This window comes from Hyaena hyaena, unplaced genomic scaffold (genome assembly GCF_003009895.1).
Source record: "Hyaena hyaena isolate Hyena2069 unplaced genomic scaffold, ASM300989v1 scaffold_381, whole genome shotgun sequence".
Classification (NCBI taxonomy): Eukaryota; Metazoa; Chordata; class Mammalia; order Carnivora; family Hyaenidae; genus Hyaena; species Hyaena hyaena.
Genome location: NW_024081012.1, coordinates 274,159 through 346,247, shown reverse-complemented (window position 1 = coordinate 346,247; position 72,089 = coordinate 274,159). Strand labels below are relative to the sequence as shown.

Below are 72,089 nucleotides of genomic sequence, written 5' to 3'. Positions count from 1 at the left end.
CTCATGCACTTTTTCCCATACATAATAACACCTAAACTAACTCCCCCTTTGCTTACCACACTTTTACAAGCAGTAGGCTCAGGTACATCTCTAATATTGCTTACCTCACATGGGTTTGTCCTGTAACATTATTACCTTTCTTTTAAGAAAGAAAATAATCTTCTCTTTCCTGATATTTCTATCATCACCACATTGTTCCTGTTCAAGAGTTGTTCTGTGAAATATATTTTTAAAACCACTCCAGTTGCCATTGGCATTCTGGTAAACTTTTTTGATAGACTCTGAGATTTCCAAATAGGAAATCTTTGAGTGTGCAATAATTTCATTCAGCTATTTCCTTCCTCAATCAAAGAAAAATAGAGTATTCTCAGAAGACTGAGAATATTCTCTTCTGAGAACACTCAGTATTCTTTGTATTCTCTGTATTTTTATTCTCAGTACCCTCTGAGTATTTTAAAGTCAATGGTCTTTAAAATAGGATGCATGAACCCCTGGAGCTGCACAGAAATCTTCCCAGGGGCATGGTTTCTGCATTCTCAACTTTCATGTATTCTTTTCCCTAGTGAGTTCGTAGCAGTACTCCCATTTTACAAAAGGGAGGGGATTTCTCATCCCACATTTTGTCCTTATACCTTATTCTGGAGTAAAAATGAGAGCTCCTAACTATACGACAATTAAAACAATACATTTTGGAGAAAGCCTTTCATGACAAATCAAAGGTCCATAAATCTATATTAGTCTTTTTAAAATTCAATATTTCTTACATAATACATTGCTTAGAAATGGCAAAATATTAGAAATATCAGAAATAGGGGCGCCTGGGTGGCTTAGTCGGTTAAGCGTCCGACTTTCGCTTGGGTCATGATCTCGCGCGCGGTTCGTGGGTTCAAGCCCCGCGTCGGGCTCTGTGCTGACTGCCAGCTCAGAGCCTGGAGCCTGTTTCGGAGTCTGTGACTCCCTCTCTCTCTGACCCTCCCCTGCTCACGCTGTCTCTCTCTCTCTCTCCTAGAAATAAATAAAACATTAAAAAAAAAAGAAATATCAGAAATATTAGCAATATTCGATATTAGAAATGGAGAGATTTTGTTGAGATATTCCAAATTGGATGTTTAACATAGTGTGAATGGTAATATTGATGGCAGTTTTCATTTAAGGACTTCATGATGTCTATGGTCCATATATATCTTACTCTTGCAAAAATCTGATAAGATCAAAGCAAAGACAACACTGGTTTTAAAAATTATTAATTTAAAAGTGATTTTATTGTCTTTAATTATAAAAAATATTTTAATTCTTGGTCATAGGACTGACTATTTGCAAGAATCTTCTATCAGAAGAAACAGTAGAGCCTACGATATTGGTTATTTTAAATAAAATCAGAACATTTTTCAAGGATCATCAAATTCCAAGTTATGTTCAAGAAAACATACAGATCAATATTTTGTATGATTCCATCAGATTCAGTGAATGTGTTATAATCAGATATTTTAAATCTATTTTATTCAGTCTTATCATGAAATGCTCCTTCTATTACAATCATATTATCATTTTATTTTATCATATAAACGCTTAACATTTTTTACCCCAAATTAAAACTAAAAGCACATGTTAATCATAAACTGTGTAAATCTTTAAAAAAGTTGTATAGATCTGTCTTTTTTCATCAAATACATTCAAACTGGTTGTGATGTCTTAATGGGGGTTATTTCTGTGTTGGTTCTTATTTTTTTAAACATGATTCTTATTTATTACTTATAAAAGTTGAACCCCAGAAGTCCACACAGTTATGCACTGACATTTTACCCAATACACAGTGCCTAGTATATTCTTCATTTCAGAAAGTTACATATGTTTATCTATATATTATCTTAAGTACTAAAAATTAAATCTCAGGAAACCAATATTGACTTACTTATTTTTTAACTTATTACGAAAAAATCCTAAATTAATTATTTTAGACACATTTTAGTTTAATATTGATTTAGCTAATTTTAGCAATGTATGTCTCAAATTGGATTCCATAATTTATATGTTAATCTTTAAAATATTTTCCTAAATCATATTAACACATTGACTTAAATTAGAAAATGACATAAGACTCTTTTCCTAATCAAAATTAACTCTGGTTGGTTGGTAGCTTGATAATGATAATGGTCAATTTTGATAATTAAGTTAGGGGCTCATGTTCAATGAATGAGATGACCTAAATCTGTGGCTTTAGTATTTCAATAAAAATATACTTTGAGAAATAGTAAAACTACTTATTACATATATTTTAATGTAAAATGTGTTGAAATCAAATTTAAGTGGCTTCAACTGAAATATAATTGATTAACAAGGTTCTCAAAGCAAAAGAGAAAAAAGGAAGAAAAAAAATGAATAGAATCAGTGAAATAGAAAATTGTTATTTGATAAACTGTTTTAAGGCCCCATTTATATATATTCCAGTACTCCTTATCTTATCACAATACTCCTTATCTTCTCATTTTGTATTTATTAATACAACTAAGTTTCTTCAGTATGTACATATAAACACTTGATCTTAGCCAGAAGACCGGGAAACAATAGTGTGTACATAAATACAAATAAATTATAGAGGGCGCCTGAGTGGCTCAGTCAGGTAAGCATTCGACTTTGGCTTAGGTCATAGTCTCATTGTTTGTGAGTTGGAGCCCCACGTCCAGCTCTGTGTTGACAGCTCAGAGCTTAGAGCCTGCTATAAATTCTGTGTCTCCCTCTCTCTGTCCCTCCCCTGCTCATGCTCTGTTTCTCTCAAATATAAATAAACATTGAAAATGTTTTTAAAAATGCAAATAAATTATAGAAATGGAACTTATGCTAAACCCTGCTTTATTCTAGATACAAATGAGTCATCTGTGTATAAGAGAACTACTTAAAATTTGCAAGGTACAATATAATATATTTCTAATGTTTTGATCAGTTAAAATTAAGAATAATTATAAGAATAATTTAATTCAAAAATTTTAACTTGGAGTTGATGGCAAATAGAGATTTTTCAGTTAAAATATTTTCTAATTATATGTATATATATTTTTTGTTTCTGGGAATGCAACAGATGACCTAAAAGAGTCTTTTAAGCATGAAAATATGTTATGTTGAATAAAATTATGGAGAAAATTGAATGGAAGTACAAGTTCAAGGAAAAAGGAAATGGTATACAATTTTTCATTATTAAAATCAAGATTTAAAAAATGCTTTTAAATATGATAGGTATTAAATGACTACAGTACTATGATATTTGAAACCCATTGGTTCTATTTAAACAAGGTTATTTTATTTTAAAATGTCAATATCTACAATATAACTGAAACTATCATCCTCAGAATTATTTTAACTAATAAACAGATTCTAAATTTTAATTTAAAATTTCATGAAAGGGTGCATAGTTCTTAAAATTCTTTTAGACATAAAAGGACAAAAGTTAAAAAAAATGAAGACCACTGCTTTATGTAATAATATCCCTATTTATTTTACATGTTCACTAGTAAATTTCTTCTTAGATTTCTAGATGAAGCCATAGACCAGGTTCCTGAAATCAATGCTTCTGTATTTTATAAACATGAAGCCAACCTGCGCTCACCCATAGAGTATAAGTCCTAAGCCTATGGATGAGACACATAATTCTAAGAGGTTAGTTTCTTCACAGTTCTTTTACTGACTCTGATAGCAGCTTTAAACATTAATGAACATGGGGCACCTGGGTGGTTCAGTTGGTTAAGCATTCAATTCCTGATTTCAGCTCAAGTCATGATCTCATGGTTTCTTTCTTTCTTTCTTTCTTTCTTTCTTTCTTTCTTTCTTTCTTTCTTTCTTTCTTTCTTTAATGTTTTATTTATTTCTAGGAGAGAGAGAGAAAGAGAGAGAGAGACAGCGTGAGTAGGGGAGGGTCAGAGAGAGAAGGAGTCACAGACTGAAACAGGCTCCAGGCTCTGAGCTGGCAGTCAGCACAGAGCCCGACGCGGGGCCGGAACCCACGAACCGCGAGATCTTGACCTAAGCAAAAGTCGGACGCTTAACCGACTAAGCCACCCAGGCGCCCCATGATCTCATGGTTTCTAAGATAGAGCCCTGCATTGGACTCTGAGTTGACAGCACAGAGCTTGCTTGGGATTCTCTCCCTCTCTCTCTGTGCCTCCCTTGCTCACTCACTCACTCTCTGTTTCTCAAAACTAAATAAATAAACTTTAAACAAAACATTAGATGAATAGAATTTGGATAGTCGATAGACTGCTGATTAAATAAGCCTGGTACGGAGTATTACATTGTTCTGCAATTTAGCTACTTTTGCAAGTTAAGGTCCAGGCCTATAGGTCTACCAAAAAAGTAGCCAAAAATTATTCCATCCACTAATGCGTAAAAGGCTTAATGTAAGAACTTTTAACTGAGACTTCAAGACTCCCTTCTGTATAACTTAATATTGGCCTCAAGGTTATCTAACTTGGTATGTTTAAGAGTCCAGTGAAGGCCAGTTGAAGACAATCAACTCTTCTACCCTTCTTAGGATGCAGCCAGTTTCTACTCATTAACAAATGGCCCTGGATCTACAATGATAGTCACTCACTGGTAGAAAAAAAAATGTCCATAAACTGCAATGATGCACTGAGGACAATCCCATGTAACTCCACTAATTTAGGTGAAAACCTAAAGCAACCCACATGAGTCACAAACTGATGTCCACTTGTTAATTTGGTCACCAAGAGCCAGTCTCTGTCTATTTCTCAAAGTCCGAGACAAAAACCAAGTTACTTTGGTTTTAGGACACTAATAAATACACTTTTACCCCCTTTTCTAATTTAAGAGACAATGTATAGGAGACAAATAGAATTCAAAATGTTGGCTGCAATATTGATAAAGCTGACTAAAGAACATGTCTTTATATCTGCAGTGAGAAGAACTTGCTAACACCATGTATCTCTCTGTACTCTAAATACTAGAATAGCCCACTGTTAGCACTGGCCAAGAACTGTCTCAAATCTAAGATGGAAAAAAGAGAGAGTGTGGGTCTTCAGTATTTTCAGATTTTTAATAGATTACTTCCATCAGTGAAATGATGGAGATACTGATGCATTGGCAATCAGATTGTTACTTCTTTTCTGTAAAGTGTAAACATTAGGGAAAGAAGATGGATGTGCTACTTTAGCAGAAATCTCTCCACATGAAATGATTACGCCAAACACCATAAACACAGAGAATACATTTCAGCTAGTGTGATGGTTAATTTTATACATCAACTGAGCTAAGCCATGTTTCCCAATTTTGGGTCAAACATTAGCCTAGACGTTGCTGTAAAGGTATTATTTAGATGCAATTAATATTTAAATTAGTAGAGTTTCAATAAGGCTTATTACCCTCCATAATATAGGTGAGCCTTGTCTAATCAGCTGAAGGTCTTGAAAGAAAAGATTCCAGTCTCCTGAGAAGGAGAAATTCTGTCTCCAGATTGACCTCCTTTGGACTAGAGATGCAATATCAACTATTCCCTGCATCACCAACTGGCAGCTTCCTCTGCAGATTTTGCACTTACCAGTCCCACCATTATGTGACCCAATTCCTTACATGGACACATATACATATACATATGCATATATACACATATACCCATATACACACTCACACATATATAGACATGTATACATTCAGGCATATTTCAGAGATATTGCAGGTTTAGTTCCAGACCACCACAATAAAACATATATGGCAATAAACCAAACACTTTAATGCTGCTAAAACTCATGAACCAACCTCTGCCACCTTGAAACTTTTCTTCTGCAGCTTCCTCACTTCTCCTGTCCTTCACAGACTTGAAGAACCCCGCTTTGTTTAGGCTTTGGCTTAAGGTAATGTTGTGGCTGGTGTGATCTAACCAGACCACTAACACTTTCTCCATATCAGCAATAAGACTGTTTCACTTTCTTATCATTCCTATGTTCACTGAAAAACTACTTTTATTTTAAAAGATTTTATTTTTTTAATGGAGGAGGACACTTGTGGGGATGAGCACTGAGTGTTATGTGGAAACTAATTTGACAATAAACTATTTGTAAAAAAAAAAAATAAAAAAAAATAAAAGATTTTATTTTTAAGTAATCTCTACACCAATGTGGGGCTCAAACCAGAACCCAGAGATCAAAAGTCACATGTTCCACCAACTGAGTGAGCCAGCTGCTCATGGAGGAGTACTTTCAATTACTTCAAGAACTTTTTCTATACATTCATAATTTGGTTGACTGTTTGGCACAAGAGGCCTAGCTTTCAGACTATCTCAGCTTTTGACATGTCTTCCTCACTAAGCTTAATAATTTCTAGCTTTTGATTTAAAGTGAGAGATGTGCACTCTTCCTTTCACTTGAACACTCAGGGGCCGCTGTAGGGTTATTAATTGTCCTAATTTCAATATTTGTGTCTCAGGGAAAGAGGGAGAGAGATGGGAGAATGATTGGTCAGTGGAGCACTCAGAATAACACACAACACTTATGGATTAAGTTCACTCTCTCATATGAGCATGGTTCATGGCACCCCAAAACAACTACAACATACAATAAATATTAACACTAACTAACACTGAACAAAGATTGTCATAACTAATACAAATAATGGGAACGTTTGAAATAGTGTGAGAATTACCAAAATGTAACACAGAGACATGAAGTGAGAAAATGCTGTTAGAAATATGGTACTAGTAGACATGCTAGACACAGGGTTACCACACACCTTCAATTTGTTAAAAATGCAATAACAGTAAAGCACAATAACATGAGGTGTGCCTGTGCACATACACACACACACACACACACACACATGCACACACACATACTACTGATTCTGTGGAGAATTTTGACTGAAATGCCTAGTACAATTTTCTTATGAATATAATACTGGACTTTGGAGGAATTCCTCTTCCTTATTGGAAAATAATACTCTTTCGACTTGAAAGTTCTGCATCTTTGTGATGGTTGCCACACTTCAGATGGTAGCTTTATATTGTAAAATGTCATATTAATGATCACACATTGACATACATGCAGAAGGGGAAAAAAAAACACCTCTCTGAGTCTTACAAAATAACCTATATTTTCTTCTGCTTTGGTGTCTAGGAAAGAGAATTACTCTTATTTCTATACTTGTTTTCCCCTTTGATTATCATCTCTTTAAGGTAAGAAATTGTTCTTCTCTCTGTATCCCTGAAGTGAGAGACACTGAGAGATATAATAGGCACTGAATAGTTTATCATACAAATGAATTAAAAGGCAACAGTCTAGAATACTGAAATTAGTCAAACAATGCAATTTATTTATTTTATTAGGAAACACAAAATTCAAAACTCTTGTGCACAGTGATAGTGTGTACAGCATTACTTTTGCAAATAATGATAGTTCTTCATTAGGGATAAAGTCTCTTGAAGTAAATAAAGGTTGAGACACTTAAGATGAATGAGAATAGTCCCTTAAAAAGACTTGTAAAAAGTGAAAACTAACTGCAATGTTATAAAATTTTAAGTTATTCTAAGGCAAAGCTACTTTAGAGAACACATGTGTTTGACTACATTTGATAAAGTATGTATGAATTAGGTTTTCACTCTTTCCTTCTTTCCCCTCCCACCTTTCTTTTTCCTTTCCTTCCTTCCCCCTTCCTTCCTTCCTTCCTTCCTTCCTTCCTTCCTCCTTCTTCAGCCACTTTATCTTGCTCCTTTCATGTCTTTCACTAGTATTTCTTTCCCTGTAATTTAAAGTTGTTTATGCCACATCTTCCTATTTGGACAGATTTTCATTAGCTGATCTGGCTGTATAGTTCAATGACCTTCCTTATATTACTAAAAACACAATCTCTAAACTAAAATCTTAATAGACTTCAGGGATGCTTGGGTAACTCAGTCTGTTAAGCGTCAGACTGTACCTTAGGTCATGATATTGTGGTTTCTGAATTTGAGCCCCGCATCTGGCTCTCTACACTGACAGCACAGAGACTGCGGTCTCTCAGATCCTCTGTCTTCCTCTCTCTCCGCCATTCCCCGACTCACTATTGCTCAAAAATAAATAAACATTAAAAAATAAAATCTTAATAGACATTACTGTTATATGAATTACAGTATTATGTTTAAGCTAATCAAGCTATTTTAGAGTTACTATGCATACATACATACATACATATTCTCCAGATTTGGTAATAGTATATTATTGAGTTGAAACCAGTTTTCTACCACTTTGAAACATTTCTTGGATTTCTGTCATCATCATTAGGTGTCTATGGTTGACCGTACAATGACCTCTTAGATGTCATTGTTTCAGGAGCATGCAATTTCACTGGAACAGCATCTTTGAATACTAGACCTTAAAAGTCAATACTGTTCTTCCTGTGACCTACTTTCCAGACAGCAATGTGGCACATGGGAAACATACATTGATAAATGAGGATCTTTGTTGAACATTAGAACAAAAAGAACTAAACTGGGTCTCCAGATATTAATTATTCTCAGAAACACAGTCCATCTTAGTGCTCTTAAAATTGAGAGACAATTTTACACTTTAAGATGATTGAGAATAGAAACATTTTAGACCTGGAGCACAGTAAGCAATATTACAAATGAGTTGAGAAGAAGGAAAAAAAGCCCACTTATGAACACATTTATAAATTAAGTTGAGAATGGTAATATTCCCTGCCCTGAGACATTTTGGCTAAGCAAAATGAAAAGAAAGGATAATTTTACCCTCTTCTGCTCAGTCTAAGACTACCCTAGGGGCAACTTGTTTTGTGAAACAGATCAAAGCACTTTTATAAACAGATGTAGCTTGATCAAAGTCAATATAAATGATTTGTATTAATGCTCACCATAGGTAAAATAACAAGCAAATGTGTGCTTTGCCTTTTTACTTTTTCATAATGTTAGCTTATTTTAATCTTAGGTGCAAAAGTACATATAATTGATTTATCTTACCAAATGGATAATATTTATGTTGATTATTGTAGGTCCATGCTTGTTAGGAAATCAGATTAAATAATGTATATAAAAAGGGTTTTGGAAAATATAAAGTATTATACAAATGGAAGTGATTATTATGATTACAATCATGGTAAATAGTGAGAGTAACTGCTGTGACCATCTTAAAATATGCTTCCAACTAGGCTAATCATTCAGTCTGTCAGTCAATTACATTTATTTTATGAATACAAACACTGAATTCTGTATTAGGCCAAGTGGTGAGATAGAAATGAAGGAGATTCTATGAACAGTGACTTTTGAAGACTTAACAATTTAAAGAGAGCACATGATAATCTTAAATTAATATATGAAAGATAACATATGCATACTACATATCAAATGCCAAGTATATAAATTACGTCAAGATCAATAAAGCATATCTACTCTTGAGTAACAATAAGAAAAACAAATGCATCAAATAACTGCAATATAATGGGCTAAGGGGAACAATACAGAGTTTGCACAAGGCATGTGTAACACATAGATTAGACCATTTGGCACAGTTGAGGCAATTTAGCTGACCATAATCCCAAATAAGATTGAAACATGTGTTTTATTTGGCCAATACATTGTCCCATTTTCCTTCCTCCTTTCTTCCCTCCCTCCCTCCTGTCTTACCTTCTGACAAGAGGATGCATAAGCCTTTTTTACAGAAGAATATAAATCTATATTGAGGATTACAAGGGTCTTCAATAAAGAAAATACATGCTTTGTCTCTGAGATTTTACTTTACGTTACTTAAAACCTGCCAAATTGCTTTGATACTATTTGATAGATTGTGGCAGAAGGCACAGGACTCTTGAGTTAGACACAAACTATTACAGCTAAAGAAGCAGCATGAATATTGCCATATTTGCTTCGGTCCCTTTGCCCTCATCATCCAAGACCACAGAGAGGTATGACAGGCCCCAGTAGATGCCTATACACAGAGGAGGCTGAATGATAGGAGAAGAAAACTGAATTTAGGGACCCATTGCTTCCATAGCAACCAGTAACCAAGACATTTTTTGTTTTTCCGGTTGAGAGGAGGCATTCTCTTTCTTCTCAAAGTTACTGGTTACATAAATAACACTGAGAAGTGGCCTGTTCCAGTTCCACTGGAGGGCAGTCAGGCCCCTGCATTCTTTTCACAACCAGAAGATGCATAACAGGGACACAAGAGGCCCAAGAAGGACTGCCCCCCCCCAATATGCATCATTTCCATATATGGCACATATAAATATGTGATTAACAATGGAACATATATATCATATGACTATGTTAAGTATCTCTCAATTAATTTATGAATTTATTGCAAGTCCAGTCAAAATCCAAACAAATTTATTTGAGGAGATGGAAAAATATACATAGTTGGAAGGAATGCATATTAACATTATTATTATGGATTTTTATTTGACATTATCTAGCATAATTGATGATGGTTATCTTGTATAATCCAGAATTTCTGTTTGTAATGTGCCTATCTTAGTTAGACTCTGCCACATGTACATTATAAGGATGTTTGTGGTGTTCTTATGATATTGTTTGTTTTGGAAAAAGCCAAAAAAAATAAAAAATTGTTTACCAACATGCGACTGGAAAATAAATAATTAAATAGTTACTAAAATAAATTAGCTAGATCCAGCAGGTTAATTAGGATAATACTAAAAAAAATAATGTGGTATAAAATAAATTACCAAAGGATACATGCCATTTATGCAAATTAAAATGCAGAAAAATGTTATTTATTATTTTTAAATACAAAATGCTAGAAATTTGACACATACCACAGATTGAAATAGTTATTACCTTTGGATAAAGAGGATAAAGAGAAAATAGAAGAGTGGGAAGTTTTAATTATTTATGAAATATTTTATTTCTTTAACATAAAGACTTGAAAAACTGCTGAAACTATATATAAATTCAGTAAAGTTGCAGAATACAAAAATCAGCATAAAGAAGTCTATTGCATTTCTATACACCAATAATGAAGAAGCAGAAAGAGAAATCAAGGAATTGATCTCATTTACAATTGCTTCAAAACCCTTACGGTACCAAGGAATAAACTTAACCAAAGAGTAAAAGATTTGTACTCTGAAAACTGTAGAACACTTATGAAAGAAATTGAAAAGGACACAAAGAAATGGAAAAACATTCCATGCTCATAGATTGGAAGAAAAAATATTGTTAAAATGTCTATACTGTTCACAGCAATCGATACATTTACTGAAATCCTTATCAAAATACCACCTGCATTTTTCACAGAGCTAGAACAAAGAGATCTAAAATTTCTGTGGAACCATAGAAGACCCCAGATAGTCAAAGCAATCTTGAAAAAGCAAAGCAAGGCTGGAGACATCACAATTCCAGATTCCAAGCTATATTACAAAGCTGGAGTCATCAAGACAGTGTGTTACTGGCATAAACACAGACACATAAATCGATGAACAGAATAAAAAACCCAGAAATAGGCCCACAATTATATGGTCAACTAATCTATGACAAAGCAGGAAAGAATATCCAATGGGAAAAGACAATCTTTTTAATAAATGGTGTTGGGAAAACTGAACTGCTCAAAATCATTCATCATCAGGGAAATACAAATCAAAACTACAATGAGATACCACCTCACACTTGTAAGAATGTCAAAAATTAACACAGGAAACAATGGATGTTGGCAAGGATGTGTAGAAAGGGAAACTTTCTTACACTGTTGGTAGGAATGTAAACTGATTCAGCCACTCTGGAAACAGTATGGAGCTTCCTCATAAAGTTAAAAATAGAACTACCTTATGACCCAGCAATTGTACTAGTAGGTAATTATCCACAGGATACAAAAACACTCATTTGAAGGGGCACATGCAACCCCAATGTTTATAGCAGCATTATCCACAGTAGCAAAATTATGGAAAGAACTCAAATGTCCATATGTACATTGAATGATGAACAGATAAAGACAGTGTGATATATGGATACATTAATCTCTATCTCTATTTCTATCTCATATATCTATATCATCTATATCTACATCTATCTACATATAATGCAATATTACTATTTAGCCATCAAACAGAATCAAATCTTGCCAGTTGCAATGACATGGATGGAGCTAGAATTCATTATTCTAAGCAAAAAAAAAAAAAAAAAAAGTCAGAAAAAGACAAATATCATATGATTTCACTCATGCATGAAATTTAAGAAAATAAACAGATGAACATGGGGGAAAGGGAAAAAAGAGAGAAGGAAGCAAATCATAGGAGACTTTTAAATATAGAGAACAAACAGGGTTGTTGGAGGGCTGGTGGGTGGTGGATGGGCTAGCTGGGCAATGAGCCTTAAAGAGGGCACTTGTGATGAGCACTGGTGTCATATGTAAGTGATGAATCACAATTCTACTCCTAAAACTAATATTGCACTATATAGTAACTAACTAAAATTTAAATAAAAACTAACTAACTAACTAACTAACTAACTAACTATAAAAACTTAAAGCAGCTATGGCAAAATGATAACAGCTGTGAATTGGATGATGGGAACATGGATGTGCCACAATATTCTTTGTTTCTGTCTATTTAGAATATTTCAATGTTAATTATAACTTTAAAAATACAAAAATGTAAACACTTTGGCTGCTGCCTGTCTAAATTAATAAATTCATTCAAAAGTGTTAAGAATTTTCCTCAATAGCTATACTGACTAGACATTAATTAATATGATTAGTTTTTGGCATGAGCTATGTTCTTGTGTTCAAGTTTACAATTTAATCATAATCACTGTGAAAACAGAAGAACGTATAATAGTTAAAAGATAATATTTTCCTGGAAGTTAAATAATGAGGATAAGACAGACAAGTTCTTCTGGGCAAGTTATTTGAAACAGGGATTGAGTATTTTGATCCAAAACAATGACAGTATTATTTTTGAAAGCTCTGTACTGGGGAGTAAAATAATTTCTGGGAGTTGTTAAAACTGTAATTTTATGTTTTAACATCAGATTGTATTGAAAGTGTGTATGATTTCATCACTTCTTAGTCACTACACCTTACTTATTCATGTGTATTTAATTTTACTTTATGAAGTGTAAGATTCAAAAAGTAATATATGCTTACTGTATAATAAATTCAAATTCCAAAGTAAACAAAAAACAACCATATTTCACAATAGAAAAACGCTGACTTATTAACATTTGACTTCTTTTAATACTTTATATGCATATTTGTATTTTTAACTTAATTGCAATCATAACATATGTAAACCATTCTTCATAGCTGCTTTTGAAGTTAGAGATTTTTCTCCAGAAGATAAAATCTAGCAATTAAATTTAGTTTAAAGGTGTTTTTGAGATATGCATCAAGGTGGTGAAAACTACAGAAAAGTTTGAATTGGAAAATTACATAATTATTTACATACACTTAATGATTCAGAAATAAATATTTTTTCACACTAAGAAATACTGTACCTGGAGACTTTCTCTGACTTAAAGGCTAGATTCTGAGCAGGGTGGGCCAAGGAAAAGCAAGTGTTTACCTCTGCCCTTTTTGTCTTCTTGGAAACGTTGCTTAGGAATAAAAGTGGATGAAAAAGTAGAAGAAAATATCAAAAAAGTTAAGGGTAAAGTCTGTAATCAGATTTGAGTTGGAGGAGAAAAGTTTTGTATCTCTGAGAAACCAGAACATTTTTCCTTAGCAAATACTATAGAAGTGATTCAGTGATTGCAGAAGCTGCCGCAAAGACAATGAAATTCTGTACTCTGTGTGAGCAAAGGAAGAACAGTATGACAAACGCATCTATATTCCAAGGATCCCTAGTCTTGATTTGATATTTATTGTCGCTAAGTTTGATATATTTGTAGCTTTATCTTCTGCATAAGAAAACTCAAGAATTTTGTGGAAAAAAAGCTTAGTGAATCAACCAATGCAATAAGCGTCAATATATTGATAAAAACAACTTAATGTTCAATTTCCAACGGTGCTAAATCTCTCTGAGACCTTTTAAGCTGCTCTGAGATTAAATGACTAATTAATTGTATTGAAGGAAATTTGGGAAAAATATATGTAATGTATATGAGCTCAGATTGCATGGCAGGTAAATCAGTCCACACACATCTGTTCCTTCTATTCAAAAACAACACAAAACAAAAAACAAACTTCATCATCTCACTTGTTTAAAAACTGTATAATTAACACCTAGTCAAGAAAAGGAAGAGGATTGACACATATAATAGAAAAAAAAACCCACCCCAAACACAAGTCCATCAAAAGCATTCAATTTGACTTTTTCATTCACTCATTCACTCATTTTGGTTAATGAAGGCTTTACCTTAATATATGCACATGCACGTGTGTGCGCGTGCATGCGTGTGTGTGTGTGTCTGTCTGATGTTTTGACATAGTACTCTATTAAAGGTCTACACCTGCACTTTTATCAAGTGCAGTATCCTCTAGACATATATGGCTTCTGAACATTTGAAATGTAGCTAGACTAAATAGAGATAAATGTAAAATACATATCAGACTTTAGAAAAAGTAATAAGAAATAATATAGTATTTTTCATCAATGTTTTATATGGATTACATGATAAGTGATAATATTTTGGATATATTCAGTTAAATACATTACCAAATTTAGTTAAATCTTTTCTTTACACCTTTTTAAATGTAGCTACTAGAAAATGTAAATTATTGAAATTTAAATGCCAAACACACTTATGGCTAACACTACATTGCTATTGATCTGGAACACAACGAAAAATTGTTGTGTAAGGATGTTGTTGTTGTAAGGATGCATATAACATGCTATGGTATTTTCTTCTGTTTTTGAATATATAACTCTAAAATTTTTATGTTTGTGCAAAATTAAAAGAGCATTTGAATTTTTTTTATTGTTTATTTATTTGTGTGTATGTGTGGGGCAGAGGGCGGGGAGAGAAAGAAAGAGACAGAGTGCGAGCTGTGTAGGAACAGAGAGAGAGGGAGACATAGAATCTGAAGGAGCTCCAGGCTCTGACCTGTCAGCACAGTGCCCCACAGGGGCACAGATCATGAACCACAGATCATGACCTCAGCTGAAGTCGGACGCTTCAGCAACTGATCCACCCAGGCACCCCTTGCTAGCATATTTACAAGATTTAAGTTTAAACTTATCAGTAACCATTAAGAGATGCTTACAACAGATTTTAATAATTTGCTTTTATACATTTTGTGATTTTAATTTCAAAGTCTTTGGTATATTCTACTCAATATCCATTTTGAAAGCTTCCACCTGGGACTGAAGAATTATTTTTTATTTATTTTTTTGCATTGAGGTATAATTGACATTTTATTTAATTTTTTTAAAACAAAATTTATTGTCAAACTGACTTCCATACAACACCCAGTGCTCATCCCAACAGGTGCCCTCATCAAAGCCCCTCACTCACTTTCCTTTCTCCCCCAACCCCCATCAACCCTCAGTTTATTTTTTGTATTCAAGAGTCACTTATGGCTTGCCTCCCTCCTTCTCTGTTTAAAACTATTTTTTCCCCCTTCCCTTTCCCCATGGTCTTCTGTTAAGATTCTCAAGATCTTCATATGTGGTTTATATATACAATGGAATACTACTTGGCAATGAGAAAGAATAAAATCCTGCCATTTGCAGCAACACGGATGGAACTAGAGGTATTATGCTAAGTGAAAGAAATCAGTCAGAGAAAGACAGATATCATATGTTTTCACTCATATAATTGACATTTTAAAATATAAATATGGGCATGTTTGGGTGGCTCAGTTGGTTAACTGTCTGACTTAATTAAGCTCAGGTCATGATCTCACAGTCTGTGAGTTTGAGCCCCATATCAGGCTCTGTGCTCAGAGCCAGGACTCTGCTTTGGACTGTGTCTCCCTCTCTCTCTGCCCCATCCCCACTTGCCTTCTCCCTCTCTCTCTCTCTCTCTCACAAAAACATATAAACATTAATTTTTTAAAAAAATATAAATATGGATGCCAAATTGTCACTTCATATTTGCTAATACCTAATTTTTAGAAAAGAGCATAGTGTGTGTGCAACACAAATCTTCTCAAAAAATTCCAGAAATATGCAGACTCTCCAGCCAGACACTCCTGTTCTGGACCCAGACAGGGCTTACCCTGCACAGTTAGCCCTCTTAAACAACCCTCCTCAAAGGCCAAAGCAGAGAGGAACAGGGAGAAATCAACTTTGTGCCAGCAACAGCTGAAAAGCAGGTAGCACTGGGACAGCCATATCTATGTAGTTCTCCAAAACTTAGCTTATAGTTTATCTGGGAGAGGAGTGGACACATAAGCACAAAGAGTCTGGGAGTTGTGCTCATTCAGCAGTCTTAGCAAGAAGAAAATTTTTGGAGTGAAGAAGTGTATTCCTACTATCAACACATAAAACGGAAAAAATATAACTTTTTCCTTAATTAATAACTATCATTTATATATCTTTACAGATCTCATAACTTATCTCTTAACTGTGCTATTATATAGTCCTCACACTCTTTGATTTCAGTAATTTTATTTCATCTAGAAGATAAGAAATAGAGTCTCTGAGAATTTAAACCTCTTGCCCAATATTACCTAGCCAGAAAGTGGAAGATATTTTCACCACATTCTGCTCCTCTGTCTATTGTATCTTCACTGAAATTAAACATAATTTCTCAAAAATTCTACAACCAGCTGGGTCCAAACTTGTGAATGAAATGTATCAGGACAGTGATTACAATTTTTAACAACAAAATGAAGAAAAACACATCATTTTTCTCTTTTGGTTCTGAGTTATAGTTGTGAAGAAAAGTTCCAAAACCCTTTGAACATTTGTTCTATATCTAGAATTGGTACAAAATCAACTGAAAAATTACTTTTAAAATGATACTACTTACAGGTGCCTTGGTGGCTCAGTTGGTTGAGTGTCTGACTTTGGCTCGGGTCATGATCTCACGATTCACATTTGAGCCCTACATCCGACTTTGTGCTGATGACAGGCATGGAGACTGCATGGATTCTCTGTCTCTCTTTCTCTGCTTCTCACCCACTTGTGCTTTTTCTCTCTCAAAACTAAATCATTATTAAAAATTTTTAAGTAGAAAAATAAAATGGTATTACTCATGTTAATACAAAAATCTAGTTTTTATTTAAAATTAAAAATCTTAACATTTTTGATACTTATAGTCAAATTTCATATTTTTATTATTATTTTTTACATTGTTCTGCATATGGGTAATTATGACTATGACTTCATAGATGAAATTGAATACCTGCAGAGCAAAACCAAATATTTTACAATACATTTATTTTTATTTAAGAATAACAAAATAGATAATTTAAAGTTAAATAAATCTGCAGTTTCTTTTGATCTATTGATGTTTTAGAAAGCTGTTACAAAATTACCTTATAATCTTTGAAGTTTAATTCAAAATTTTCCTTTCTGTTTTTTCCTCAAAAGTTTGATTAAAGAAGTTATATTTACAATACATACATTTTTTTATTGCTTTCTATTTGTTATGCTATTTTGCTTCTGCTGGTGCTGAAGCAACAGCAGTATTATTTTAATTTGTCCATATAAGTTAAAAAATGCTGCATATTATTTGCACAATCTGTAGGGACTTAGGTTGTTTTCACTCACGCAAATCAGGAAAATCCTTTATCAATTTCAATTTTTGCATGATTAGGAACTACAGAACCATTCCTATTAATATCACTGTACAGTTAAGTCATAGACCAGTAGGATATTTAGTTTTTTTTACATGAATATAAAAATTTACATTTCTAAAACCTTTGTTATAGTAGGAAAACTACTCAGCACTTATTTCATTTCATACCATTATTAATGTATAATTTAATGATGGAAGATTCCTAATGCATTTGTTGATAAATAGGAGACTAGCTTTTCTCTATAGGATTACTGTGTTTTATCTTTTCTTCATTAAATTGTCAAGGCTCCTCTCCTCAATCACAAGTACATCCTATAAAATAATATACAACAATGATTGGTGATAGAAAAGTACAGTGGAGAACATTTCAATTTTTGAACTTCCTGGTTTTGGGTTATAGTTAATTATTCTACAATTGATGTGCATGCAGGGATGTCATTGATCTCCATCTCCCAAATGCCTCATTTGCTGTCTGATATTAGGCTAGGCATTCAGGGTGGTATGTTAGCTCTCTCAGACCAAAGGAACACTATTGAGTGAATTATAATAGAGCCGTTAATATTTGAGTTTTCTTTATTCAGGTCATTTATGGCAAGCTTCAGAGATGATGTCATGACCTTGTATTATTGGACAATTATTCTGTCAATGTATGCCCTAGCCAGACTTGTGACATCACAGAATTACAAAGCAGAATGAGAGCTTCTATTTAAATAGCTTCATTTTAGGGAGGCATAAATTATAGTCCAGAATGATTAAAGATTTTGTGATATCATAAAGGTAACGATATATCTGGAGATAAAGAGAAATGTGACCTGACCTTTAATACATTATTTTTGGAGAACCCAAGGTTCTTCCACGTACTGGCTGTGTGATATTTGGCAAGATATATAGCCTATCAGACCTCAATTTCATCACTTACTACTTATTGATAATGTCTACTTCATAGGTTTGTGTGAAAAAAAATAACAGGTAGATAGTAATTGTTAAATTTCCTTCTTTTATTTTTATTTTTATTGTTTCAGAGAAACCCACCATCAGATCTTGAAAATTACTCCTTAAGCATGGTCTATTGGAAATATTACCTTTATGATTGCAGGTAAGCAGATTTTGTTAAAAGTATTTCTTTTAATCAAAGAGTTAAACTACTTTAAAACAGTTCATTGTTGTCAGGAGTTCAGTGGAGAGAGGGGCAGAAAGGATTTGAGGAAGCTTGCATTTCAACCTCACTGCATTAGAAATAAACTACAGCTAGAAATATCTCAGCTTGTATATTTCTTTGAGTGAATGACTTTTTGTAAGTTTTTCTTTTTTTCCATTGTATTCCCATGAACAGGAATGAAAGTGAGTGCTGATTCACTTGTCCTCTACAGAGCTCCCTTTGCTCTTCTCTTTTAATCCTGCAAGCATAGGATCCTGGGATCCTCTTATTATACTTTTCTCCTACAGAGAAAAAACTTAGTCCTGTATATGATATTGGTGAGATAGTTGAAAATGTCAAAATTCAATCATTTGGTTGCTGACTTGGATTGCTGTTTAAGAATTTAAGAAATACAATGTAATGGTTGAAATTACTTATTTGAAATGGAACTTTAAATCTTTTGATTACTTTTAAATTAAAATACTTAAATATCAAACCATCTTCATTACTTTTGTTGCCTAATTCTAGAGAAGAAATTTCAGAGGTGATATTTATTTATAAAACATCAGACAAAAATGGTTACTGTCACTCTAGACTGTGGGTTTTTGAGACAAATATTTGGGTTGAAGTAGGATAGCATTAGGAAGAGCACTACCTTAGATGAGTGTGCCAGCAGAATTTTTCAAAAAGAAACAAAGGAGTGATAACATGTTTTAAAGATATAGGTTAAACCTTTTCAAAAAAATATTTGACATAAAAGAGGTTGGTATAATGGCTAGTATGAAATACACACTGTTATGTTTTAGAAAATAATTATAGAAAAACTTTATTTGGATTATAAATTCATTAGTGATAGGTGTGTTTTGAAATTTGAGTAATAAAACCATATTAGGATAGCATTAAAACATTAATTTTGATCCCCAATGGATTATTTATACAACAGCATCATAATTACTTAATGACAACTCTTATATTTATATCTTTTATGAGTTATATAGTAATTGATGGATAGCTAAATATTATACCATCTTCAAACCGACCCTCTGAAGTAAGATATAACAATTATCCTTATTTTATAGATGAGATAACTGAGGTTCAGAAAGATTACATTTCCCAAAGTTACCCAAGCCAGAATTTGAACCCAGCTTTTGTAGTTCCAAGTCTTTTGATTTCATATCACACCCTTTTACAATAAATAAGAAACACTGTGATAATATGAAAGTGAAATGAGAGTTAAAATCTGGATTTTGGTCCTGACTATATCATTAACTCACTGTTGAACTAGCATTTGAACTTTTGAGTCTACACAGAGACAACTAAAACCTAAAGATTTTAATTTGCCCACGTCCACTGTTTGGGATTGAAAAGACTGTACTCACCTGGTGATAGTAAGAGTGAACAATAACTACAAATTAAAGAACATAAAATGATTATTTGAAGCAAATGAGTTACATTAGCAAAATTTTTAAGGAAATGTAGCTGAGCAGCTAAAAAGAGTGATTCATTGGACTTAAAAAAAAAAATCACACTCCTTGTTATATACAGAGGACCAAAACAATTATCTTCCTGGTCTTATTTCTTCCATCACATTTTCTCCAGGAAATGGATTAATCACCCTTTTTGACTCACATTTCTTTAAAAAATTTTTAATGAGCATTTATTTATTTTGAGAGAGAGATAGAGAGTGAGCACGGGAGGGGCAGAAAGAGAGGGAGACAGAGAATCCCAAGCAGGCTTCACACCATCAGCATGGATGATTTTTTTTTTTTTTTTTTCTTGTGTCTGGGGGCAGGGGAGGAGGCAGGACTCTGCTGGAGGTGGGGTGTGTGAGCCCACTGAGGGTGGGAATTTAAAGATTCCCGTGAGGTGGGCGGAAACGAGGGTTGGGGTGAGGGATTTGAGCTCCCACCGAACACCCCTTGGAGTAAGGGAGGGAGCCCTGAGGCCCTCCCCTCTCCCCCCATCTTGGTTTATCTGTTTATAAAGCTAGAAGTGTAGAGGTAGTAGTCGTTTTTGGGTTGGAGTCCGTGTGAGGTAATCTTGTTTCCTCTTTGGCAAAAGCCACAGCAGCCGTGGCGGCAGTGGCGGCGTTGGTGACGGTGATGGGTGGGCCCCCTGGGGGTGGGGCCGCCTTGCGCCTGTGGGCCGAGGAGCGCAGGTGGGAGGCCAGGGCTTGGTGCCCACTCAGCAGCACCTTACATGCCAGGCAACGGTAGGTGCAGATGGGCACCCGCAGTGGGGGGGGGGCACAGAACCCCCAGAATTCCAACTCACGAATTGTGAGATCATGACCTGAGCCGAAATCAAGGCTGGGACACACAACCGACTGAAATACAATTTCATCAGTATTCCATTGATAGCCTTTTTGAGATTTGGTACATATTAGGTTCTAGAAAGTAAAACCTCTCCAATTTTTGAGTAAGATTTTCATCAGCTTTTCCTGGCTAATAGCCAAGTATTTAATCAAGATAGCCTATATAAGTCTGAAAGCTATTTGCTAAAAGACAAACTACACTAGAAAGAAAAAGAACAATTGACCATATTGTGAAGCTCAGCTAAAATGAAGTTGACACCAGGTTTGCAATTTTCTCTCTAGTCAAATGTAACCAAAGACAATTCTGAAACTTAGCTAAAATAAAATTACTTATAATCGAAGGAAACTTGAGTGAATCTGTCCGACTTGATAATCAGTTTTCCAAATCAGAGTTGTATATATGAAAGGTTCACCAAATTAGAAAGCAGCCATTGTTGAAGTGTGACAACTCTGTTTTCATAAATCCTGAAACCTATTGAAGTTACATCCTCTGCTCTGAAAGATTACAAATCTTTCTTAAGAAGAATTTTGAAGCAGTTTTTAACTTGTATTACACAGACATGAAATTTTTACTACAAACACATCCATTGACTAAATACAGACAAATCTTTTATTTAACTCCTTCATTAAACCAGAGAATTTTATTTTTAAAGTTATTTTTGAGTGATAGAGGGATAGAGCAGGAGAGGGGCAGAGAGAGAAGGAGAGAGAGAGGATCACCATCAGGCTTCGCACTGTCACCACAAAGCCCAATCCAGGGCTTGGATTTATGAACCCTGAAATCATGACCTGAGCCGAAACCAAGAGTCTGACACTTAACCAACTGAGCCACCCAGGTGCCCCCAGATCAGATAAGTTTAAACATCATTGTTTATTTTTTATTCTATGTGCTATAAGGATTGGTTATGTTATATATCATAAGCAGATTTCTTCTCTGATTTTGCTATCTTGCTATCTTCACATTAGAATAATTTTAATTTTACATTTTGAAGATTTTTAAACATGCATTAAAATTTCCAGTGAAGAGTCCATTGTTTTTATTTGTCTTTTTTTTTTTTTTTAAATAACAGAGGTGAATTTATAACGGCCTAAAAGCAAAGTGAAGGCTGACCAGAACATATACAGTATTCTGACAAATTTAGTGATGTCAACATGTTTTTTATTAATGTTTACTTATTTGTGTATTTTGAGAGATAGAGCGTGTGTGCATGAGCGGGGGAGGGGCAGAGCGGGAGGGAGAGAGAGAAAGAATCCCAAGCAGGCTCCATGCTGCCAGCACAGAGCATGACATGGGTCTTGAACCCACAAACTGTGAAATCATGACCAAATCAAGTCCAGCACTTAACCAACTGAGTCACCCAGGCACCTCAACATTTATTTTGCATCTGAATTATTTCATCATGAATGTACTCTGACAAGCACAAATGTCTATTTCTTAATAAACAAACAGGGCTGTTCTCTTAAAATAAAAAACAATCATGTCACCAAAGCTTCTGTGGAGACAAATAGCTTTATTTATCTTCTTTAGATAATTAATCTGTGAATATATTATATAATTTCATCAACAACAATGAAGACCCCCCTTTATTCATATATTTAAATATTTTAATGCTTATTTATTTTTGAGAGATAGAGTGTGAGTGGGGAAGGGACATAGAGAGAGTGAAACACAGAATTCAAAGCAGGCTGTGGAATCTGAGCTGTCAGCATACAGCCCCACTTGGAGCCCAAACACACGAATTGTGAGGTCATGATCTGAGCTGAAGTTGGGTGCTTAACCGGAAAGAGCCACCCAGGAATCCATTCCCTTTATATTTTATTGCCAGAGATGTTCTTTTACTGCATATTTCTTCTCGTTGTAATGAAAATTATGTCTAAAAGACAGATTTGCTTTTTAATAATCTTTTTGCTAATATTTTAAATGCATTTTTTACATTTTATTCATTCTTCTTCCTTCACATATTTAGTGCTTAATTTCTTTTGTAATTGGAATTTGTTCTTAAATATTACTTGATGTGTGTTAGAATTACAAATTTCACTTCTATTATGCTGCCATATGCTCTTACACTTATATTCGTTGACTTACTTTTTTCTCCTTTTTTTGGTCTGACTTTGAATAATTATTTATTTTCTATGAAATTTGTTGACTCACAATTTACACTTTGTAATACTTAAAAGCCTCAAAGTCAAATTGCACTCCAAGTACATTTCTGAAAGTCTCATAAATGTAAATATAAATTCAAAGTTGAGAAATATAACTAAGACTTGAAATATTTTTTACATGGCACTCACTTTCACTTACAAATAATGAAAGTCTGGTCTCCTCATAAAACTTTCCCAGGTTACATCCTAAGAATCTTGAATCTTTGCTCTTGAATTCCTATAGTATTTGTCTCCATATATATTTTTTCTATATTGTCTTTGTTTTACAAGTATTAATGTAACCTTGGATAAAATTACACAATCTTTGAAGATATGGTTAAGGCTATTTTTGGTATTTTCATTATTTGAAATGCATATCATCTTGTGATTATATTTTGAGGTATTTAGCACATTGATGAAATATTTAGGTAATTTATGCAAAATATGTCACTAATTTGACCTCTAAGGACCATGTTTGAGGCACCAAAGCAGAAGTAATTTACAACCTCATAATATCAGTTACTTTATTCAATCTACATGTTAACAATAATGTTTAAGATGGGCAACAAGGTTTTAGCATCCTCTTAGCTATGTCTCGGCCGAACAACAAACTTTCCGTTAGCTAGTAATTAAAATATTAGATAGGCTATCTTCATCAGTGCCAAAGCGACCTTTTCCCCCACAGCTCTCTAATCAAAGCCACTTTCCTTCTATTCAAGTAGTCACTTTGGAAGCTACAAGTCACAGAATGCATGAAGATAGCCTGGACATTTGTTGTTTCCTCAGGATAACATTTCTCTGGAACACAATCATGAGGTACATATTCTATTGAAGCAAATAAAAGAGCTGTGTACTCACTGAATCTTACCCATAGAAGAAAAGAGTTGTATGCTTAATTACAACAGAGAAGAGACTCAGTTGTTCTCTAAACCAGGCTCTCATTGTAGTATCTTTAGATTTGTATCCTTGTGACTGCTTTAAGTCACATAGGTTTAAAATAGTAACAGACATTCACAAAGTCTCCAGTAGATTTCAGACATTGCTGTAAGATCACATTTAATCATCCTATATTAATCATCCTATATGATAGTAACACTCCAACCCCCCCCCCCCCCGCACCAACACCACCCTTGGTACTAGTACATTTTATTATTCTGTTTTAGAGAAGATGAATTTAAATAACTCAGCTTAGGTCACTCAACAACACGTTTATAATGAGAATTCAAATATAAATTCATCTTTCTTCAAACTCATATTCTTTACTAACCCATGTTGCTTCTACAAATCCTCTCAAATATAAAGTATGAACTAATGACATTTTCTTTTTTTAACTTACAATACTTATTCTTTACATTTATAATATTGTGACAATTGGAAAATTAGGTCACTTCTATTTTGGAAAATTAATTTTGTAATCTAGAGACAGTTAGTCAAAGGATTCAGATATATCTTATGAATATATTTTGACTTAGTTTTCCAGGTCAACTGTTGGCATCAATTTTACCATTACAGACATCTTTAAATCTTTGGAAATGAACATAAATACCTTTTATATCATTGTTTAGCTTTCACTGTCATTTTACTTTGAGACATATCATTTACAATCTGACATTTTGATTATCTCTTTAAACAGCTAAAATATATATCATATTCAGTCAACAGAGACAGTATAATCAGATAAATTGAGTAATTCTCTGTCATCACATTTTATTAATGCTGATAATAACTCAAAAACATTCTATGAGGTTATTCTGTCTTAGCTCGATAGAAATACCATTGCTGTTTATTCAGTATGTGCTTTTAGACAGCATTTAAATATTTTTCCGTCATTCATTTACATTCATTTACCCATTCTGATGTTGCTTGTCAGAAAATAATTCTCAAACATTATTGACTAACAACTCATCTGGGGAGTTTATAACTGGCCCCTTCTCAGAGATTCTAGTTCAATAATTGACAAATCTAGTCATTCTGAAGCAAATTAACACAAGGACCACACTATTATAAGAAATGGAGCTAATTAATATCAGTTAATTAGCAAATAATATTTATTTAGTGAAAAACAATGTATTTGTTTCAATAGCATATATTTCTGCCTGTGAGTATTCTTCAATTTATTTAGTGAGATAAAATTACATACAATTTTAGGATATCTGTGAAGCAATCATCAAGCAATATTTGTTCAGTAGTCTCCAACATCTATAATTTTCAAAACACGTATTCTTTATTACCTTTCTTTTTCTTATAATTTATTTTCAAGTTAGCTAACATACAGTGTAGTTTTGGATTCACGAATAGGTTCCCATGTTCATTACTTACATACAACACATACAGCAGTGCTCATCCCAACAAGTGCCCTCCTCAATGCCCATCACCTATGTTTGCAACTCCCCATACTCCCACCCCTATCAACCTTCAGTTTGTTCTTTGTATTTAGGAGTCTCTTCTCTTATGGTTTGCCTCCCTCTCTGTTTGTAACTTACTTTTCCTTCCCTTCCCCAGTGGTGTTCTGTTAAGTTTTCAAATTCCACATGAGTAAAAACATAAGATATCTGTCTTTTTCTGACTGACTTATTTCACTTAGCATAATACCCTCCAGTTCTCTCCGTGTTGTTGCAATGACAAGATTTCATTCTTTTTCATTGCTGAGTACTGTCTTCATTTCCACATTACTTTCCCTGACCATTTTAATTTAGGGTGTATACGAAAAAGGAATTTTATATCTCTTCCTACATGTAGCATAAAATATTGACAGCTGGTTGAAAAGTGAATAGTCCATAAATATAAATAAATTATTATTATTAGGCTTAATTAAATATCTCATAACTTGACTTAATCTATAGATTTTTTCTTTTAAAAATGATTCTATCTTTAGAATTTTGAACTCTAAAGAATTAAATTGCTGTAGTTAATTAGCATAAAGCCCAGAAAATGTGTGGCTTATTCATTTTCAGTTTATTCTTTGTTCTAATTCTGGGAATAAGTCATCAAAATGTGGTAAAATATTAACTTAGATTTTATAATTATATGTATTTAGTTCTGATATATGCATACCATCTGGGTTTATTTGGCATGCAATATGAAAAGTTAAGTAATCTTTACCAAACTAAAAGTTATTAAAATATTTATGAAGGTTGACATGTATCTTTCACCACTAATAAATGAATGCAAATATCAAAGAAAATATCTGAATATCTCACTAAGAGAAAAATAAACAAATGAATAGTTAATCATGGGAGAAATCAGCAGGATTAACAACTACAGACATGTACAAGATCTTTTGTATTAATCATAGCCAAGTTTTGATGTGTCTCATTAAATTTCAGTCACAAATTTTATTCAGAAGTCCTAATTCATGTTGGCTTTGCATTGAGAATTGTTGTAATGTTTAAAATATGGACAATGGGCTTGAATCCAAGTGATGGTAAACAATGTCGTGGTTTCTGGGTACCATAGGGATGAATGTCAGCCTGGTCTTATTTGAAACCTCATTAATTATGTGGGAGTTGGAGCAAATAGTGTACTAATGAAACACTGAGATGGGCTCAGATTGGAAGGTAGTGTAAACATGACTAAAAAAATGGTCATCATTTGAGAAAACCTTAAACAAGTAGAAACTGCAAGAAAGTTAAAACATTTAATTTTTTAAATGGGATAGCTGAGGAAATTAATGAAAACTACAGTGTGAGCTCAATCTTTAAAAGGTATTTTGGAATTAAATAACAGTAAATATTAAATTAGAAAATTTTATTCAAATTTCACAACAAAATAGTTCCATAGATATTACAGCATGATATTCAAAAGTTTAAAAAGTTAATAGTTTATATTGCATATACACATATCCACATAACTATTTGAAAATTTACAGACCCGTTTCTGTACTTAATACTCTGGAAGTATCTACATTATAGCCCCTCAGAGACTGAACTTTAAATCTTGTTGTCGATGTTGGCTAACTCATTCCAAGAAAGTTGTAGATGAAGTGGCAGGAGAGAAAGAAAAAGACCTATAAAAAGCAATTAAGAGGAGAAAAAGGAATAAGAATTAGGAAAGAATAGCACTGGAATGACACCTTTGGGAAAAGAGAGAATAATGGCTTCCTGGAATCATTTATATGAAACAGAAGGGAAATAAACAGTAAAACATGAAATTTAAAAGAAATATCAGGAAAAGAGTGGTAAAATACAGGAATGAGTAACATTTGCAAATGAAATCAGTTTGAAAATAACTTTCACTACAAAGATCATCTTTTTAGATTAAACAGATATGTCTCTAAATTATGTTACAAGCTCAACTGCCCTGTTTATTACTGTCCTAGACTCCTTTCTGCTCTGGTATTTTAAATATTTTTGACATAAACCTAGAATAATTCCAAAACACTGCCCATTAATTTGTTTAAAGCCTATTTAGAACCTATTGGATATTTGTCAGTTCCTGAGCACTTTTGCATTAGGCAACTTCTAAATTTGGTGTTCTAGAATTTGGTTGAGTTTTAAGAAAACCATGTACTAAAAATAAACATGCATTTGTTTAGGACAAGTGGAAAAGCTCTATTTTTGGTGTCACTGAAAATGTATTTGAAAGATTACAGAATTACAAGTCTGGTCAGACAGATTATCTTAGTTAAGTCGCCAACCGCGTTGACCTTAGATAAATTCCTTATACTCTTATATTTAGTTGTGAAATTGTAGAGGTGGAATTAGATGATCCAACAAGTCTAGGATTCTATAGGTGGTAAATACATCCTTTGTCCCTCTTATCTTCCCAGATGTAGGCAATATAGACAACATTTTTAAGAACACTGTAAAGAGGGGCATAGTATTAATCAAAACAGATTTAATGTACAAATTTAATGGAAATAAAATAATTACTTATCAGCTAATTAGACACTATATCAAGACAGTATAAATAACATTGAAAACAATCTAGGATTCTGAAGAACAATGGGACTTAAGTGTGGATATTTAAAGATACTTAGGAATTTCCTAAAAATTGAATTATAAATATGAAAAGTAGATCCTAAGTGAGCAGAAAGAAAAGAGCGATCTTTTAGGGTCTACTGTTACTAAAGCTTAACTTTTAGTTCTTGTATTTAAATTTTTTATATGGAGTTTTGACAAATGCCACTTGGAGGCACTCTTATACTGTAGTACTGTACAATTTATACTATCAGTATGTCATTAATGAAACTTTCAGTTTTTATTTCCTTTTTTAATTCTAATAATCACTTGGGGATGGGTAATTAACACTGGTTGTGGTATTTAAACTTTCACATTATTCATATTTATCACCTTGTAATTTTTACTGTTGTAAATAATCTCTTCTTTATCTAATAAAACAGATTTCATTCATTTCTGTAAGGAATGGAAGGTTTTAGGACAACACCAAAGAATTAACCTGAGGATAAATTTTGGTTTACAAATTAATGTCTATTTTTCAAATTAGAAGTTCATATTATTTTTAAAATTAATGTTTATTTAAATTTTCTATTATCCAAAGTAGAACAACAATGAGAATTCAGAGACACTCTTGATGAGAACCAATATCTTTAATCATCTGAAAAAATAGAATGCAAAACATAGATAATTAACAGGATTGTATTAAAATATGTAATAGGCTACAATAGCATGTACAGGAATATACATTAAAATTGATTTCCACAGAAAAAGTGAAGTTCAATAAGAAGTTTTTAAAGGAATGGAGTCATGTTATTTGAGATTTTCTTACTTTTATTTATTTTTATAAAGTCAATTTATTTTAAAGTTATATAAATGTTATTTCTATACATGTGAAGAATATGGATTGTCCATACACTTCTTGGTTTCAAGTATATTTGGAAGATGTTTAATGTTACATTAGTAAGGGTATGAATTTTACATCATTTCTACTTTAATCTGAAGATAGAATCTATAAAATATTGCATTAGAAGTAATCATTTTTACTATTGCTTTTGCAAAGGATATTTTAATGTTTTTGTTGTAAGTGATGTTATTGTAACATTCAAGCTACACAATTAAAATGTTCATTTTTATTAACATTTTTTTTTAAATGTTTTATTTATTTCTAGGAGAGAGAGAGAGAGACAGCATGAACAGGGGAGGGTCAGAGAGAGAGGGAGTCACAGACTGAAACAGGCTCCAGGCTCTGAGCTGGCAGTCAGCACAGAGCCCGACGCGGGGCCCGAACCCACGAACCGCGAGATCATGACCTAAGCGAAAGTCGGACGCTTAACCGACTAAGCCACCCAGGCGCCCCAATTTTTATTAACATTTTAAGTAACTAGTAATAGACAATGCCAATTATATATTTTTTATACTGATTAAAATAGTAAATCTGACCATGCAAGAAATGAGTAAACACTAAGAGAACTAATGTAGATATGAACATTTTATGTTTGAAAATATTAATAATTTAAATCTTTAAACTCTTGTTAGCCCAATGACATATTGAAAAGGGTGTGTCATTTGGATAACTTCAGTGGAAACCTGACTTGTTGATTAAATCCCCATCCACAGTTTTGGGCAATGGCTCCCTACTCACTCTTTTGACATTCATTCCGTCTTAAGATGATTATTCATCTCCAGGGTCTTAACAGCTAAGGCATTTATGTTTGTCAGCACTACAAATCTTGCTTTGCCCTATTCTTCTACATAATGAAACATTTCTTTAACTAATCTAGGAATTTGATTAATATTTGGACAGAAATCTCTATCCTATCTTTATCTCTATCTCTGTCCAAATATCTCTATCATCTATCTATATCTTCTTTTTATTAGTTGGAGTTTTACTGGTTGGAATTAATATATCATATTAATATTATGTTAATGCTATATAATATTGACATTATATATTAATATGTCACATTAATATATCATTGATTAAAAACTAACAATTGAGGGCAAAGCTTATTTATTTAAATTTATACACCAAAAATGTACTCTCTCTAGGAACTTAATGGAAAATTATATTTACAGCTAAGAAGACCAAAAATACTGATCAGCTGACTGAATTTCCCTCTTTCCAAGTCAATGGGTAAGCATTATATAAAGAAAGCATTATAGTGAGATGTCTGTGTGCTCTGGTTGTTTATTTTTGTTTAATGAAGTACTGCACAGTGGCTTAAGTCAATAGTACTCATTTATTTGGTTACAAATTTGGGAATAGTACTCATGTAGGCCAGTTCTTTCTCATTGCATGGGGTAGGAGTCAGACACTGGCTGGGGCTGGGGTGTAGAGAAGAATGTTTTGCTCAAGCACCTGGTCTCCATATGGCAGCTGTCTCCATATGGCAGCTCAGGGTAGCTGCAACTTAGTACATAATGGCTTAATGCTTTCAGACCAGTGTCCCAAGAGAAACAGCAGAACATGTATGGGCTTTTCTAAACTACCTTTGGGCGTCATATTTTGGATATAAACCCCTTACTAGATATATGGCATGAAAATATTCTTCCCATCCTGTAGGGATTGTTTTTCACTTTCTTGATGGTTTCTTTTGCTGCACAGAGGCTTTTAAGTTTGATATGGTGCCACTTGTTGATTTCTGGTTTCGTTGCTTGTGCTTTAGGTGTCATATCCAAGAAAGCATTACCAATGCCAATGTCAAGGAGCTTTATTTCTATGTTTATTTCTAGGAGTTTCACGGTTTCAGGTCTTACTAGTAAGTCTTTAACCCATTTTAAGTTATTCTTTTAGTGGTGTAAAGTATAAGGTTCAGTTTCATTCTTTTACATGTGACTATACAATTGTCCCAGCACCACTTGTTGAAAAGATTATTTTTTCTTTATTGAATATTCTTGTCTCTCTTGTCAATATTACTTAACTATATATGCATGGATTTATTTCTGGGCTTGTGATTATGTTCCATTGCTCTGTCTATTTTTATGCCAGTAACATAATATACCTTGAAACCAGGAAGACTGTTGCTTCCTGCTTTGTTCTTTTTTCTCAGGATTTCCTTGACTATTTGGGAACTTTTGTGGTTCCATATGAGATTTAGTATTATTTTTTTAATTCTTAAAAAAAAGTCATCAGAATCTCTTGACATAGACTGCTTGAATCTTTTTCTACTACTGACATTTTAATAATTAGTCCTTCCAATCCATTCACATTGGATACCTTTACATTTATTTGCATCTACTTTGATTTTATTCACCAATGTCTTTTAGTTTTCCGAGTAGAGATTTTAACCTCCATAGTTCAATTTATTCCCAAATATTTTATTGTTTTTGGTGCTATTGGAAATGTGATTGATTGATTTATTTCCTTTTCACAAAATGCATTGTTAGTGTTAGTGTTAGTGTAGTGTTAGTGTAATGAAATGTAACTGATTTTTGTATATTAGTTTTGTGTCCTTCAACTTTACTATATTTATTAGTTAGATCCAAGAGTTTTTTGGTTGAGTCTTTAGGATTTTCTATATATAAAAAATATCATGTCCACTGCAAATAGAGATAATTTTATTTTTTCCTTTCCAATTTTGATACATTTTATTTTGTTTTCTTGCTTGATTGCTCTACCTAGGACTTCTACTACTATGTTGAGTAAGAGTGGTAAGAATGGGCACTCCTGTTCTGTTCCTGATCGTAAAGGAAAACATTTTAATCTTCCATTGAGTATGATGTTAGGCTTGTCATATGTTGCTTATATTATGCTATGTTTTTTCTCTACCTAATTTGTTAAGTCTTTATCATATGGATGTGAAATGTTGTCAAATGCTTTTTCTGCATCTATTGAAATAGTCCTATGATTCTTTTCTTTCATTCATCATGTGCCACATTGGTTGATTTGTTTATGTTGAACCATCTTTGCATTCTAGAGATAAATCTCACTTGATCATATATATGATCCTTTTGAAGTATTATTGAATTCAGTTTCTTTATATTTTCTTCAGAATTTTTACATCTATATTCATCAGTGATATTGGCCTATAGTTTTCTGTTCTACCTGTGTCCTTTTTAAATTTTGGTATCAAGATAATACCAATTTTGAAAAATAAGTCTGGAAGTTCTCACTCATCTTTGACATTTTGGAAGAGTTTGAGAAGGATTGGTGTTAATTCTTTAGAGTTTGGGAAGATTCACCAGTGAAGCCATTAGGTCCTGAGCTTCTCTTCATTGGGAGATTTTAGATTATTGATTCAATATTTTTACTAGTAGTTGGTCTAGTCAGATTTTCTATTTCTTCCTGATTTAGTGTTGGCAAGTTTATGTTTTAAGAGTTTTTCCATTCTTCTAGATTGTCCAATTTGTTGGTGTATAGTTGTTCATTGTAGTCTCTTATGGCTTTTTGAATTTCTGTGGCATCAGTTATGTGTTTTTTATTTATAATTTTTTTGAATGGGCCCTTTAGTCTAGCTAAAGGTTTTCAGGGTTATTTTTTTTTTAATTTTTTCAAAGAGCCAACTCTTAGTTTGGTTAATCTTTTCTATTATTTTTTCTGTTCTCTTTTATTTATTTATACTCTAATCTTTATTATTTCTTTTCTCTGCTAAATTTGTTTTCCTTTGTCTTGTTCTTTAAGGTAAAAAGTTAGATTGTTAATTTGAGATCTTTCTTGCTTCTTACTGTAAGTATTTATTGTTATAAAAGTCCCTTTTAGAACTGTTTTTGTTGCATCCCACAAGCTCTGATACATTATCATTGTCTCAGTGAACTTTTATTTCCCTTTTAATTTCTTCTTTGATCTACTGGTTGTTCAGAAGAGTCTTGTTTAATATTTTATGTGTTCAAAAATTTTCCAGATTTCCTCATTATTGATTTCCAGTTTCATGCCATTGTGTCTAGAGAATCTACTTGGCATGATTTCAATTTCTTTCAATTTGCTAAGACTCATTTTATGGTCTAAGATATTGTCTGTCCTAGAAAATGTTACATGTGTGCTTGAGAGGAATGTGTATTCTGCTATTGTTGGATACAGTGTTCTATAAATGTCTATAAAGCCCATCTGGTCTATAGTGTTGTTCAAATCCACTGAAACTTTATTGATTTTCTCTGTATATGATCTATTGATTATTGAGAGTAAGGTGTTAAAGTGTCCAATTATTATTGTATTAATGCTATTTCTCCCTATAGCTCTCTTATATTTTTTTCATTATATATTTAGGTGCTACAATATTGGGAGCATAAGTATTTACAGTTCTTATATATTCTTTAGGTATTGACACTTTTATTATTATATAATAACCTTCTTTGTCTCTTTTTACATTTTTCAGTTTCAAGTCTATTTTGTTTGATGTTAAGTATAGTTAGACACACACCCTTTATTTCATCACCATTTGCTTTAAACGTCTTTTTACATTGCTTCACTGTCAATCTGTGTATCTTTCAGGCTAAAGTGAATCTTTTATAAGCAGCATGTTTTTGGATCTTGTGTGTGTATGCACACACACACACACACACACGCAAGTGTGGGCATGTGCGTGTATGTTTAATCCCTTCAACTGTTCTTTGTCTTTTAATTGAATATTTGATTCATTTATATTTAAAGTAATTATTGATATGTTAAGGACTTACTATTGTCATTTTGGTTTTTCTAGTTATTTTGTAGATCCACTTTTCCTTATTTCTTGTCCTTCTGTCTTGTGTGTGTGTGTGTGTGTATGTGTGTGTGTTGATGTATTATGTATCAGTATACTTTGACTTATTTATCATGTCTTTTTTTTTTTTGTCTAATTACTATAGGAATTTCACTTTTGGTTACCATGAAACTTACATAAAATATCTGAATTTTCCCAAACAAACTCTCCATTTGGATGGGGCAGGAACTACCTTGAGCCTTGGCTACCAATCAGTCCCCTGCCTGTGTAGAGCATGGGAATGCTTCATATCTGGTAGTAGCTTTGTTCTGGGGACAATCAATTCTGTCTTTCCTCCTCTCAGCTCAAGTGGTTCTGGGCTGCACTGTTTCCAGGAGTTGTCACCAGCTCTTCTGATCAGATGGGTTAGAAAACACTTTCTATAGTGAGTTGGGCTGTGATTCATTTCCTTGGCTGAAGTTGGGCAAGCAGGGCTCTAGAGCCAGCAAAATTCTTCACTTGAAGATCCAAAAAAGGCAGATCTATACCCTGACAAGCTCTCTAGTCAGAGTGTGCCCTCATTTTTAGCTCTGTAGATGAACAAATCTCCTGGTTGGATAATTACTTGGGCACTGCAGGTATAAACTCAGTATGTCAATATCCATGTGTTAGTTGTTGCCAGCTCTTTCCCTCTTCTCTTTTATAGTCAGACTCCCAGTGGTTGAGCCCCTAGATTCCTCTGCAATCCATATAGTGCAAGATCAGATTAGGGGTGCCCACAAAGCAACTCCAGTTCTAGGGGAATGATTGTCCCCCCTGGGTTTTCTTTTCCCACTGGATAAACTGGAAGCTCAGGAGAGACCTCTCCACCTGATGTCATGCTGGCCGGTGGGAGGAATAATGTGGTCAATGTGTAACCTCCTCTTCCCCTTTTATTTATTTATTTATTTATTTTTTGGCCTTTTCAGTGCAGGGGAGAGGGTAACTTCAGCGTCACTTTTGTGTTCTAGGATCTCTGAAGGTATCCTATTTGTGAATAGTTGTTACTTATTCTTATTGAAAATGAGATAGAAGTCTGGAACAACCTATGTGGCCATCTTGGTTAAGTCATTCCTTCCTTAATTTAAACCAACTTTTGCCTGCTTCTCTAACCCGGGTTCATAATATTGAATCTGTACCTGGTGACATCAGTGTCATGTGTGAACACATCCCAGTGTTAGAACTTTGCATTATTTAAGACTGTGAATTCCTGATCAGATCACCTGCATCATATTTTAAGTAATCTCTACAATGTAGGTCAGTCTGATGCAAAAAAACTACTTCCCATTTCAGCACAAAGATCCACTTAAACTTTATAGTCTTTGCTCCACCCCTAAATTCCAAAATAAGTAACACATTTTACTGCTGGAAAAACATGCTGCTTAAATGAAACAACAAATGGAAAAGACTGACATACAAACTTGTCACCAACAATGTGGGTAATAAATAAAAAAGTACTTGACTTATTATTCTGACCTAGAGAATGATCTAAGACTTGGGGAGCTGAATGAAAGCCAAGACTCTGTTACATTAAAAATTTTTGAGTGTGCCTTTTGTCCCAATGTCCTTAAATTGGAAATTCTATTAAAACACTGGAATCTGTTCATCTTGTTATGTTTGAGGTGATGGAGGGGATGACTACTCTTTTCTCTGCCCTCATGCAATCTCCATGTGCCACCTCTTTTTTGACTGAAAAATTGAAAGGAAACAGTAAATATGGTTTAATTGTACACAATGACTATGGTACCTAGCAGTTAAAAATTCAACAAACATTTATTCAATAAATATGTATTCGCTGAACAAAAAAATTAGTAAAAATTTTAAAACTCTTTTTTGTCAAAAATGTCATTGACCTCCAGTTTAGAAACAAAGAAAGAAATTTCCACAGATAGTCTTTTCTGGAATAGAAAGGGGATGATGATTTAACTAGATTTAGCAGGATGACCCTTCCCTTTTTAGTCCGAGAACAGATGTTGTTTGAAAATATTTATATATATATGAAAGGGAGATATCCATTTTCACAAACCTTATTATTTCTCTAAAACATGTCTACCTAGCCTAAGAACAGCTATGCTGTCTGGCTTTTCCCAACTAAAGAAGAAAAATGCAGAGACCAAGACTAGGGGAGATGGTTAAACGGTAATTTTTATGCATTGCAGCCATATTTAATGAAGTATGCTAACTGGTGGGCTTTTTACTGGCAAGAGTGAATGAAATCACTACCATATATGAAAGTAAATAGTATGTCAAGGAAAGAGGAAAGGAAGAGATATAGGGCATGGAGTTTCTCATGACAATGTTTTTCTTTGTTAGAGTACTAAATGTTCTTATGGGAAAATTATTATGGGATTGAGGTAATACACAACATTAAGAATCAGGTAGACATGCAGTCAAATCTCTGCTTTAACACTGACTCTGGAAAGTTACTGAACTTCTCAGCCCATTAACTGATTTGTCTGGATAGTTGTTGTGAATATTACATCATATAATGTAAGCATCATGACTAGAACAGTGTCTCTCCCATTCTGTTTCTCTTTTTGTCATCAGTAGTTTATCCTGGATAATTACCATATCTAGGGATTTATAATTGTGGCATCAGTAATGAATGCCAGATATCTGTCAAAAACTGTTGAATATGAGAAGATATATAGATGGTCAAAAGGCACATGAAGAGATGCTCAATGTCACTAATCATCAGGGAAATACAAATTTAAACCATAACGAGATATCACTCTATATCTGTCAGAATGGCTAAAATAAAAAATCCAAGAAACAAGTGTTGGCGAGGATGTGGAGAAAAAGGAACCCTCGTGCATTGTTGGTGGGAAAACAAACTGGGGCAGCCACTGGAAAAGAGTATGGAGGTTCTCAAAAAATTAAACATAGAATTATCATATGATCCAGCAATTACACTACTGGGTATTTGCCCAAAGAAAATGAAATACTAATTCAAAAAGATATATGCACCCTTATGTTTATTGCTGCATTATTTACAATAGCCAAGATATGGAAGCAACTTGAGTGCCCATCAATAGATAAATGGATAAAGCATGGAATGCTACTTTCCCATGAAAAAGAATGAAATTTTGCCATTTGCAACAACATAGATGGCGTTAGGAGGTTTAAGGGTAAATGAAATAAGTCAATCAGGGAAACACAAGCACCATGATTTCACTCATGTGTGGCATTTAATCTACTGTTGTTCATTCACCCCCATTTCTGATTGTTAGCAGAATTTTCATTGTTCTTGCTGTTATCAAGAGGATGAATATTTTCAAATTCCCACTATGGCAGCAACAGTTGCACTTTCCGAACATTTCATCTGCACCACCATATTCTTGTTCCCCTTGACTATATAATGCATCTTTGCCTGTGGACTTTGGGAAGCGGGGATGTGTGTCACTTCAAGACAAAGCTTGGAAAAGCCAATGAACAATTCTCAAGCTCTCTTCTAAAGCAACAGCAGACAAGGACTTATGCTGATATGATAAAATCATAGATCAGTTCAGTCTCAGTTGCTGGGGCCCTACTTATCCTAAACAGTTGCTGTAATTTCTAACAGGTTACATACAAGAAAGAAATAAACTTTTGTGTTGTTAAACCATAGAACCCTTGTGATTGTTACCACAGTATAACCTGCTCTGTACTGACTAATCCTTATGTGAGATATAAGCCTTGTAGCCTCTATTCTATATCACTTAACACTTACTTGCCCATGTAGATATTCAGTAAATATAGTGAAGTACAACTGGGGGTGGGGAGGGGCTAAAATAAGTTAAAAGTTAGGAAAGTATAGGTGTATATGAATAAGTTCCTTAAATAAATTAGGCCTTTTGGTAGACCACAATAATGGAAAGCCATTACTAATCTTCATTAATTATATTATCATTAAGTAATTATACTGGAGGAAACTAATGAGGATTTGAACAGAAAATCTGGGAAGTGGTACAGAGCATATACTTTTTTACTCTGAATCCAGCAGATCCTCCAGCAGACTGAGGAACCAGCAACATGCTCAGAAAAGTTTAAACCTATCCACTGACTTTACTTCTTTCCAATTTATATAAAAGAGTACTAGTAACTGATAATTTATGACTTAGCCCATAGTACAAGGTTAAAAGTTCAAAGACTTTTTTAAAGCAAAATTATATAATATGCTAAAACTGGAAGCAGCAGTTAGGAAAAGCTTAATCTAAAAGGTTTCATGTTTACAAAAAGACCTTTGAAATGAACTATATTGGAATTGAAAGATAAATTCCTGGAGCTTTTAAATTTTTTAAGAAACAATAAGTGGATTCATAACTGCATTTCAAATTTGAAGGTTTTTTTTTACCAAAATTATTTAAATGTAAGTTTTTTGGCTATTTATGGAAGAGTGTATGTAGATAATGCCAATGCACATTAAGTCTAATGTACTATTAATATATGAGTTGAAAACATCATTTCTCCAATTATTTAAGTTGATTTAAATCTGGTACTGACACATTTCATTTCTTCTCTCAGAACTTTTTAAAGACTAAACCCAAAGGACTTTGATTACTTTGGTTATTTCTGATTTGTTCTGTTCTGAACTATTTAAATGACTAGTTTTAACATAGGCTTGTATCATGTAATTGCCACTGGCTAGAAATTTAGAGTAATGAGAAGCTTTTTCCATGCTGCTTTCTGAAATCTTACTTCACTATCTTCTCTATTAGAAAGTCTCTTGCAGATATAGTTTCACTTGCTCATGGATCACTAGGTGGATTTATACTTCTGGTTTACACCTTAACTGGTGCCTGTTGGTAATTTGGCCAGCCAACTGGCAGAACACTTAAAACACTTTCTTGTTAAAATGACTCAACAGAGGTAGAATTATGCACTAGAGCATTAATCAAAAGACCATCTGTTCTAACAAGAAATTTTGCAGTTTCCTAGTTGTTCTCTGAAAATTTAGTGAGACATCTAGGTTACAAATCCTAGCATTTGCATAATATTGACACAGATTATAGATTAGTTTGAAGTGTTTTAAGAGAGAGAATGTATAATAATATGTATATATAAAGATAATTTTAGCTCTTCTAAAATGATATTTAAATGTAAAATCTAATTACTTCAACATTATTCACTGTTCTGTATTTTAAAATATAATGCTTAACTGTATAGTTACCAGAATTGGTTGGGAATTCCTGATTTCAGATTAAAACCTAAAAACAGTACATATTCTTTCAGAATGTGTCCCACAGCACCTCACCAATGGTTATTTGGGAAAATTTTTGGTCTTTCTGAGAGCAGGGGTTTAATATTTCCTTTCAAAAATTCAAGATCCTAGAGGAAAGTGAAAGCAGATACTAAATAAGTGTGGGTTCTAAATGTTAAGATGTATCAATTAGAATAGTTTCAGCTGCAAGTAGTACTACTCCCAGCTCAAAACTGCTTAGACAACAGGGACACATGACCTCATGTAACAAGAGTCCCAATGGAGGAAGTTCCAGAATTCATTAAATCAATGGCTAAAAGAAATCATCAAACACCCAATTCCTCTAATCTTTCTGAGCAAGCATCCTCTTCCTGTCAGCTAATGTTTGTAGACTTGACCCTTTTTGGTGTTACTGATGAGCTTTCAGCATCCCACTCTCACACAACCATCTAAATGTCAAAAGGGGTAAAGAGGATATGAACCTCTCTAAGAGGGATGGAATCTTTTCCAGAAGCCCCTAAATTTCTTCAACACTGTCTTTGTCTGAAAGTATATAATAAAATCCTTCTTAAATCATTCTTAAATAAGGCTTGAGAGGAGCGAATTGCCATGATATTCTCAAGATTCACCCTCTAGGTAGGTCTAAGGAGGAGCCCCTTTTTCTGAAGCAGGTAGCCATCTGGTGTCTAAGTAAATCTGTGGTTAGATTAACAAAAAAAAAAAAAAAATTCAGGAAGAATGGCTATTAGGTAAGTGACCAATAGTGCTTGCTCTAGAGCACAAAAGCATTATTTCAAAGGAGCTAAAATTAAATACTAAGAGGAATATGATGTCCAGCAAATTGGGATGTTTTGGTGCTACTTCCCCATTTGCAGAAATATCATCATTATTTTCAAACTTGCTAATCCTTCCAATGATTAGTATTGTCATATGATTAATACATATTTAAGATTGAACATTTGAATGGAAACACTATTATAATCTTGAAAGACTAGAAAATATATGGGGAACCTGGGTGACTCAGTTGGGTGAGCGTCCAACTTCATTTTGGGTCATGACCTCAGTTCAAGAGTTCAAGTGCTGCTGTGAGTGCAGAGCCTCTTTCAGATTCTCTGTCCCCCCTTCTCTGCCACTCCCTCTTTCTCTATCTCTCTCTTTCAAAAATAAATAAACATAAAGAAAGTATATATGGAGAAGAGAAATAATGCTTTCTAGTATTACCAAGGGAAATACCTGAGTACCTTTGATGCAGTTAGAGAATAATAAAGTTTTAACATATTGGGACAATAAATAGCTTCTATTACAATATAAAAGAAAGTTATTTGTTAGCCTACACTCAACTACTGTTCTTAAAAATGTACCAATGTGTATTAAATATCCTGGTCAAAAATGAACTCTAACACTAAGATGTTCAAATGTAGAATATTATCCCTAAGTTGTTATTAAGAAAACTTAATGGCATAAACTACAAGGGTAAGTTTTAGGTGTGAAAGTTTTAGCATACAGAATCATTAACAGCCTTTTTTTTTTAAAGGAAGCATTCTCTAGCTAACGATTTTTGGATATAATTATAACAACAATACTTTGAGATTTCAAAATAAGTAGAGAATTCAGTAACAGGAAAATGTGTCCTTTATAGTATCAGTTAAATAGTGTCACATTCAATATTCATGTGCTAGAAATTTATCTTAGCTCACAATTTTCTTAGCTCATTTTTACCTCCTGATATGACCTGGAGTGCACCCTTCTGGGCAGTAGACATAGTTCTGGGGGCATAATAGAGATACATTTGTTTGAACAACAGATAAGTGATGTTGGCTTACTTGGAAACCTGTTAGAGCTAACAACCACAGTGAATTCTCCATCAGCTTTTATTTTCTATTTCCTCAACTTTAACACCTATATCTTAATACCAGCAAATGGAGTGTAAGTCTTTTGACCTATTGAGCATTCGTTGCACACTTCACACATTTGGTTTGGATGAGTCATTGACTAGGTGGCTATTGTTATAAGATAGGTAATGAGTAGGTAGTAGTGAAGTTATCTTAATGTCTGAAGAATCTTCTTTTTATCCCCTGGAGTGCTAAGTCCATTTTTGTCTTTGTTCTTCAAATAGGTTCTAAAATTTCACCTCTTTATAGAAGACTTAATAATAGGATGAAAACCAAAAATTCAGTTGTGACCTTACCTACCTAGTTAAACATTAAAAGCTAATTAGCTGTCATTGTTCACTGTCTCAAAAAATTAAACTTCTTTTATAGATTGTATTATTCTTCTATTCTTGCTTTTTCTTCCTAATCTAATCTTGTGAAATGATAATTAATATTAGTGTAAATGACATATTTTTGGGGAGACAATGCAGATATCACATTCTACTCCACTGTGCCCATAAATATGTGCTTACTGGTCAGATGACACTTATGAAAGAACAGCATTTTTCCTTATCCTTCATTCATAAAACTTTTATTACACAAATATAATTTGGGTAAAATTAGAGCTCTCCATGTCCATATGTGAAGTTAGTGGAACTTCTAGCGTTTGGTGCTTATTGAACATCTGGTCAAGTGGAAACATGAAGTAGGATGCATGAGAGTTAATTTTCCCAAAGAATATGAATTCCTTGGAATTAGAACAAAAGTAAGGAATATTTCTGCAGCATATTATTGCATACTGCAGAAATGTTAACTTTGTTGGATAATATTATCTTTGTTGAGATTCAGACATATTTGGTATTCTTAGAGTCCTAGCAAGGCATTCGATAAGAAAATTTCTTGCATGACATCTGAAGTGATCCTTAGGAAAGAACTCTACTGAGGAAATGAAATGTCTGAAGCATGTCATAGAAAAAATAGTGTAACAGACCAACCTGACAGTAACAAAGGGAGATAATTCATCCCAAGAGAAGGAATAGCTGTGCATGAGAGTTAACTGTTTAAACTAGGGTCATTGTAGAAGGGGAATCATGATTTTGATTACACCATGATGAGTACTTTCGGCCCAATCTCATAGATCCCAAGGAGAAAAAAGACTATAAAAGAAAAATTGAACAGAAGAACTGTGTAAAACACTGGGTTATAAGCAGGTCTGATTCGGGAGCCTTGCCAGCAGAATACTGCATGAGAGTGAGTGGCCTTTTTTTCCTGTGTGTCACAAATCACCATGTAAGTAGGGCACCATGAGAGGCTAGGTCATTGATAGCAGAGGGTCCAGGTTCTCTAGAGAAGGAATAAAAAGAAAAGAGAAGGGAAGGGAAGGGAAGGGAAGGGAAGGCAAGGGAAGGGAAGGCAAGGGAAGGGAAGGCAAGGGAAGGGAAGGCAAGGGAAGGGAAGGGAAGGGAAGACAAGGGAAGGGAAGGGAAGGGAAGATTTATTTTATGAATTGGCCCACATGACTCCGGAGACTGAAGTCTAAAATCTGCAGTGTGGGAAAGCAGGCTGAAGACCAAGGAGAGCTGATAGCACAAGTGAAATCCAAAAGCAGCCATTGGAGAATTTTCTCTTGCTTGGGCAAATCAATTTTTTTGTTCTATTCAGCTGTTCAACTGAAAAAGCCTACCTACACTATGGAGGGCACTCCGCTTTACCCAAAGTTCACCAATGTAATCATTAATTTCATTCAAAACACTCTAGAAGTTGACACATAAAGTTAACCATCACAGCTACCAAAAACAGTTGGGAGAAGATAGGTTTAATGAGCATCCTTAGGGACTCCTGAAATGACCGGTGAGTAAAAAGAGGACGCTGTAGGTTGTTATTCTATTACAACAGCAGTGGAGATATAAATCAGTGGAATTCAAATCATTAGAATTATTTAATTTCATAACATCATGTAAAACAAACTATTAGGGCCAATGCAAACCCCACTTATAAGTTTTGCATTTACACAAAGGGCATCTTGGGCTATAAACCATTAAAAGGTTAGACAGTGTTTGATTTAGAATGTTTAGCAAAATATGTGTTTTTTCAATAATATTTAATGATTATTTTTGCTAAAATGTGATATTAGACTGTTTAAGAGAATAATAGAATGAGTACATGGGCTCAAACCCTGGTTCTAACTGCTAACTGTGTAACTTTCCATAAATTTACTTGATGTTTCTATGCTTCAGTTTCCTTATGTGAAAATAGATATACTTATATATAAACTTGTTTACATGGTTGTTAAGAAAAATAAGACAATATTGAGCATTTGGCACAATTGTTGTACATAGTCAGTACATGATGACTATTGTTCCTATAATAGTTTTAGCAGTGTGATTAAGCTATCTAAGTGTTCAACTAATTATAAATCCACACATTTGTCTGCATATATTACACAGCTAAAGCTTTACCAAAAGTTAACATTTAGCAGTAATGGGAGGACTGGTTAACAACAGCATAAATGTGTAGCTATGACATGTGAAGGAAATGGTGAAAATATCTGTATTTTATACTTCCTTGGTTTATCATAAGAAAAAAATAAAATGTTCTGTGTGAATATGTTTTATAATCTGTATAGTATGGATTATATTCAGTGGACACCTGCATAGAAGGAAAGTTCTTTTCTTTTAAAATATAGTTTATTTTTATTTATTTTATAGTTTTTATTTATTTTTGAGACAGAGAGAGACAGAGCATGAGTGGCGGAGGGGCAGAGAGAGAGGGAGACACAGAATCCAAAACAGGCTCCAGGCTCAGAGCTGCCAGCACAGAACCCAATGAGGGGCTCAAACCCATGAACTGCGAGATCATGACTTGAGCCAAAGTCAGACGCTTAACTGACTGAGCCACCCAGGCGTCCCTATAGTTTATTTTTTAGAGTGGTTTTAGGTTCAAAGAAAAATTATGCAAAAAGTACTGAGATTTCCCACATTCCACCTGCCTCAACACAATGATAGCCTCCTTGGTTATCAATATTCTGCTCAGAATGGTACATTTGAGCCAACTGATAAACCTACAATGACACTGACACACTGCTATCACATTAGATTCAATCTTGGTGTTGTACATTCTGTGGAACTGGACGAACTTATAATGACATGTATATACCATTATAGTTTCATAAAGAGTAATTTACTGTTCTAAAATCCTCTGTACTCTGTCTATTCATCCTTCTTTCTCCCTTAATCTCTGGCAGCCACTGACCTTTTTACTATCTCCATAGCTTTGTCTTTTTTAGACTGTCATATATAAATATCATATAGTTGAAATTATTTAGAGAGCCAACTTTTCAGATTGGCTTCTCTCACTTAGTAAGGTGCACTTACATATCCTCCATGTATTTTCGTGGCTTAATAATCTTTGCACGTATTCGTGTACTGAATAATAGCCCATTGTCTGGATGTATCACAATTTATTTATCCATTCACTTACCTTGGTTATATCCAAATTTGGGCAGTTATAAATAAGGCTGATATAAACATTTGTGAACAGTTTTTTGTGCAAACACAAGTTTTTAATACTTTTGGGTAAATACCAAGGTGCACTTAATTATGGATTGTATGGTAAGAGTATGTTTAGTTTTACAAGAAACTACAAAACTGTTTTCTAAAGTGACTGTACCATTTTGTGTTCTCATCAACAATGAATGAAGTTCTTGTTGCTCCAAATCCTCACCAGAATTTGGTATTGTCAGTGTTCTTGAGTTTGAACATTTTTTTTTAAACGTTTTATTTATTTCTAGGAGAGAGAGAGAGAGACAGCGTGAGCAGGGGAGAGTCAGAGAGAGGGAGTCACAGACTGAAACAGTCTCCGGGCTCTGAGCTGGCAGTCAGCAGAGAGCCTGATGCAGGGCCCGAACCCACGAACCCCAAGATCATGACATAAGCGAAAGTCGGACGCTCAACCGACTAAGCCACCCAGGCGCCCCTTGAGTTTGAACATTTTAATAGGTGTGTGGTGGTATTTCCCTGTTGTTTTACTTTACAGAGAAGTTTTTAATTTTAATGGAGTCCAACTTATCAAACATTTATTTTGTGGATCTTGCCTTTGGTGTTATATGTCAAAAGTCATCACCAAATGCAGTTTCATCTAGATTTTCTGCTATTTCTAGGAGTTCTTCAGTTGTGCATTTTGCACATAGGCTTGTGAACCATTTGTAGTTAATTTTTAGTGAAGTGTTTATTTAGGTTTAGTTTATTCAGGTTTGTGTCTAGATTAATTTTTTTCATGTGATATTCTAGTTATTCCAGCATCAATTATTGCCTTACTTTTTTAAGGTGAGAATAAGCTTTTCATCCAAAAAATGTCTGTTTATTCAACAGCCATCAATTTTTTAATCAATCACACATACGAGATACTATACTATACATTAAACTTTCAAAATGAAAAAAATAAGACATATTCCTTGTCCATATGGAACTCCATTATCATAAAGGTACGGAGGAGTAAATTAATAATTAAAATAAAATTACAAATGTGTATATATTCCTGTAAGGCAAATGATTACTCCTATGTATTGGTAAATATAAATTATTGAACATAACTTAAGTACAGAAGGGCTTGGTGGGAATGATCATCAGCAGTATTCTAAAATATACTGTCTCCAGTTTAGGACAAAAAAATCTATTAATTAACCCATTCAACCACTACTTACTAGATTACTATTAGATAGAAATCACTGGGGTGTTTGGGATAAACTATGGAGTGAAATCAAATATAAATCCTGACTTCATGGAGCTTGGGAATATGGCAGAGACAGAAACATAATTGGTCATTGCTCAAGGACAAGTAAGGTACATGCACTAAAAAATGTACATTGAAAGATCTATAGGAGTACAGAAAAGAAATGATGAATAAAAGAAGAAATGATGGTTAAAAGCAAGAGTGGACAAAATTGCTGGTACCTTAGCAGGAATCAAGGTGTATACTAGTAGTCAAGTAGTACTATAGTGGTAACTGTTATAGTTTGGTAGGTATTAAATGACAATTTCAGTTATAAATGTCCCTAATGAAGTTGTAAAAAGTACAAATTTTATTAAATCTCATCTTTTGAGTACGTATTTCTAATATACTGTGGGACAGAATGGAAAGTGTGCGTAAAGTACTTCTGCAGCATACTGAATATGATAGCCACTTAAAGGAAAGCACTTGTGTGATTAAGTTGTGAGCTGAACTGAAAACTTCATGAAACATTATTTTTCCTTAAAAGAATGACAAACTGATAAACTCTGGATATTTTGACTTGGGTATTTGTCAGATTTTCTCAAAAATAAACAAGTAACTAAAGTAACTGATAGTATATGCTGACAAGGGACACAAAATTGAGTTTTCAAGAGAATATTAACATTTTGGAAAACTTTTATCTGCCACTATGAGCTTGTCAGCTTCATAATATTTAAAGATGTTTTGATGAGATCAAAGTTGCTACTAAGGAGTGTGATTTTTTTTAATATTATGTAATGACGTGTCAATATTTAATAGATTTGCATAAACCAATGAAACTATATTTTCCAAATGGCTAACACACTGTTATAAAATCATGCAATGGTAATATTCATTGAATAATTCAAGATTAATAAATGACTGTTGGTGCAATATAGACTGTAAAGTTTTATTGATATGTTTTCAGATTTTGCAGTGTAATCAATATTTAAGAAACTATCTCATCAATTTTTGGTGTTCTATCAAAGAAGACTCTCCATGATTATATGAAAAGCCTATTAAAATATTCTTCTATTTTTGGGAGCACCTGGAAGGCTCAGTTGGTTGAGCATCTGAAACTTGATTTCAGTTCAGGTCATGATCCCAGGGTTGTAGAATTAAGGCCTGCATTGGGCTCTGCTCTGAGCATGGAGCCTGTGTGGGATTCTGTCTTTCTCTGTCTCTCTCTCTCTCTCTTTCTCAATCTCTCTCTCTCACTTTGCCCCTCTCTCCTGCTCATGCTCTCTCTCTCTAAACAAAACAAAACAAACAAAAAATATTCTTCCATTTTCTAACTACATATTTTTATGAATGAATTTTCAAAATACCAAAACAGCATATTGCAATAGATTGAATGAAGCAGATATAAGAATCCAATTGTCTTCTTTTCAAGGAGACATCAAAAAATTTGCAAAATGTAAAACACTGTCACTGTTTATATTTTTAAAATATTTTTTCATAATATTATGTTTACACGTAGACATGAAGTAGATTTATCATTACCAGCTTAAATAAGTTATTAAAATATTTTTAACATTTTATAGTTTTAATTTATACTAGATTTAACCTATATAAACAAAAGTTCTTTTGGGACTTTGTGCCAGCTATCATTTTATGGCCTCTCAGCTCTGAATTCTCTCTGCTCTGTGATAATGGTGTTGTTCCTTGTAAATATTTCTCCTTTGTCAGTCAATGGGAGGTTGAGCTTGGCCTGTAATAACACTGGAGTGACTCTAGCGGTGGAGGATGTTCATAGCCAGATTTCTGTAACTTTCACTGTTAGGCAGCAGTGGTGTAGCCAGGACCACCCACACACTGCAGCATCTGCAGCCCAGCCCAGATCACTAGTCTTGCATACGCTCTTCAGCTCTGCACATTCACATTCCAGAGGTCCCATCAGTCTGCTGTTTAGTGAGCAGACCACCTTACCTTTATCACACACAGCCCAGGCATGCACAGAGTGTAGTAGGTTTGTAAAGAAGGAGGCCCATCCAGCCCCTGGTTTCAGCAGTTCTTACAGTGATGCTCTGATTCCCACTAGGAGCCTGGGTACTAGCTTCAGTTCACCTGCTCCTTAGTGAGATCTTTCACTTTGTCTAGTGACTCTGGACCAGCTCTTCCGGGCAACTGTGCAAAATTCTACCATCTAGTTAGCTTTTTAGACCTTGTTCAACAAGCTCTGAGTGTCAACTTTGGGAAGAGGATACCCTTTTCAAGTTTGTCCTTTTTGGGGAACTCTCTCTCAGTTCCTTAGACTTTATATAGTAAATAGAAAGATAGAGTTACCTTTCTATCTTTATATTGACTCTACTATAATAGCCGGATAATAATTATTTACATTGAACTTCCACTATTTAAATTACTATATGGGGTTTCTGACTCCTTGCTAGGCCTAGAGTCCTCAATAATTTATGAGATGGGGAAAAATGTCCTGAGATCAAAAGTTTGAGAATGACTGCTATAGAACAATATAAAAGTAAATGAAGGTGATGAATACTGCACAGAAGGACTAGGGGACAATACTATTCAAAGCACTTGTCCCTGCAGCAATCATTCCCTTCTAGTAAAGGCTTGGAAATTGAAATGTCTCCTGAAATGGAAGAGAGATAGCTTCTTGTGGTTATAAGAATTTTTTATCCCATGGTTTCAATTAATAAAACATATTACTTCTGGGACATTTAAAAGGATACATACTTAACTTTCTACAAAACTCATTTCTCCTTTGGTCCTTCATGTTTCAGTTAATAGCCCAGTATACCTGCCCACTTCTTCCTCTTTTATTACTATTATTCCTGAACTAAGCCCCCATCATTTCTTACCCGTTTAACAACAATGGCACCCTAACTGGATTTCAGGCTTCCACTCTTAATCTCTCTCAGGCTAATATCTACTTAGGAGGCTGACATCCACATAGCAGCCAGGGTGATTCTGCTAAAATATAAATAAAATGATGTCACTCCTCCTTCAAAACCTTCCTGTGGTCCCCCCATATAGGTCCTATTAAAACTGAAAATCTTCACAATGGCCTAAAAGTTTCTGCACAATCTTTCCTTCACAATTTCTCTGTCCCCACCATCTGGTATTGTGTTGGCACTTCTGTTTCAGCCATACTTGTCTCCTTGAAAACACTTTTGTGCTCTAATACATATGTACTCCTTGATGGTAGGATATATTTTTCATTTTGTTTATTTCTATAAAATCAGCATCCAGAATAATAGTTAAAAAAACATTAGTTACTTTATAAATCTTTTTTTGTGAATAAAGTAGTAAAACCAGTCTTATCTGAAATGTCATAAAATTTAGATTGGATCTAAAACTATAATTTTCTCTGAAGTGAACCCTAATTCCCAAATTTGTCTCTGGTTATGAATATTTTCTTATGTTTTACATCCAAAGGGATATTGTGTTTTCATTTCAGTTTAAAAGCACATTCCCAAGAGAGTGTCAGAATTAAACCATGAATTAGAATGAAGATGTTTAATTAAATCATTCAAAAAACATTCATTGAGCATTTGCCACATTTAAGATACTCTTTTAGCTATTGTGTAAGCCAAGTGGATGCATATATGATCCCTGTCAGTGACGGCAAAGATAAAATAAAGTATACAGTGGACAATTTCTCTATCAAAATGGAAGATGGTTCAAACATTGTAAATCACTGCTTACTATCTCCAATCTAAAAAAGAAAAGAAAAGAAAAGAAAAGAAAAGAAAAGAAAAGAAAAGAAAAGAAAAGAAAAGAAACATCCAAACAGGTCAATGAGCATATAGCCTTGACCAAAATAAAGATTTCTCAGAGGCACTGAATCGCGTAACATTTTTTTAAAGGCATTCAATTGAAATTTACCACAACAAATAAGCTAAGGACCCAAATAAGATGTCATAGCCCACATGGGAGATCAGACATACCAGAATGCAAATGGGAGAATTCTGACCTCAGACTAAAGCACACAAATAAGGATCAGCAAACTTCTGAGTAAGATCAACACCATGAATTAGAGGGAAAAATCAAATGTACAAAAATGCCCAAGAAAACAGTATTAATTTATTAATCCAAAAAAAGATTTTAGATAATATAAAATTAATAGGACTGTGTGTCTTATTCTCATTTAGCTAACAGGATATATGGTTAGAAAACATACTTTTGTATGTGTATTATGGAGACTTAGAAATTCAAAGAGAAAGATCTGTGAGAAGGTGAATTAGGATAATCTTTTGGGAAAAGTTAGGTTTTTAGCCATTTGTCAGAGCAAACATGAGATTTGGAGTGATGGAGAAGAAAGACAAAATCCTTTTCACTTAGGTATTATGAAGGCATATACGGAAGGCTGAACTTTCTAGAACAAAGGACTGCTGTTAAGAGGGAGATAAGAATCAAATTTCAAGGCAGAGACAAGGGAAATTTGAAAAATTTGGATTTGAGTTAACATAAGGGAAAATACCGTAGGCTCATTAGTAGAGAGAGGAAAAACAAAAAAACAAAAAAACAAAACATGTCCCTGGATAGTAGAGAACCAGTTTTAAAGACATTTGCTTTTCTGTACTGAAAGGAGAGTAGTAGCAATTGATAGAAAGAAGAATCTTAAGTGTAGGAAGGGTTAGTGAATATTTTTGTAGGTCTGAAAAATTTCCCTAGTTTGTTAGTTATCATCACACATTTTCTTTCATTAATGTTATACATTTTCAAAATGGTAATCAGTTGATAAATATCATCTATGGATATTTTAATAAATAGGGATCCAAATGTGCTGGCACTTTTCCTATTGAGCAGTAGGGTCTATGTACTGTCTCCCTTTTGATATTGAACGGGTTTGGATTTACTGTGAACATGAGGGAAAAGCAAAAGTGAATGCATGAACATAGTCCAATACTTGCTGTATGTGCTTAGCTTGAAACGGGTTCTTATGCAGCAACACTAATTGAAATGGAATGTGATACCTTGAAGTGGGGGTAAAGTCATAAAATAAAAATTAAATACAAAACAACAAAACACAAAAATCTAAGATATAAAGCGAGGGGCACCTAGATGGCTCAGTAAGTTAAGCATAGATTTAAGCTCAGGTCATGGTCTCATGGGTTCATGAGTTTGAGCCCCATATTGGGTGAGATCTAGCCCCACTCCGGGTGAGCTTGAGCCCCTCATTACATTGGGTGAACTCAGCTCTGCTTCAAGATTCTCTCTATCGCCCTCTCTCTGTGATTCTTGTGGGATTCTCTCTCTCTCTCTCTCTCTCTCTCTCTCTCGCTCACTCGTGTGCACTCTCTTTCTCTCAAAAAATAAATTAAAAATAATAATAAAATTAAAAAAATATAAAGCAAATATTGAAAATATATGTTGTTACCCTGGAACTAGGTCATGGAAGATGCTTGAATAGGACTTGAGGAGGCTGTTGGGAAGGCTTAAAAATAAGTAAGGAAGCTGTTATTAGAACCTGGAGGAAAACAGATTTCTTGTTACATAGTAATGAGAAATTAAGCAAAACTTACACCTGAACTACCATGGAAAAGAGACAAAGTACCCAATGACATGATGGATCCAGTGAAGGAGATTTTTAGGCAACATGTTCAAAGTCAATTATATTTTGAAAGTGTGTATCATAAGATGAGAATAGAGAGTGATGAGCTCAAGAGAACTTACTTATTTTTTCAGGTAGAACATAGAGAAAATATGAGAATCAGAATTTTCTGGCTTCAAAATATAAGAATTCACTCCTAGTGTGGTTCAGGCTCAGTTCAGCTCCTCCAAGAAGCAGATGTCAAAATAGGATTGGACTGCAATGGCTTTATGGTGAGGGGTGGAAATAGCTGTGAGGTAAGAAGAGAAGGGAGTCTGTGAGGGAGGGAGAAGTGGTAGACCATCATGCAGGCATGACACCTGTAAAGCAGAGAGAAAAAGGAAAGAAGACTGCATACACAGAAGCAGAATCTTAAGACTATAGTGCAGTTCTAAGAAATGTTAGCCTGCCCAAAGTTGCTGCAGATTAAGATTGTGGTACAAAAATTCTGGTGCTAACAGATGGTGGTCATCTGTCAATTAGATACTCTGTAAGCAAGAAGTCTGGGTTTTGCACTTTCTTAGCAACCACAGTTCACTGCTTACACTGCAAAGTATACTTCTCTACACATGTTCCAAGAGCACTTCTCTATGGTTCCCTGCAACCTCTTTTCCTAAGTGTAAACTTAGAAGGGGAGATGAACTATAGCACCCACCACAGTAGCTTATCTTGGAGCCATCAGCAGTATTCCCTTCCCTCCTCCATTATCCATCTTAAATGACTCTCACTCTCAGCATTTTCTTGGCTGCTCTGGTAGCCCACTAGTGTCTAAATCTGAAGTTTTGAGAAGATGAACCCTTGGCAGTCATATCCTTATCAAATCCAGGTTGCTACACATGCCCATTCACAGTTACAGTGGAACAAAGGAAGCCCAGGAAATACCCAAGTCCATCACCTGCATTCCGCACATATCTAGGTCCTCATTGAGTGAAAAGTAATTATTAGGTTGCCTGGGTGGCTTAGTTGGTTAAACGTCTGACTCTTGGTTTCAGCTAAGGTCATGGGTTGTGGTTTGTCAGTTCTAGCCCCAAATTGGGCTCTATGCTGACAATGCGGATCCTCCGTTGGGTTCTCTCCATCCCTCTCTCCCTGTCCCTCCCCTGCTTGTGCATGCTCTCTCTCTCTCTCAAAAATAAATAAATAAATAAATAAACTTTAAAAAGTAATTATTGAATAAAACCCAATTATTCCTAGAAATATAGACTTCTCTTTTCATCTACTGGTCCCTAGATATATAATATCCCAAATGTTCTCAAATGTTCCATGCTACACTCCCATCTTTTCAGAGTGTTTGCTTTAACTCTATGCTTTTACTATGTTTTTAGAAGACTGCTTCTGCATTCCACTTAACCATCTATTTCTGGAGAGTGTGACATGTGATAAAGCCAGTGGATTCTGTCGTCAGAAGCCTACTGGAGCATCTCTTTTACTATGAAGTATCCCCCCGGGTAAGATGTTGCCCTGTCAGGCATTCCATAAGCATTTGAATAATGTTGTTAGCTCACACTTTTCTTGAAGGAAATGAAAACCCATATTCATAATAGGTCTATACACTTATGACAATGAACCACTGGCCTTTTCAGGACCAAAATGCTCTAATGTAGGTGACTTGCTCCCAAGTGCCTGGTTTGTCTCCATGAGGAATAGTGCCATATTGGCAACTAGGCATTGATTTCTATCACTGATAAGAAAGACTTTCAAAGGCAGAAGTTGCTAGATTGCCTTGGTAATTGGGAATCTGTGCTTTTGATCCTATATGCAGTTTTAATCTTTGCTACCATCACAATTCCCATCATGAGCCCATCATGGTAGTTCTAGAGTGCATGATGATGAAGGTTGGCTATTGTCAACTGGCCAATTCATTTGATGTTTTGATTTTTAATTGCCATTTCCACGGTGGTAAGCATTAACATGTAGCATAAAAATCTCCAAATTATGTGACTGAGCTAGTTCATGAACTAAAGTGGGAACTTTTCCTTCTTCAGTTAGTCTTACAAGATCCCCCATATGGAAGTCATAGTGAAAGCTGGACAGGGTGCTATTGCAAATATGAAAGGAGAAATGAGGATGTGGATTTCCCACTCATGCAGCTTATTCATGTCCTCTGTTACTGTTGTTCCAAGCCTAGATATTCTATTTCTATTTTATAATAAACTGCTTCTGAATCTGTCCACCTCTGGCTTGGTGAATCTGACAGAATCCAACTCATAATAGGAAGTTCCAAATACACAGTCAATTTATGCTCCGAGGTCAAGCATTTTATCTCTTATCACAATAAGTAACACACACAACAGGAACTGCTTCTCAGATGGAGTATAATTCTCTGCCAGAAATGGCATCACATTTCCCATAATTCTAGGGGGTCTGCAATTTTATACTTTCACTCGGGCTTACCATGAGCTTTATCCCACATTTTCCCACTGCTGATGCCTCCAACACTACAGTGTCTGCCAGATTTTATACCCTAACTATGGTAACCAGCCACATTGGTTTGTCCACGGCTTTCTTGGTTTTAGCATTGCAAGTGTCATGTCCCAGGCCAGGAACACTGAGATAGATGGTCACACTACAAGTAACAAAGATGTTTGTTTGGAGGTCCCATGAGAAGCTAAAGTCTTCCATGTTATTCTGTAAAGCAGTATTCTTTTTTTTAAAAATTTTTTTAATGTTTTATTTATTTCTAGGAGAGAGAGGGTGAGCAGGGGAGGGTCAGAGAGAGAGGGAGTCACAGACTCTGAAACAGTCTCCAGGCTCTGAGCTGGCAGTCAGCACAGAGCCCGACGCGGGGCTCGAACCCACTAACCGCGAGATCATGACCTAAGCGAAAGTCGGACGCTTAACCGACTAAGCCACGCAGGCGCCCCTGTAAAGCAGTATTCTTAAGTCTAAATTATGCTGTCTCCAGAACTCTAAGGGGCTTATTACCATAGGCTGTGTGGTAGAACACACAAGATGCAACAATGCATCTTTTATTTTGAAGGAAATACTCTGTCATGTCTCTGAAGACAAAATTTCACTGAGGAGGTAGGTATCTGGATTCTGTAGTTATTAAGTCTCAGCTTCTGAGGCTCATGTGTCTTTACCTGGCCTGTAGGCTGCCAGCCACCTCTTACTCATTTTGCCAACCATTATGACATAATCAATTCAATGATCTCTGTGCTGTTCTTTGGGATGTCCAAGCATAACTATTACCATTAGACTGTATTATGGCAGAAAGTAAGAATATTAACATAGTCTTGAGGCAAACTGTAAATGAATGTTGTTGTCTAACTATCATGAATGCAAACTGTTTGATAGCCCTTTCTAATCTGCAACTAATACAGTTGTCAAATTAGTGATCACATTCAGAGTACCTGAAGTCTTGCTAATTTTTTCTTGCAATGAAAAAGGCACAGCAGCTGTCCTTGGTTAAGCCTTCAATAATCTACGTTGTTATTCAGAATCCATCAAGTTTTTGGAGGGTCATATTGGTGAATTAAATGGAGGTTATATATAATAAGATATTAACACTGCATCCTTTTGGTCATTAGCTTTAAACTCTATTTACTCCAGGATATGATACTGTTTTTGATTTACTGTCATAAAAGGTAGGAGGGTGGGGAAGGTAGTTTCAGAGTTTTCTACCTGGCCTCCACTGTGAAGTTCTTACTCTCAGTATTATGTGTGTTACTCAGTTATTCTAAGAAACAGATAGAAAAAAGGGATTAAATATGCAAGAAATTTACTCAAGTAAATACTGTGAGGGGAAAGAGTGGGGAAGCCAGAGGAGGTGGGAAAAAACATCTGATTGTGATGCAGGTCTGTCATCCACTGTGAAGGAGAGAGAGAAAAAGTGTTGGAGAGGAAGATTACCCAACTATAGTGCAGTTCTAAGAAATTTCTGCTAGGCAGATAAGGAGTCCTCAAGCCAAAGTCCCCCATCAGTGGATCCTTTCCTCTTGGAGGAATGTGCTTAATTTAGTACCCTTGCTACACTCAGTCACTGAGAACAGCCCATGGGAAACATGGGCTTATTACTTACATAGTAGATTCTGCATGCCACAGCTGGGATTATCTGTCAACGAGCTTCACCTAGTGAGATATCTGAGTGGCATGTTTTTATGGCTACCAGACCCACTACCACCAGCAGAATATTTCCAAGTAGTAAAAGGCCTCAAGGCAAATCCAGGGTACTGTCAGCAAAACATGGTTTCAGGCTAAAAATTAAGCAATGGATGACTATAACATACTTTGTAACACTTCTGAAAGACTTCAGGTGTGCAGCATAAACACTTTTAGTCTCTCTTAGGCTTGTTTTGTTGAACACCAAGGGTTCTAAGACTTACAGGGATTTTTGTCATAGCACCTTTACAGGGAGCACAAGAAAGAAAAATTTGTAGGTATGGCTTTTGACTAGTAAAGTAAATGAAAAGTGAGCACACAAGAAACATATACAATTAAAAAACAAATTAGAGCAGCTTAGATAGAAAGAGATGGAGACAGGGCAAAATTTAAAAAAAGGGGGGATGGCTCTGAACCCCCTATTTTTCCAGGCAGGATTTAAGTTGAAAACAGTTGCACAGCTCCAAGTATGGGTTGCCTTTCACAGGACAGAGGGCCCAGAGGGTGGAGCTCACAGCCATGAAAAATTCCATGACCATGAACCAAAGGACTGGGCTCTAATCTAGAAACTGGCATCTCCTACTGGCTGGGTCTTAGAACTGCAATGGGAAGAGAAGGCTGTGTACTCCCTGTCCTTATGCTAATCTCTGAGTTGAAGTGCCTCTTGCAGTTACCCTGTGCTTACTTCACAATGTACTTGGGGGTGTGAAGCAAGATAACACATTTCTTTAGTTCACCAGCTTTAAGACCAAGAGAAACTAAACTCAAGGACTATACTAGAGGGATCACACTGAGAAGTGACATCCATACCCGGACCATAGTTAGATGACAGAATCTTGGCTCAATTTTGAACCTAGTCCCATAAAGAGTTTAGGCATTTTGAGAGTCTTAAGAGAGCCTGATTTCCATTTCTTAGATGTGATAATTTGTGGCCAAATGAAATTTTGTTGGCTTTTTAAAATTGTGGTAAATTATTGGAGCCTCCTCCCATGAGGTTGTTTTATGTCCCCTTGCCATGAGTATGGGTGAGGTGTGCATTTGCTCCAACTAACAGAGCCCAGCAGAAGTGGTCCTATATGACTAGGATTACTTATGAAAACTCATGTGGCTTCTTCCAAATTCTCATGCTCACTCATATCACATTCTTTCTCACAGTCATTACATTGTGAGGATATCAAGCCACAGAGAAAGGCTCTTGTAGGTGTTCCATTTGACAGATCCAGCCATGTCTATCCCCAGAGTCATCCTATCCCTGGTAGAAGAAAGTCTTGAGAAGAAAGTTCTAGATGATTCCAGTATCTTGCTGTTCAAATATTCCCAGGTAAGCCTCAGACACTGTGAAGCAGTGTTCTTTCTCATTTCTTATCCTAGAGAGTCCTGAAGTGTAATAAAATGGTGTTATTTTCTACTCTCAGTTTTGAGTGGTTTGTTTCACAGCAATTGTAACTAGGATGTTATCCAATATTCTTTATTGGAAAAGCTGAGAACAAAAAAGTTAGGGGCGCTTGGGTGGCTCAGTCAATTGAGTGTCAGACTCTTGATTTCAGCTCAGGTCATGATCTAAGGGTTGTGGGATGGAGACCCATACCAGGCTTCATGCAAAACATGGAGCCTGCTTGGAATTCTCATTCTCTCTCCCTCTGTCTCTCTCCCCTGCTCTCTCTCTCTAAAATAAAGATAATAATAATAAATAATACAGTAAAAACAAAAAAATTAAACTCTAAGTAAGTCTCTAACTTAAAGTCACTCTTCTACATTACAAATAAGCTATTTGCTTTCCCCCCCAAATATTTGAAACTATAGCACCTATCATGGTTGTAGAGTTCCTGAACCACATACTTCTCCTAAGCATATTTTTGACTTTGGAATTGATAAGATGCACCTACATCAATGCTACTACAAAGTTTATAATCCCCAAAGAGTATTTTTTGGGATGAAAACAATATTTAATAATTAATCTTGAGTCATTATTAATTATTGACTTGACAATATTTCATCCTTAGGAAAAGGAGAAAGGAGAATACTTATGTTAGAATATATTTAGAAATTCTAAATAGCCAAATTCTAAAATTCTAACTTCTAAAAAGCCAAAAAGCAATCTTCAGTATATGAATCACATGTATCTCCTCACAGAAGTGGAAATATTTACATGTGGAGAAACAGAGTCAACAGGGAGAGAGAGGTGGGGAGGAATGAGAAGGGAACCATATGAAGCATGGGAATGCTTAGGGAAATTTTGCATGTTTCTATGGACCATATTTTCCTAAAATTACAGAATGTGAAGCTATAATGTCATGTGATTTCCTATTCATCAATTAAAATTTAGTCAATTTCACTCCACTATGTATTTTCTTTTGGGTAGCAATCTTTCTAGAGCTTAATGTGCCATTTACATTCTCAGAAGGGCCTTTGAACAGCCTGTGGTGATAGAACAGACCTTCATTCAGTGAAATCTTGCTGACAGCTGAGAGCAGAACATTGCATTTTGTACCCTTAAGAAAATATAATTGTTGGGATGCAATTACTCTTTCATCTTATGGTGATAATCAATCAGTGGTTGCCAAGTCTAATTAGAAGCCTTGGTATGTACAACATGATAGCACTTTCTAACGACATTGTAGCCTAGAACATCTTTTTAGCAATACTATAATAAAAACATAATATTTTATAGATAATTCAATTTACATTGCTGCCATTATTGTTTGGAGATATGAAAAGGTTTTACTGGGGTAGAAGAATCCCATCTTTACAAGTACAAATATACCACTAATGGTTTTATGGTGTCTCCCAAGACCTCACTATTTCTGCTCTAACGATCTGATGATTTTTCAAATCGGCAAAGATAGATTATTGTATGTGTACATTTTTTATTACCTTCAGAACATAGTGTATTTCAGGTGCATAGATTTATTTTTCGATGAAAAGCTTTCCCCCTCCTCTTCCCAACTGAAGTAATTCATAATGGGATACAGTAATCAGAAGAGAAATGGCATCTGTTAAAAAATATGGTGCTTGGTTACAATGTCAAGATAAAATACCATATTTTGTTAAGCACTGAAAATATCTAGAAAAATCAGTGCTCATTTCTTTCTATAATATGACATGTGTTAAGAAGTCTCTGAACAGATTTTTTTCACTTTGAAATATCTTCAAAATTGTTAAACTTCAAACTGGGTAATTACACTGTATATTTGTCTTTTAGCATTTCAATTAGGATCTGTTAATCTTGAACTTGTGTAACTTACTTTGTATGCAGAAGGAAAAACTGGAATTACAGGAAGTATTAAACCATTCTTTTTGTTCTAGATACAATGATAAAATAATTTACAAAGTGCTTTCCTTCACTTTTCTGATATTTCTTTTAGAAAATGAGTCTTTCCATCATACAGAAAGTGATAAATTACTGAGAAGACATACTATTGTTTCTTGCAGTATGGAGGCTGCATCAGAGACATGGATTTTCCTGAGAGGCCAAAGGAAAAGATAGCATAAACATATAATCATAATTTTGCTCCAAATATCCCAATACAGTAGTTGAATTTAAATGCCTCCTTAGACATTCTATAATTTAGCAAACACACGTTTTCAAAATAAAATTTAAAGCTAAAAGATAAGCACAATATCTGGAAATGCACCAAAAAACAGTCTTTAGCAATGTGTGGATATAAAGGAGACTTGGGGGAACTCTTTGAAGCATTAGCTTCAAATGGATCATATGTAAAATACCACAAAACAAATACAACTCAGTAATTTATTTTTTAAAGATGATTTTCGGATGTTGTGTAAAGTATGTATAATTTTTTGTATTCTGTAATACTACAACTCTTCTCTTTGATGTAATTCCACACACCACTGAAGTGCAGGTAGAACTCAATAGAAGTATCATGCCTTATGGCTTCATCTCAGCTCCATCAACTACACGGTAATTTTTAAGTTCAACTTAAAAATACTACTTGCATATGATATTTGATCATATAATTCAAAAAGCATCTTAAAAGAAAGCAAAATTCACTTTGTTTTACTTAAGAAAAATGCTTAAAGAACATTCTTGAAGTTGTTCTCTGCACTGGTAACAAAATTAGAACTAAGATGCATCACCTTATAAAAACCACTCCAACCTATTTATAAAGAAAAGTCTAGAATTTGTACTCAATTGACTTTCTCCATCTTGACATTCTGTAGGTTGTGTTCTTTTTTCTCTATTTCCTTTTGCTTTTACATGCATGCCCATTTCCAAATATCCAAGTGATTCCACAAAATCTTTTGTTTTACCCCTGTCACTGCTCAGCAAATTTATGGATCCTTAAAATACACAAAATAAGGCTCCACATCACCACTCTATTTACCACCACTAACTAGTGTGCATGAAACAATAAGGCCATGGAAAAATAATGATATCTTGCAGATTATTTTTAGTTTAAGTCCTGGGTACTGCAGTTTACAGTAGTTGTTGGTGGAGAATAACCAAGGGAAATGATGGGAGAAGAGTAACGGAGGACAATGTTGAACACAGCATTCATTCCAAAATGAATCTGTCTACCTACTTAAGCCTGGGAGGTTTGTTATAGGCTTCCCCTTCGTACAATTCATAACCAAGGAAGTTTGTCCAGTAGGCTCATATCTGAAAGCATCATTTGTTTCCATCTCATTGAATCTTTTTGGAGAGTTCAGAGAAATGATCTAATGACAACTGAGAACAAAACTACTACTACTGAGTAGTAGCAGAGATGTGTTTAAATCTACGCTGAGATGATACAGAAAGATTTGTACTTGAAATATTGACTTTTGATTAACTGCAGTTGGAAACTAAAAATATTGGTGTGAATACTGGCGCCAGACTATTATCATAAGTAATTTATTCATACTTGGGGGGAGAGAAAAGAATGAAAAGAAGAAGTCACTCCTTGTTTTAGAAATATTTTTAAAAGATTAGGGGGAATTAACTTGAGACCCATAGCATAATATACTATATATTGTTTGGAATTTACCATTAAACATATTTTTATAATGTCTTTATTTGCTATTGTGACTTTACATCTTTATTAATGTTTTTCTAGACTCTATAAGATCCTGAGTTTAAAGAAAAATAAAATTCAAAAATTTAATTTTTTTAGTGTTTTCACTATTTATTTTTGAGAGAGAGATAGAGACAGCATAAGCAGGGGAGGGTCAGAGAGAGAGGGAGACACAGAATCTGAAGACAAGCTCCAGGCTCTGAGCTAGCTGTCAGCACAGAGCTGATGTGGCGCTTGAACCCACGAACCGTAAGATCATGACCTGAGCCGAAGACGGACGCTTAACCAACTGAGCCACCCAGACGCCCCAAACTTCAAAAATTTTAGGGAGTATTTTCAGAACTAAAGGGGCTTCCTGAATATTCACAATATTTACTTTCTCTCCATCATCCTATTAAATATTCCAGCCCTTACATGAGCATCAACCAGATGCTCCATTCATCATCAGTATCATCATTAAGTACATGCTGTAATCAGTCTTCATTGACTGACCTCCAAAAGAGGCTAGGTATAGGAAAGATTTATTTAGAAATATCATATTTCAGATTTAATTGAGAAGATAATTATTTATTGGAGATGTTCTTGAATGTTCTATATACTCCTTCTCAACTAATTTACTTTTTCTTCTCTTCTATTTTATAATACAACTTGCTACCTCCACCTGAATTTGCACAGTACACAGGCTTATTTAAAAAAATTATTTTTGGATCCAGTATCTTAGTTGAACTTCATAAAAATTTAAAGCAAGTAAATTTTGCTACATATTTGACCATGGAGGAAATGATGTGTATTAGTTCATACAGCTAGTTATGCCAGATATAAAACTGGAGACAGTTTCTTGTTTTCTGGTCCATGCCTTTTCACTGGACTATAGTACCATTTATATAATAACATATTTATAATTGTGTCATATATATAGATATATGTAATATGTGTATATAAAAACAACATATAATTATGTTATACACACACGTGTGTGTATATACATTCAAACTTAATTTCTACAAGTGAGCACTGCTTACCTTGCAGCACAAGTAAAACAAGAAACAGAAGCAGTGTCCAGATACTATGAGACTTACTGTCATTTTCTATCTTATCTTGACCTTCAGCAGTACTGTACAATTTTAGTTTGAGGCTCTAAACTAGAGAGAGAGAGAGAGAGGGAAATGTATGAGTTCTATGTTTGATTAAGTTAATAGAAAGCTGAAAAAAATCAGCAAAACTGGACATGGCTTTATTGCTTAACCTACCTTTTTTAAAGTGGAGAAAACAAAGTATAATATAAGCCCCCAATTTTATTTTAGTAGATATATAAAGAAAACACACTTATCCTAATAAAGTATATCATTTAGGAACAGTCATAATGAGTTTTCAACACACATAATCAAGATTCTTTTGGAGGGAAATATCTCATTGGTTTAAAAGAGAATGGAAAGAAATGACATTTTCAAGAAACATTTTTCCATATGTGCTTGTAATAAAGGGTGCTCTTATTAGTTTGACATCTTTTTAAATTAGCTGACATGTTATAATTCCCTCTGTGTACAGTGAGATTTTATCTCTGTATCAAAAAAAAAAATTCAAACATTGTCCATGTCATGAATAAAATATTCTGAAACAGATTGGAAAGGAACATGCCAAACATCCATTCCGCTTTTCTGAGTTCATTGATGAAATTGCACTCTTATCTGAGCATAAACCATAAGTATTTAGATGCCCAATGCTGTACTTTGCACATCTCAGTTTCTCACATATGCTGTCTGCTCTGCATTATTCTTTTACCAAATATTGACTTGGAGAACTACAAAGGATATCCACCAAACTAAACACATTAAAACAACAACAACAACAACAGCAACAACAAAACAATCAATAAACAAAAAAACACTCTAATCACCCCATGGTGTTGAATGAAAGGGTAACAAAATTTAATTTTGAAATTATTTGAACACTGAAATATATTGGGTGTTTTAAGGGAAAACTGAGAAGAACCATTACTGATAATACTCTTCAACTGTATAAAATTAAATAAATCACTAATTTTCTATTTAAACTGCATTTCTTATAGCAACAGTCTAATAAAGATGACTCTATTGGACTCAAATATTACTGAAGACAGTTAAATACTGTCTGGACAGTATTAAAATTAAAAACTGCTGCATATGACTTTTCATGTGTAAGAAAACTGTTCACTTAATGGGAAATTGGGCTGAAACAGAAACCTTTTTGGAGGAAATGTCAGAGGAGTAAAGTTTTAGGATGAAATGAAACTAAAAGCAGGGGGTCCAAAGGCTTCATTTTGATCTATTTAATTTAAAATGGGACAAGCTGATACTATAGTAAGCAAAAGTGAGCATGACATAGTCCTTGGTCTTTAGAAGTTATGATCTAGTGGACTGCTGGAAACATATGATTACAAAGAATTTCTAATATAAGAAAGAATAACTGTGTTATGAGGAAAGTAAAAATGTAGTCCTCTGAGAAGTCAAAGGAGGGATAAATGGTATCTATCTATTGAAGTTCTGGGAGACTGCATCGAGGAGGTGATGTTTAAATGGCTTTGTAAGGGTGCTTGGGTGACTCAGTCAGTTGAGCATCCGACTCTTGCTTTTGGCTCAGGTCATGATTCCAGGGTTGTGGGATCGGCATTGGGCTCTTGATGAGCATGGAGCCTGCTTAAGATTCTCGCTCTCTCCTTGTGCCCCTCTTTCCTGCTTGCACACACTCTCTCCAAAATAAAATAAGTAAGTAAAAATAAGTGGTCTTGTATAATGATAAAAAAAATTAGTAGGCAAGAGATTGGAAGGGAAATTATTCTGGGAAAAAAGATAGGAATGAGTAAATCAAAAGAGTGTAGAGTTAATTAAGAGAGCCATGAGTGAAATATTAAGGAGATTATTGAAGTACTGAATGTTCTTCAATGTTCAACTATGGATTTAAAAAAAATTATTTATCAATTTTATTCATTAATTCACCCATAAGACAATGGGTGAGACTGTGAAAATAAATAATATTATTTGAGCTATACTTTAAGAAAATGAATTTTTTGGTAACAGAGACAATTTATTGGATACTCCAATGCGGTGACATTTACAATTTTCTAGGGAAGATATAGTGACGTTTCTTACCAGAGTGATAACATTAGGAGTGGAAATCAAAGGATGTTGCAGCTTACCTGGAAGAAAAAAGAGACACAAGGAAGAAAGGAAACAAAGGAAAAAAGAAATATGACTTTGAGGACGTTAGTTAACTGAGATGATGGCATACAGATATTTTAAGTAATATGTGAATAGACATGAAAAGTAGGCTGGGGCCAGAGGAGATTATAAACAGTAAATTCTTTAATAAAAGGGCAGCTCGGTGCCTAGAATGAGTCTCAGGGGGAAACTGAACATGGGTGTTGGTGTTAATAAGCTATGAATATAACTTATACATCCCTCTTTTCTTGCTATTCAAGGATGAGACTAGCCTAGCCCTCATCTTTAGTCTGTGCAAAGTCTGTATCTCAGGAAATTAAATTTCTTATTGAAAATTAATACATTGACACTTTGATGTATCAGATATTTTTATATATTTGATCAGCATGAATGAATTTTTATGCCAGAGAGGTTCTGGTCTGATCATTTTCTCAGTGAGCTGAAACATTCGAGTTCTTGAACTTACTCAGATGAGGACCAGATTCATACTTGAATAGTAAGGAGGGAGGGTTGCATAAATTGTATTCATATCCTATTAACAACTTTGCATTTCAAATTCTAAATTAATTGTTGTGCTCAAGAAAAGCTTAAGCAAAATTCATCTATTCAAGATGAAAAGGGCTTTCGGGAAATAGAGATATGGGAAGAAAAACTGTAAATGTCTACATACTTCACTTTTCTAATCTATGCAAAGGAAAGTTATAATAGTATCCACCTTGTGGAGATATGAATAGTAAGTCAGATAATACATGAAAGCATTGAGAACAGAGTCCAGCACACAATAAGTAGCACAATTCATGTTGGCTATGATGATGATTTAGATGAAGGTGAAAGAAGTGACAATAGAGAGAAAAGTAGAAGAACAAAGAAAAGAAGATGCAGTTTTCAAAAAGGCTAGGTCCAGTAGATAGGACATTTTTAAATGAGCTATTTGACGGAAAATTCTCCACTCTCCTTTGCTTCTGGAAAATGATACATTCTACAAAATTTTAGTTCACTATTAAGTGTGTTTTAAGATTTGCCTACTTGTTGGGGCGCCTGGGTGGCTTAGTCGGTTAAGCATCTGACTTTTGCTTAGGTCATGATCTCGCAGTTTGTGGGTTCGAGCCCCGCATCAGGCTCTGCGCTGACTGCCAGCTCAGAGCCTGGAGCTTGTTTCAGTCTGTGACTCCCTCTCTCTCTGACCCTCCCCTGCTCACGCTGTCTCTCTCTTTCTCTCTCTCCTAGAAATAAATAAAACATTTAAAAAAATTTTTAAAAAAAGATTTGCTTACTTGTTTGTTTCCCACAGAATATTAGCATCATGGGAAAGTGAGTGGAAGAATTCACATCTCAGAAATAAAGCATATTAAAACAAGATTGTAATAACATGAATAAGAAGAAAATAGGCCTGACTGTGATGTACACATTTCACATGATGGAAAACAATAGAAATTTTGGCTGACCACATTTTACTTATGTTATTTATAATCTGTGGAATATTAGATTAGGATGGTGCATTTGAAAAATGACTCTGAACTGCATTTAAGTATTTTTATTATCTTGGCTAGCTACACATGTAACATGAAGTTATTTTATAACAACTTTCAAAGAAACAGGCCAAGAAAAAAAAACAAAAAACAAAAAAACAAACCTCCAAGCTTCAAAAGGAGATAGCAATCCATGAGTGAAATGTTTTGGTTTTCCCCTTAATCTAAATGGGCTGCTTAATAACTTGGTATTAAAAGTCAGTTCTAACTTTGGTCTAAGTACCAACTTTTTCAATTTTATGGTTATCTATAAACCTGGATTTAGTATGTGACTCTTTCCCAAAAGCTATAATTTTGGACTTACTGTAATTAAATTTTTCTTATCTACTAGAAAGGATGGTAAAATATCTTTCAAATATGTGAAGGGTCAGGTCTTCAGAAGGTTGTGGGCAAGGGTGGTTGAGGGTATCTATGATAAGAGCTCACATATTCTCTCACCTCAGGAGTAATACTTATAGGATAATAACTATTCACACTTAGTTCACTGAAGGGAACCATTAACTGTTGGTATATTCAAGTAACTAGCAAAAGCCAATTTTAAATCAAATTAAATTGATGGATGCTTGCGGCATATTGACATTTGAGGCCATGATTATAAAGTTCCTGAGGGTTAATTGTTCTTTTCTTTCAACCCATAGTGCAATGTCATCAATTAGCAGAGAATTAATAAGTGCTAATTGAATTGAACAGTTAAAAAATAAAAAGTAAAGACATTAGAATTAAAGTATAAAATATAGAATTTTAGAATAGATAGATCATACAGATATAGATAATTTAAGCTTAAGTCCTTTTATATTCTGAGACAATATGTAGTCTCTAGGTTCTCAAATAGCAACAGACAAAGAGTTTTCTATATTGTTGTTAGTGGGGAACATAAGGAGGGGAAATCTAAAGGCAAAGTGATTAACATGAAGTAGAAAGTAAATATATATACAAAAAGATGAAATGAAAAATAATAAAATAATGGATTCAAAGTGAAGTCAAGGAATAAATCTGTGAGTTCATGTGTCACAAAATAAAATTTATCAAAAATAGGTAGATTCTCAAGAGGATATAAAAGTATGACATTTTCCTGTTAAAGACTATAGAAATAAGGAGTGACATAGTAGCTGGCACTGGTACATGTGGGACACTCCACTGAAACACTGACATTTTTTGCAGTCTATGATTGCGAAGAGAGAATCCTTTTGAGAAGAGAAGGAGAAATAAGACTGAAACTCTGGAGGTGTTTCTTAGTCTCAAAATTTTATGATTGTGTAAATTGAGGCTTAAGAAATAGCTTGGTAGTAATTGATACAATGAAACTGCTAGACAAGCAAAGGAGAAAAACAAATAGACAAACAGCAAAGAGGCGAAGACATTTTCATCTCCAGAGGGTCTTAAATTTCTCTATCAGGTGAAAATGGAATGTGTCTATGTCCAGCTCCTTCTCTATATTGGAGATAAGATTCCAATAGCATCTGATGCTTATTCAATCCTATATGTTTTATCCTCAACTTAAAATTAATTTCCTTGGTGTAAATTGTGAAAACATGATTCTTGACCCAACTTTTTTGATCAGTTTTAATGGTTGAAAATTCAGTAGGAATTAAAGAAACTTTGGAACTACAAAATAGCAGATTAAGATGCATTCCCTGTGCAAATTGTCATAACTAGATACAGGGAGGAACAATGGTATAGCCAGAAATACCTAGATCAGAATAATCCCTTGGCTTCATATGCCAGAGATTCAAAGGCATGAGAAAGTAAATTAGATATGTGAAATTTATATATCACTTCTCCTCTGCTCTTTTCCATTTTCTGAGTCTAATATAATCTCTAGATTTGGCCCCTTATTCATATAATTTAAAATAATTATCCGGTTAATCAAAGATTTTCTTTCATTTTCTGGAGTGACAATGGCTATGTCTTCTTAAGACTTGTGGAGTCCATGACTATCACCTCCTCATCTGTTAAACCCAGTAATAACGTATATAAGATTATTAGTGTACATCTTCTCTACTATATTGCAAATAGAAGAGGCTGTAGACTTATAATTCCTTCTGACTGTAATTTGTTACATTAAAAGACTCAGAAATTCAATGGAATAATAGTAACAGGGTATATATAATATAATCAACTAATAAACTTTTTTTCCTTTTTTTTTACCTTTGGGTAATGATTTGAAAAATGCATTTATATCTTTACTTCCAAGTATATTTTTAACTGAAAAAGTAAAGGAATCAGGATTCTATATCCTCTAAAAGAATCACATTTAGGATTAGATTTGATTCCATTCATTTTTAGATTAGATTATACAGAGTTCATTTAAGAAGAAAATGAGTACACAAAACACCTTTAAGGAAAGTGTCTATCTACAGCTTTAAAAACACTTAAAAATGGAAGTGTATTTCATTATTAAAAAATTAAATGTATTAAGTTAAATATTTATTTTTGGGTTTTCATTTTAGATTATATGTGCTACTGCCTATTTGCAAACAAACAAAAAAAAACAAGACAACAAACAAAAATAAAAACAAATATATCAACATTATAGCTGGATATTTAATTTTCTAAAAATGAATCATAGAAGTATCAAACTCTAGCAGCGGGAATCAGTCATTAGCATTCTGAGCTGTTTTAAGATGCTCCCATGACTATAGTAGTCAATGAAAGTTGAGAATCCCTGCATAAAATGATTTGGCCAAAGTCTCACTGTTTCAAAACCTGAGGTAGACTACAGCTTCCCTACACCCAGAGCATTAACTATTCTGATGATTCTACCACAATTACCAATCTTTTTTTTTTTTTTTTTTCCTTTTAGATCACAATACCACGGACATGATAGGTGTGATTCATCATGTAATCAGGAGGAAAATTAATGGTAAATTGAGGTCCAGGGGCAAAGAAACTGGCTTGTTTTCTGTATTTACACTGTGATTGTCAATGACTATTATCTGCTGGGTCCAAATAATACTGGAAATAGCTTCTTCAGGTCGGTAATATCAGCCAAAATAATGAAATAGTAGCCGTGTCAGGAAGCAACCTCACCTGACTCCTCTATTAGTTGGGAGAGAATATAAAGTGACCTGCCCTCCCTAACATGATCTTAGACCAATTATTATAGTGCATTGTTCTCAAAAGGCCAAGATATCTTAAACCAATGCCCATCGATAAAAGCTTTTCCCATAAACTCCTCCTATTAATTAAATCAAATGTAGCTTTTAAATTGATGAGACTGCAAAGATAAGTTATTCCTTAAGCTTAGTATACTTATCAATAAAATAATGTAAAACAAAACAATGAGTAAGAATACTAAAACACTTAAGAATTGCGCCATCCAATTTCAGTTGTCCCTGTGCATTCCTATAATTTAAATAATAGAGTTACTGAGGAAAATTTTTAAAAAACAAGCAAAAGAAAACAAAACAAAAACCCTAACAGTTGGTGAATATCCGAAGCATAAAATGTGGTTTCATGTCATGTTTATTTTGGCTTTTACTGTATAGAATGATCCGGAAAGTGAACTTATGGAAAATAAAGGGAAAATAAGCTAATATCGAAGACTCTAAATAAAAAGGTCTATTGTTGCTTTAGAAAAGTGAGATTTATATATTGATGCATCTAAAATATATGGTATATTTTCAACATCAACTTAGACACAGAAGAAATTGTGGAACCTACTGAGAAGCCAAAACATACTTCGGTTGCTTCCAAAAATTAACAACAATCCACGTTTATATGCTGGATTCAGAAAACTAAGATATAAAAGTAAAATAACTTGTTTTACCTAAATTAGCTTTGAGACATCCTTTAATCCAATGTATATTTAGGACTGAATTCCTGATACATATATAAACTAATTCTGAATGTTCCTTGGAAAATTCTGATGCCTACCAATATTTATTTAACAATGACAAAGAAGCACTTAACAGTATTTTTGAAGCTTTGTGTCATTCAGAAGTTGCTTTCAATTTTCAGAAGGACATGTTATAAATGGAGTTGCTTTCATAAAGCCCTTGAGTAGACTGTTTCATTAGAACTGAATTTCAGACAATTTTATTTATTTGGAAATCTAATAGGAAGTACCTCTGAGTTTAATGTAGGCCAAAAAGTATCTTCTCAAGATATTTTAAATTAATTACATAAAAATAAGAGCTTAGGAAAAAAGTATAGTTAAATACTTTATAATAAATACTTTATCAAAGGTAAAATAAATACTATAAATACTTTACCAAAGGTAAAATTCCTTTGGGTAAGGGGTTTAGATTTCAAAATATATACCCATATATTTGATACCCATAATATTAGAACATCTATATAAGGTCTGTAGAAATATTAAATTTTTATTTAAAATTTTAAATGTTACTTCTCAAAACCAAAGAACATGCTCTAGGTAGTGAATAAATCTAAAAATTAATCTTATTAATCAATCACATTCTATTTGGTGTACATCATTAAAAGCTCTAGAATCTCACTAAACTATTGGACTCAGTTACTGACACATATGTGGAAAGATAAAATACATGTTAGAATCAAACAGATGTAGAGTCACCTCTTGGTGCCACCTTTTCCAAAATGAGCAGTCATGAGAGAGTCATAATAAATGGTAGTCAAATCTATATTAACCCGGGATGCCTGGGTAGCTCAGTCAATTAAGCCTCAGACTCTTGATTTCAGCTCAGGTCATGATGTCATGGTTCAGTTTCTATTGAGCCCAAGTCAGGCTCTGCACTAACAGTGTGGTGACTGCTTGAGATTCTCTCTCTCTCTCAAAATAAATAAATAAACATTTTTAAAAATTTGTATTAACTCTTTATATTCCATTCACTCAAAATATCCTTATTGAGAACAAGACTTGCTGGGTATACAGCTGTAAATAGAACAAGATATAATCTCTGCACTCATGGGGCTTTCAATCTAGTGGATATTTCTTATAGTTTTTATCTCATGTTTCATGGATACATTCTGAAATTCCCTTGGTTTTTAGGATCATACACCCTATTTCCAAATTATATAACATTGCCGGTTACTAGTCTCAGCTACTACCCTGGATTTGGGGTAGCAAACTAAACGCAGAGAAAAGTTTGGTTTACAACATATTTAGTTTTACTCTGTGCCTCCCAGGACGTTATAGGAATGGATGAGGTACCATTTTCAGCTCAACTCAAAAAGATTTACAGAAAGGTCTCTTCTCATTCTTGTTCTAAACTCCTTGGCCTCATTTCCAAGATCCTCAATAATTATTTAAATAAAAATATTTAGAATATCTTACTTCCTGCAACCAGTTTTCATTTAGATGTCACTTTACTTATCATCTTTGGCTGGGGGTCACCTAGGTTAATATCAGAATAACGTTAGCAATTTTATTAAATTATAAGTTAACATGCTATTATTATTAATGTAATAACAGATTACTATTAAGGTACATATAAATACCTATTCAATTCTCCCTACCTGCCAGATGCCAGATTAAGGAATTTATATTGCATCACTTTGCTTACTCTTGATAACTACCGGATGAAGTATTATTTTTATCTATTGGAATTAAAGCACTTAGGCTAAGAAATGTTAAGAAAATTACTAAAAATCCACCAGTTAGTAGGATGATTAAAATTTGAACCCGGAACATGTCTCACTGTTTTTTACTGCATTCTTATTTTCTGATTCTATCCTGGTTCTAGATTTGCCTTTCTCCCTTTATATCTACTCTTTCATCAAGGCCAGCCAGCCTTCTAAGTTTTCATTTATTTATTTTTTAAATTAAAAAAAAAGCTTTTTGTAGTTTATTCATTTTTGAGACAGAGCACCAGTGGGGGAGGGACAGAGAGAGAGGGAGACACAGAATCTGAATCAGGCTCCAGGTGCTGAGATGTCAGCACAGAGGCCGACACGGGGCTCCGACCCAGGAACCAAACCGTGAGATCATGACCTGAGCCGAAGTCAGATGCTTAACCAACTGAGCCACCCAGGCGCCCTTTTATTTATTTTTTAAATCTGTCATGTCTCTTGTGCCATCTTCACACAGGTTTCAACAGCTTACCACTTATATGAATTTACTTTTCTGTGTCACTTACCCATCCTTCATATCATGATTAATGTTAATAATCCTATAATCCCCACTTTGTAGAGGTACCTCCCATGTGCTTTGCCAGAATCCTCACTCCTTAACTGCCTTTTGATGACGCTTCTGGCTTCACTCCTACCTATATATACTTTAGTGAATCTCTGTGATGGGAATTGTTTCCTGATCTTACATGGTAACTGTGAAAACAATATGCATTTTAGAGCTGATGGTATTCAATTCAAGAATAATCCTACGTGGAAGAAGCTGCAGGGGGCAATCTAGCAGGGTGAATCAGTGCAAGTATGGTTAGTGGTGTTTCAGATAGAACTTGATGACTAGGTACACTATTAACTTGTATCTACTATGCCCAGAGATGTGGCTAAAAAGAGTATGTAAAAGTAATTTGACAGTCCTATCATTTCCCCCTAGGAAGTGTGTAGTTTCTTTTAGAACAAAGTCTAAAGGCTCTAGCCTTCTTTTTCAAATTCTAAGTATCCATTCAAATATTAAGGCTATAGTAGGCTCTCTATAAAGTTTTTTTTATATAAAGCTCCAATGAAATGAATTTGATATCATGCTGAAAATTACTAGAAATGTGCACATTATAAATTATCTCTATAAAAATCATCAGATTGTCAGTGGTAAGTCAATTAGCAGGGGTAATAATGATTTGTGCACTGTACCAATTTCATAAAGTGGAAAAAAAAGTTTGTATTCTATCAAAACACAGGACTTTCCAGTCTCAAAATAACAGTCTTTTAACATGAGAATTTTAAAAAATTAATCATAAAAGTTCAGAACTAAAGGCAAGGATATTTTCTCTGCCAATATATATTGCAAAAGAGGTAAAATTAGAAATTCTTTTTAACAATGATATTATAAATACAATTTACCAGAAATAGAAGTAAATGAAAGAAAATGTGGGTATCCATATACTGTTCTATAGAACATTTCAATTTTATTTCCTGCTTTCTACTCATTAGAAATTGCCCATCATTGTTAGAGATGAATGAATCATTTACATTAGTAAAAACCAGTCCCTTTGCTATAATTTTGACCAGGCATATTTTTCTTAG

General features: G+C 34.2%; 1 long non-coding RNA gene across 2 annotated transcripts; it reads left to right on the top strand.

The window, feature by feature from the left end:
• Positions 1-18,340: 18,340 nt before the first annotated feature.
• On the top strand, positions 18,341-68,153 carry LOC120244313. 2 transcript variants are annotated; one of them, XR_005531526.1, is made up of 5 exons: positions 18,341-18,403; positions 18,649-18,722; positions 52,451-52,573; positions 56,382-56,547; positions 67,771-68,153. It is a non-coding gene; the product is annotated as an uncharacterized LOC120244313 (long non-coding RNA). The 2 variants fall into 2 exon arrangements; XR_005531527.1 differs by lacking the exons at positions 18,341-18,403; positions 18,649-18,722 and adding an exon at positions 30,194-30,252.
• The last annotated feature ends 3,936 nt before the right edge of the window (positions 68,154-72,089 follow it).